The following is a 72,089-nucleotide window of genomic DNA, read 5'->3' on the forward strand; positions in this document are numbered from 1 at the left end:
TGAAGGAGAGAAAGATGGGAAGAAGACGAGGACTACTACTAGGAGAATGAGGATAAAGAGGAGCCCCCAGGGCTGGGGATATAGCTCAGTTGGTAGAGTGCTTGCCTCCCAAGCACAAGGCCCTGTGTTCAATCTCCAGCACTGCAAAAAAAAAAAAAAAAAAAAAAAAAAAAAAAAGGGGTGGAGCCCCCAGCAAAAATATATGTGTGCTGAGGGCCTCTCCCTCTTCAGGTCTTCCTCCATCCATGCCCAACCTTCTTTCACATTCTCCCACTGCTTAGTGTTCTCTTCATCTTGACTGAGTATTCCATGATCACATCAGAGCACTCAACATGGAATGCCTCACCCAAAACCCACCAGGAAACCTTGAACTGGGGGTGAAACATTGAGCACAAGAGTCATCTGTGTAAGATTTCAGATGTAATCCCTAGGGGTATGCTTTGGCAAAATCAAGATGAACTGTGATCTTCTGGAGCCCAAAGCCTTTGGAGTCAACAGGCATTAGTCCTGGTGAAGTCCTAGACCTAGTTTTTCCTCCGGGAAGATGGTTGAGGATGTGTCTGGTGGTATTGGAGCTGATCTGGACAGCTCTCAGGTCTGTGGCTCAGGCCTTTGCTGGCAGAGGCCGTCAGATGTTGGGGTGTCCTGCTCTGCACGTCTCGAGTGCCACCTATCCAACCTGTACCCCTCTCTCCCCAGAAATGAAGATTCCAAAGAATGCCAATGTCTTTTATGCGATGAAGCCACATGTCAGGAGAGACTTCATCCTGAGAAAGAGGACCTGTCCTCAGGATGAAAAGGATGACTGGATCCCTCCCCAACCTCCCTCTTATGAGGCAACTCAGGTGCGACGTCACTGCTGGAACCTGTGGACAAGAATCTGCTCCTGTATCTCTGGGCAGTGCTAAAGCATCGCATCATGGATGATCAATGAGATTGACTTCTAAAATGTTTACTCAATTCCATACATAATTGAACCTTAAGTTTTGTTATTTAAAATATGTTTCTGTATTCTGATCCACTTTCATGATTTGAATCTATTCATTTTACCAGTAATTCCTAGCAGAAACATTCAACCCTAGATGAAAGAATGTTTCATTTGATCAAAATGACATGTTGGTATTGGGAGTATGGCAGGTTGCATTTTCTGACTCAATTTCCAATGGGAGAAATGAAATATTGGATATTATGATACTCACATGCATGAAGGCACACACACGCACACACTCAACAGACATACAAGCACACACGCTCAGAGAGAGTTTGAGTTGGTTATGTTGAAATGCTTTTAATAACCTGCATTCTTCAGCAATGGGAGGATACATATATGCTCAATACTTAGGAAATTAGAGATTAAGGAAATAATTATATATATATGTATACACATGTATATATATGAATGTGGATATATATATATATATATATATACACACACACATAATGAATACACACACATATATATATATATATATATATATATATATATACCCATACCTCCAATGTGTGTGTGTGTGTGCATGCATCACATCTGAAAAGAAAGGTTCAGTCTGGATCACTAAAAGTAACAACTGATGCTGCAGGAGCTGCAGTAACTTAGAAGGAGTGTGGGGTAATAAGGTGTGCACCCACACCTGGTCCCCAAGGGAGTGACAAGGTCAAAACTAGTCTCTTCACTGCCACACAGAGTCTACTTACAAAATTGGAGTCTATTCGCCTCAAATTTTCCATATAAAGAAAAAGTATGAATGTAGCAAAAATATTTTTAGTTCTTAAAATTAGAGGACAGGCAGCCCTTTGTCCCAGGACACACATGCAGGAAACCGACACTGAGATGCTCACAGATGCCACCGACCAGTGGGAGGAACACTTGGTTGACACCTGAAAACCCATAGGGCCGGCACCGCCCGCTGCCCAAGTCACACAGCAGGAATGACACGAGAGGCACTAATGGACAGGGGAAAGGCCGGCTCCCCCTCTGCTTTCTGAGTCCTCAATAGAGCCCTTACTGCCCAAGATCCACGGCCACCTCTCCAACCAGGTGGAGGAGCTGGTGCTCAGATGCCACACCCTCCATGGTCATTGCCCAGCCTCCAGTGTCCATGGCACACCAGGGAAGGAGTAGCTTCAACAACCAGGTGGGAGTCAGGGTTCTGGCTGCCCAAAGGCTGGAGGACCACGGTCAGGTGTCCGGGGTGCAGAGGTGGGCTCTTGTCTTCACACTCCTTGCTGCTGTGACAAGACACCATTTCAAGATCCCCAAAGTTGTGGTCACTGCACCTGCTTGTCAAGTACAAAACAGGTGATGTGTGTCCAGCCCTCAAAAGAAAACAAAAAAAAAGTAAGAGGAAAATATGCACCATTATTAAATATTAGTTTAAAATGTGGTTTTCAAAGTATATGTCAATGAAAGTTCTAGAAGGTGAGGCTCTGGCAGACCCAGGTCCTTTTCTGCAGTCATCCAACCCTAAGAATGAGGGAGGATCTCTCTCAGCAGGTTTTGTCTGTTCCAAAGGGCATCAACCCCTGCAACCTTGGAGTGTGGCAGCACCCAGCCTGTGAGGAAGGTGGGGGTGCCTGACAATCCCTCTGGATGTGGAGAGGCGGGTCTGCTCCACACCCACCCAGGGAGCACACCACCAGCCCCCCGAACCTGGGGGACACCAGATCAACCCCTACAAGCAGTGGTGTGATTCCCGACCAGTCACTCTATCGCGTTCAATGCCCACTCAGGACACCCAGCCCATCAGAGGTGACACAGGACTCACACCTCCGACTACTGGAGGCCAAATCATCTCTAGCACAATGTGTGTTCACACCCAAGGGAGTCCCTTCCTACACATGCCCTCTGTAGCCCACTGACACAGAGGTGGTGAGAGGGGGACTGTCACGTCACAGAAAGCCACCATACTGCAGGCTCCTACCATGTCCTTGTCATTGGTTGAGGTGTCATAGTGCACAGGATGGTTGGCGTGGACCTGCTTCAGTCTCTCAAGCAGGATCTCTTCCAAGGTCTCTCTATCCTTGAGCTCGATGAACTGGAAGGCCATCTTGCTCCTGATGCTGATGAGGACGGGGATGGGCAGCAGACTGGTGTCCTCCATCTTCTCCATGCTCACTACCTGATGCAAAAGACGGCACATGAAGGGGAGGTGCTGGAGAAAGGAACTGACTAATTACGCTCTGTACATGTTCCAATATGGAACAATGAATCCCACTGTTATGTATAATTGCAAGGCACTAATAAAAAGATTTGAATCACAGTAAGTACTGCAAAAAAGGAAGGCAGGCCTCCACAAAATGCTCACAAGTTAATCTACCAGGGAATAATGGCAACAAGGACCTGGTATAAAGGTTGAAAAGTGTGCAAGGGAGCATCAATAACAATCACCAAAAGGCAGAAGTAACCCAAGCTTCCATGCACAGATGAATGGATAAGAGAACTGTGGTTTAGGCTACCATGGAATATTACTCAGACTTCCAAAGGAAGGGAATTCTAACAGATAAGAGGTGGATCAACATTAAGGACATTGTGTAGTGGAAGAAACAAGTCACAAAATGACTATGCTGTAGGATTCCACTTACAAATTGGTTACAAGGTAAATTTGATGCTATGCATAATTCCAAAATCAATTTTTAGGTATGTAGGTCATCATGTGGATTTCTTGCTCCACTGATGATAATGCTTGCAAAATGAAGACATCTATTGGAGAAGGAGGGGATAGATCTGGGAAATCATATGAGGAAAAACACTGAGTTTCTAAACAATCAGGCTCAGGACCTATGCTACGAGATACGAGACCCCAGAGGTCTTGATGTATAACAGCCGTCGTACCCCCTCAGCAGAGATGCCTGAGATCAAGGACCAAGCTGCTTGCATTCAGAAGCAAACTCAGGTTGCCCACACTCCCGTTTCCAATGAGAGAATCACAGAGTTATAGGAGGGACCTGATCCTAACACAAGGAGGCATTTTTAAATCTTTCACAAGTTCCACGAGAGTATAAATGCCAATTTGCTCCCTATTTTCTAAAGGTGAAGCTTTTTATAGTTTGTCTTTTTTTTGTCTTTTTTTTGGCAACAAAAGGGGAGGATCCCTTCCTAAAGAGCTGTAGGAAAAGCTTGAATTGCAAGGCATGTACTTTTGAATGACAGCTTTAACAACAGTGTGGGGCTAGGGTATGTTGTTCTTACCATCGATTCTAGGCAACCTTTGGTTGCCACAGCAACAAGAGAAAAAAGGGAGGCTGAAGGGGTAATGGCATAATTCAGCCCACACTTCCCTCCTGGAGCCTGGCCATCAGATGGCCCAAGTTGCTCTGGTTGGGATATAGTTGGAGTGTGTCCCCCCAAAGTTCTTGTGTTGAAAGCTTGATCCCCAATGGGGCAGCATTAACAGGTCGTGGAACCTTAAGAGGTGAGGTCTAGTAGGGGATGGATGTGTCACTGGAAGAATAGCCCTCAGTAGGGATTATGGGACCTGGTTCGTTCCCACAACAGGATTGTTACAAAGAATGGTCCCTCCCCATTCTCTGGCTTCCTGTCTTCACACATGATGTTTCCATCTACTCATGCTCCTGCCATGGGGGCACTGACCACCACAACGCCCTCACTGGTGCTCACCCAACACCATGTTCTTGAGCCTCAGGACTGGGAGTTAATTAAGCCTTTTCTTCCTTTTTTTTGGTTAATAAGTAAACCTGGCATCATGGATTTTGTTGTAGTAACAGAAAATGGACTCAACCACATGGGTTAAAAGATGAAAGCATGCATCAAAGTGTGCACAGCAGGTCAAGCAGAGGGGAGAGGCAGTGTGTACCTCTCTGAGCAGAAGGACAACATTGTAGCAGCCATCTTCTCTGCTGGCAAAGCAGGTGGAGCTGTCAGAGGAAATCATGCGTCCTGCAGTGTGGAACCGACTGTAAGGGCGTCCAGAGGAGCAGTCCATCACAGTGTGCAGCTTCTGTTTCTTGGTAGCCTGAAAAAGATTCGAAACAGCTCCTTCTGTGCTTGGGTTTCAAGGTCCCTGGTGAGAGGTGGGGGGAGTTCAAGATACGGAAAGGTCAACAGACACGAGATTGAAAAGAAAACACTTTTGAACTTGCTGGCACAACGTGATAGTTTAGTGACTGAAATAAAAAAAGTCATGCCCCTCCAGAGCCTGTGAGCCCCAGGGTCCATCCAGACATTCAGTTGCCCTTCCAACCAAGTGCAAGGAGCAGAGCCCGCTGTCCCCACCAGCAAGAAATTCATAAACTCATGAACTCAAATAAGTATTCCATCCTGGTTTGAGTAACTGAGAAGTACTCCAAAAATGGCAGCAAAGGCCATGTGTGGAGAAGTTAGATGATAAGCGGGGTGAGCATCGGTGACACATGGGGAAGGTGGAGCCCTTGCACGCTGCTCGTGGAGGCCAACTGACACTCTCACCTTGGCAAACAGCCAGAAGCCCTCAAACGTTGAAAGTGGACCTAGTGTTTACCCAGACATTCCCTCCCAGGTGAATGCACCAAACAGACTTGAGCACTGTCGTCCACTAACTGGCACACAAACACAGCAGCAGATTCATAGTCGAAGGTGGAAACTACCCCATGTCCACCAGTTGATCAATGGACACAGCAAATGTGGCACATGCCCTCAAGCAGGGTAGATAGTACTCAGCCATCAACAGAAAGTGTGCATGGACAGAGCTGGAAACCTCAGGCTGAGTGAAAGAAGCCAGACACAAAGACCACAAGGTGCCAGGTTCATTTACATGAAATGTCCGCACAGGAGGCTGACAGACAGAAATAAGGAGTGGCTGCTCATTAAGGTGAGGCTTCTTGGGAGGGTAATAAAAGGTTCCGTGGCTGTAGTGATGATTGTGTGGTCCTGTGAATATTGTAAAACCTCAACAACCCATTGAAAGTCTTAACTGTTCAGATGTGAATAACCAAAAAGGAGCCTGACTTTTCTCTAGAGGAGCACCAGGGAGCCAGGGAAAGGCAAGTGCACTGTGCCAAGTACACACACTGAATCACACATAATTTCCTACGTTCGTATAGGAATATATGCCTGGTGTAGCTCCACATCTTGTACAACTACAAGAAGGGAAGCTGTACTCCATGGATGTAGGACATGTCAAATTACACATGACAGTCAAGTATATCTACAAAGAACAAAGAAAAAGAAGTTCACATAGTGCAAGAATGGAAGGTGAGGTCCCTCAATTGGATCACAAGGTCCCTGAGAGTCAACAATGCCCAACACACTTACATTTAACTCTAAAAATGTTGCTGTCAAAATGCTGAGAGTAGAATGGTGGAAACCAGAGGCCAGAGAGGTTGGCTCAGGGGCTCTGAGCCAGTGAGAGAAGGAGCAGGAAGTTCCGGGGTGCTGCCGCAGAGCAAGTGACTACAGATGCCAATCCCACACGGAATGCTTCAGCCTGCTAGATAAAAGGATTTAGGGACCAGGAAACAAAAACAATGATCAGAGCCCCAAGAGTCTCTTTCGTAAGGAAGAGATAAGTGCCATCCATCTTCCAAAACAACTATCACACATCAGAGGTGACACAACGCCACATGGAGTTGAATTTGGGAAAAAAAAAAAGATAATCTATAAAGAGCATTTTTTTGTGTGCTTTTTGTGGCAACATGTGACCAGTTTGAACTACATGCACACAGCTGGAAGGGTCGGGAAGTCATTCTGAATACATGAAAACTCCAAACATGCTGCTGTTCAAGGACCACCACTGAGAAAGATGCACCTCCACCAGACAGTGAAAAGAAAGAGCATGTCTTAAGGAGGAAGAGATCTGCTGTTTTCAAGATGACTTTCCTTGTATTAGCACTGAACACTAGACCTCATGGCTTTGAATGAATTCACTACAGGTTGAGTCGGCCTTATTCAAAATGCTTGGGACCAGAAGAGTTTCAATTTTCAGAGTTTTTCAGATTTTACAAGATCTATGTAAACTTTAGCAGTTGAGCATCCCTAATTCAAAAAATCTAAATAAAAACTGCTCCAAAATTCAGTTACAAAACAAGAGTTTCAGATGCTGAGGTACTAAACTGCCTCATGAGCAAAGGCATTATAGCTATGGTTTACTCATCTCCTTGGATATTTTAAAGAAACGTCAATCGAAAAAAAAAATACAGAAATGTTAAAACAGATAAACAATTTTGAAGTAAAAGACTAAGGCTGTTTTTAAGATTAAATATAGGATTATATGATTTGGCTATTCCATTTATGGGTAAAAATACTCGATAGAATCGGAAGCAGGTGTCAGAGAAATTAGTGTGCCCAGTTCACGACAGCATTGTTCACAATAGCCAGAAGGTGAAAGCAAAATAAGCGTGCATGGACAGATGAGTGGATAAACACAGTGGGGTATGTACATACGATGGATTATGATTCAGCCCTGAAAAGAAAGGACATTCTGACACATGCTGTGACAGAGATGAACCTTGAGGACATTATATTAAGCGAAATAAGCCCAAAGCAAAACATTGAGTGTTGTCTACTTACGTGAGGGATCCAGCTGATTCCACAGAGACAGCAGAATGGCGGTTGTGAGGCAAGGTTGAACAGGGTGATAGTGTCTAGTAGGTAGACTTTTAGTTTAATCAAGTCAGAAGAGTTCTGGAATGGGCAGTGAGGATGGTCATGTATCAGTGTGAACATACTTAATGCCACTGAACTGCATGCCTGAAAATGGGGAGGTCTGTGTTATATAAATTTCAAAGTAAAGAAAAAAAAAAACTCTGTTTAATGACTAGTAGTATTTGATCAGTCCTGATTCTGTAAGTATGTCAAAAATTGAATCCAGGACAGTACTCTGTGGTCTCTCATAGGATCTTTCATAACGGTTTACCTTGACATCAGAGCTGTGGTTAGTAACCCAGTTATGATCTGCAAACCTGAAATCAAATTCCAGCTCAAACACCGGGTTTGAACTTCAGATGATAAAGCTGAATTCCTTAGTGACACTGCAAGCAACTAGCCTGACAGTCTCCATGACTGGTGTCGCCATGGGCCAAATTATACAAAATACTGACTTACTCTATTGATGACAAAGGTATCGAAATCAGTTCAGCTGCCCTGTAAACATTTTCTACCATGTGATTTAAGATGAAAAGATGAGGACTTGGTGTAGCTCGGTGGTAGAGCCCTGGTCTCGCATGCATAAGGACCTGGGTTCAACCCCATCACCACCAGAAAACCAAAAAAAGGTTTCTATACAAATACCATGCCATTTTATGAAAGAAACTTGAGCATTCATGGGGTTTGCTATGCACACAGGCCCTCGAACCAATGCCCAGGGACACAGCGAATACCTCACAACCAAAAGGTGCTAAGCAAAGCACACGAAAAGGTCAAGCAGCTGAGGGACACCATGGGACTGAAGCTCTACCTCTTGGTGATCTGGCTTGGCTCCTGCACATCTGGCTCCAGACCTCATTATCCAGCAGCCTCCGCAGCATCACATCTACCAGCTGCTCCATGATATTCAAGACCACATACAGAATCAGAAACATGGAGGAGTCACGCTCCTTATTCTGTGTGGTGATCCAGATGGTGTCCGCCACAAAGACATTGGCTGTCCTTTCCAATTTCTGGATATCAACCCAAGGTATTACAAGTTGAACTGAAAGAGAAAAGATGCAAAATCAGATCCCCCATAAAGTGGGAAGCCAAACTTCAAGCATCAGCAAATAACAATCCAACGTTCTATTTGTTTCTTTTAAGCTAAAATGCAAAAGTCTCAAAGCCTGTGCACAGGAAGAGTACACAACTGCCTGACAGCTGCTGGTGAAACCCAACTCATGGGCCAAGGGTTTTCTTAAAGATTGAAGTGTCATCTCCCAGGTTGCTGGCTACTGTATACTTTCAAGGACCAACATTTTGCAATCCAATAGCATACATCTTCAAGAATATTTCAACACTCATGCAAAAGTTTCTGAATCACACAAAATCTACTTTCAAAAACAGCACTCACACATCAAGGTAGAAGAAAAAGGAGTGTGCAAGAGGGTTATTCATTTCTCGTTCACAGAAGCGGGCTGAGCATCGAGTCTGTGTCACATGACTCTTATTATGCTTAGAAGACACTACAAGCAGATTCTATGAAATGCTAAGGTATTACAGTACAGTCAGGCACAGTGTATGTGCACCTCCGAGCTACCTGCAAGCCTGAGGCAGGTGGGTGTCTTGATCCCAGGGTTTTAGGTTCAGCCTGGGCAACAAAGCATGACTTTCACTTTAGAAAAAGAAAGCAGGTGCTGGGACATAGCTCAGTAGCAGAGCACTTGCCTAGCATGTGTGAAGCCCTGGGTTTGATTCCCAGCACTGGCAGAAAGAGAGCCACGTGCTGTCACACACATTTAGTGCCAGTGACCCAGGAGGCTGGAGGATCCCTCCTTGCTAGGGAGGTAACTTAGCTAGTCCTTGTCTCAAAAACCAAGGTTGGGATGGGGGGCAGGGCTCAACAGTTACGTGCTCTGGCTTCAATCCTCAGTAATATTGCTACTAATAAAGATAATGTAAAATAGTGCAGGTGATACATGTTTAAACAAACATGCTAGTCCCAGATTTTTTTGGGCGGGCGTGTACCAGGGATTAAAGTCAGGGGCACTTGTCTACTGAGCCTCATCCCCAGCCTAATTTTCTATTTTATTTAGAGACAGGTCTCACTGAGTTGCTTAGTGCCTTGCCTTTGCTGAGGCTACCTTTCAACTTGCTATCCTTCTGTCTCAGTCTCCTGGGACGCTGGAATCACAGGCATGCGCCACTATACGCATCTGAGAATTAGTGTGGATACAATGATAGGCAGTAGGCTAATGCAGAAGAAACCCGGAGAAGATAAAATCATATCTGTTAGCCAATTCCTCATACAGATAACAAGTGGAAAAACATGATCAAATATTAGCAATAATTAATTTTTTCCAAATATCATCATCCTAACACAATTAGGTTTAGTGACAATCCTTAGTGTTCCAAATGAAATCATTTCCTTTTCACCTCAGAGAATGAATGTCATATTGTAACATTTCCTTCCACTTATTTAGCCATAGCATTTTCGATGACTTTAGAATTGTAAACAGCCTCATTTCTATGTCAGGCCTGGGACTATGCTTTTCCAGCTATGCCAGCTCTTCTGCCCACACTAGTTTCATCTACACTGCCTACTTGAGTTCAGTAAGTGACTGCTCTGTGGAACGCCCTGCACTTAAGCAGCACAAATAGGAAAAACTAAACTACAAGCAAATAAGCAACACCAACTTAGCAGAACCCAGCCCAGAAACAGACATGGTGTACATTATAAGGGGACAAGGAAGGCATGGTGGACGTGACCAATCTGAACTGGGTATTGAAGGACAAACAGGAGTTTCTAAAGAGGCTAAGGAGAGAAGGAAAAGCATTTGGAAAAGTGTTCATTTGGGAAAGCATTTCAGAAAGAAGGATGGCCAAGGTTAGGCTGGGGCCCATTCCAAGCAAGGTCAGGAGATGACTGGGCACACAGGGCAGGATACTGAGGCATCAGAAGGGAGTCTGGTGAGACTGAAAGAGAAAACAGCATGTGCAGGAGGCTGGCCACAGCAGATATTCAGAAGGAGGCCTCCCACTGGCTGCACTTGGAGAATAAATGAAGAAAACCACACATACGTGTGCATCTCCCATGCCACCCAGCACGGGCTCTTGAAATGGCTTCTGAAAGTGCTTTCAATGGCAATGGCTTTTGAAACCTTGAACACACAACTGACACCGGTGGCCATGCCTTTTCCTGTGGGAATGCCAGTACTGAGGACAGTGCCCACTGCTGGTGCAATGTCATAAATTATTTCTGGATTTGAAGTGGACCCAGGTAAAGTGTTCTGCATATACAACAGTCATGATGTTCAAGGACGGGTGTTTTAAAAGATGTCCTTCTGCATTAAGAAGCAGAAGTACATGCTACTCCTATAGAAATATTCACCCATCAGATATGATACTGTGTCTTCAACATAATCTATGGTAGTAAAAGGTTTTGAGTAGCTATTTAAATAAGTTACACAGATATGCTCCTGAAGGTAGCAGAAAAATGAACTGTCTCCAGAAAACAAGCAAAAAAAAAAAAAATCAAGCTCCTTCGTTGTAGCATGTATACTTCAACTTAATTATCTGCACAAATCATTTGGAAACTAATCCAGTATCACCTGCTGTCATCTCAACCACCCACTTAAATCTTTTGCTGTGGGATTTAACCTTTAATGGCTTTTCTAGGGAGCCATGCCAATCAACCCCAGGGTCAACTTAATCTTGAAGGACCAAATATTGCAGATGCTGGCACTGGACTTACATGACTTCATTGACCAGGAGAAGGGGTGGAAGCAGAGGTGGTTGATGCTGATGTACAGACAGCCTTGGCGGGGCACCCAGCCCTTACAGCAGCAGCAAGAGCAGTAGGTGACCACCTTCTCTGCCTCGAGGAGGATGAACCTGGCCTCCAACGTCACCACCGCTTCTCAGAACTTCCTGGGCTCCCCTTTCTGCTCAGCAAGCCTGCTGCTACTCTCTTAAGCAATCAGACCCTGACGCACAAGAGACAGGGCCTTCATCCAGGGAGCTGGGCAAAGGGAAGGAAGACAGCACAAGGGACAGGAAGCAGGAAGGACAGATGCACCCAGGCACTTAAGGAATCGCTGTTGTTTCCACGACAACCACTCCTGTCCACAACCCTGAAACAGCCACAGCCAGAGGGGGAGAAAAAAAGGCAGAGATCAATTAACCATCACAAGGCTGCAAAACACAAAGAAAAGTCTCTCAGTCACTTACTGACCATGAAGCTGTGGCTGAATCAGCTGACTTCTAAGGTTTTGAGAATTTTAATTCACAATTATTTCCCAAATCCTCCCTACACTCATGCTACAGTTTGGATCTTCAATGCCTCCCCAAGGTCCATGTGTTAAAGGCCTGATTCCCAGCTAGTGCATTGGGAGGTGATGGAACTGCACAAGGCGGGGTCTGGCGGGAGGTCCTTGGATGACTGGGGACATGCCCTTGAAGAGGACAGTGGGACCCCAGCCCCTTCCTCTCTGCTCCCTGGCTCGCCATGAATTGAACACTTTTCTTCTGCCATAAGCCGCTGCCTTGATGTGCTGTCCCATCACAGGCTCACAAGCAAGGGGCCCGATCAGTCACGGACTGGAGCCTCCAGAACTGGGAGCCAAACCAACCTTCCCTAAGTCAGTCACTCAGGTATTTGTGACAGCGATGAAAAGCGAACCAACACAAGAGATACGAAACCCAATGACTGGCTCTGGTGTGGGAACTCACATCAGCCCCGAAGAACTACGCAACTAGGACCTAAGAGTCTCTTTAAAACATGAACGAATATCTTCATTAGGTTCAAAAAGGTCAGTATAAAGCCAACTGCAGGATCTGGAGAAGACTAATGCCATGCACCACCACTGTCCACTCTGTACTTGTTCAAGGTGGAAGGGAGGACCCTGGCCAAGCTTCTAGAGGGCGGAAGTACTCCTAAATCCCTGGGGAGTGCAGGAAACAGCAGAGGGCACAATCTGACACTGCAACTCTTTTGTCAACCACCACCAAGAAGGGACCTTTGTGATCTGTGGTGGTGACAGAAGAGACTAGAATAAAAGCTGTGGTTCATTTCTCAAGGGTGACAGTCTGTCGTTACCTGTCCTTTTCTTTTTCTTAACATTTTCATTTGTGTTTTATATGACTGTCTTATGAGAGCCTATGTTTCCTAAGATGAGGCTGTTTTCTCAGGGGTGTTACCAAATCCTCACTGTATAAGTCCTTTTAGAAATGAAACCTGGGCACTCACATTAAAATAATCTAATCATACTTACTATAAAATAAACCTCAGTGCTGGTGAAGTGTACTGTATTCTTCATTATTTATCAGGCTCTAGAGCCGACTGGCATGGCCGAGAACAGGATTCAGAGGCTCCAAGCAGACATGATGGTGGCCATAGGGCCTCCCAACTGTCATGGCTGCATGTCTGGTTCCAGGAAGAGCTGAAGCAGAGGGATTTTTCAAGTTTTATGGAGCAGCCAAGGGCCCAGGAAAGGTCCAACTCTCACACCCTGTGGATCTGGCCCGAGGAGTGGGGAGAACAAAGGCCATGATGTGCTCTCGCTCCCCAGCACTGCCTCCTCAGCTTTCCTTTCTTCCTTCCTTTCTTTTTTTAGGGCATACTAGCTTTTTTTTTCTTCATTTTTTTAATTGTAAACAAAAGGGATACATGTTGTTTCTCTGTTTGTACATGGCGTAAAGCATACCATTTGTGTAATCATAAATTTACATAGGGTAATGTTGTTTGATTCATTCTGCCATTTTTCCCTTCCCCCCCTCCCCTCCCACCCTTCCCCTCCATCTATACAGTCCTTCCTTCCTCCATTCCTGCCCCCCTCCCTGAACCCAACTCCAACCCCAACGCTAACCCTTCCCACCCCCCATTATGTGTCATCATCCACTTACTAGCGATATCATTCTTCCTTTGGTTTTTTGAGATTGGCTTATCTCACTTAGCATGATATTCTCCAGTTTCATCCATTTGCCTGCAAATGCCATAATTTTATCGTTCTTTATGGCTGAGTAATATTCCATTGTATATATATACCACATTTTCTTTATCCATTCATCAACTGAAGGACATCTAGGTTGGTTCCACAATCTGGCTATTGTGAACTGAGCAGCTATGAACATTGATGTGGCTGTATCTCTGTAATATGCTGATTTTAAGTCCTTTGGGTATAGGCCAAGGAGTGGGATAGCTGGGTCAAATGGTGTTTCCATTCCAAGTTTTCTAAGGAATCTCCACACTGCTTTCCAGAGTGGCTGCACTAATTTGCAGCCCCACCAGCAATGTAAGAGTGTACCTTTCTCCCCACATCCTCGCCAACACCTGTTGTTGCTTGTATTCTTGATAATCACCATTCTAATTGGGGTGAGATGGAATCTTAGGGTGGTTTTGATTTGCATTTCTCTTATTACTAGAGATGTTGAACATTTTTCCATATGTTTGTTGATTGCTTGTATATCTTCTTCTGTGAAGTGTCTATTCATTTCCTTAGCTCATTTGTCAGTTGGATTATTTAGAAGCTATTTTGAAAAGATAGGGCATACTAGCTTTGAAGTGTCACAGATCAAAACTGTCACCCCCAAACATGCCACTTCAGCATAAGGATAACTGAGCCAAAGATAACTGAGAAACAAAAAAGACGGGGTACCAGAAAGACTGTCCGCCCTGCCCCATCTGCCTCGAGTCAGGAGGGACTCTCCATCTGCACAGGTGTGTCCCCCTCTGTCCTGGCAAGACACCTTTGACCTCTTGATCTCAGCAGCATGAGGGGCTCACACAGCCTCATGGAGAGAGCCCTACCCTGCCATTAGTTTCCCCCATGTTTACCTCCCCGACCCTGCACCACCCCAGAAGATGGACCCCTTTTCCTGTCACTTCAGTCCTCAGTCAACTGTTTGCTTTCCCTTAAGGTGCTATGCAAGGTCGATTCTAACCACCCTACCAGTTACACGGCTGAGTTTCTGCCATGTGTATACACTCTGAGTGCATTCAAATCAACTCTTTCTCTCTTGCTCATCTGCTGCATAGCGATGTCATTTCCAGGGCCTCAACTACAGAACCTAGGGAGAGGACACTTTTCCTTCTCCTACAGAAGGGTTTCAGGAAGCAACAAAGCAGAAATCAATTTCCTTCCTCCCAAGCAAGGGAAATCCCTCGAGAAAAGAACCACTACAGTTCACGTTAGGCCAAGAGAGGCAGGTCTACTGTCGCTGATGCTCAGTCCCATCTGATACAGGACACCGAGGCACAGTTCATCGGCAAGGATGAGGGGTGTCCCGAGAGCTGTGTGTGTCTTTTACCATAGCCCAGGTCAGCTCTGACCCCACAGGTAAGAGGTCATGCCCTGGCTGCCAAGCACTGGATGGCCTCGGTCACCCCTGCTCTTCACTCATCCTGCTCACATCCCCTAGTCCCCAAATGCAAAAGACTGCTTCTCTTGCTTGCTCTAAAATCAAAAATTCACTTTGACACCCCTTACGAAAAGCTGGAAGTCTTCAGGTTTGTTTTCAGAAAAACAAAATCCATGGTCTGGGATATTCACAACATTTCTATTAGTGTGTTCTACTTATACACAGTAGTGGGGTTCACTCTGACATCATCATACAGGCATGGAATAGAATGAGCTCCATTTCCCTCCCCTGGGCTGCCTACTTTAGTGGGCTCTCTACTACGTATTTGGTCTTTAATTAGTGCTTTATAGGTATGCATCAAAGATGGAATTCACTGTCGTATATTCATGTATGTATACAGCACTATTTTGACAATTTCTTTCCACACTGGGGATCCTTTGAATAGAGGAAATGAACTGAGGGGGAGGAAGGAGGAACAGGAAGCAGGAGGAAAGATGGATGGCTTTGGGAAGGTTTTATCCCAAGGGAAGAAAACTGTACTGCAGGCTTATGTGTTCAAGTATGTAAGGAGAGTTCACTGTAGAACAAGGAAACATGTCCCTCCCCAACAGGATCTTAAAGCACCAATCACCATCATGTCCTTGCAAGGACACCAGTTATGTAACAATGTAACTGTCAGCAGGTATGGACAAATACCTCCCAAGATTCCTCTCCTGCCTTCTCACACCTTACCTGGCTGTAACTGCATTTAATTAACATCTGCAGACAAACATCCACTATTAGTGGGACCAGAGCACTAGGTCCAACGTGGTTACAAATGTTACAGCTAAAGAGAAAATGAATCAGGAATAATTAATTTGAGGAAGACAATAATATGTTGCTCTGCAAAAACAGAAATCTTCACATTATGGTATCCCACGAGAAAAAAAAAAGGATAATTATATCTGTAAAAAATAACAGGAATTAGTCCTGAGGATGAAGCACCACCCTCTTTTTTTCCTAAATTTCAGTTGTATCTTTATGTGTCCGCAAAGACTGACAGGTGACAAATTGAACTAATTTGCCTTTGCGCATTAATCCAAAAAGTGTAATCAGACTGGTGAAGACTGTGGGTACGTGGCAGAGTTCAAAATGTCATGAAGAGTCACCCGAGATGGGGAGAAAGGTGGAGATCAAAGGGCCTACCTTCACCTTCCCGTTGACAAAGCTGGCCATGTCGTCTTTATAATCAAACACAGAATATGGAGGAGATTCTGTCCCAGCCAGTTCCAGAGCTGGTTGATTTCCTCTAATGTGGTACCTGGATCAGAATAGAGAGAGAGTGAAAAACAAGAGTCATCGTTTTGCTAACATTAAGTCCCTGTGTTAATGTTCTGCAAACGTCCTGTGCCAGGGTTCTCACACCCTGAGCCACCATTTGTCACTGAAAGCTGGCACTCTCCACTGGTGTCATGGTCTCTCCCGCCACTGCACTGGGACTTACAAACTTCAGTCCCATGGCCACTTAGACCAGCTCACCAAGCAGGAAAACCTTCGAACTGTCCTGTGACTACCTGCACACCTTGATCATGTGCAGAGCACCTACCACTCAAGTGTCAGAAGCATTTGCAATGGTACAGCTGTTCCAGCATGGAACACAGACCAAGTGGCAGACGATTCTCAACAGTCTCACTTAGTGTCTCCTGGGAGAACAGAGGCCCATGGAGAAGTACCAAAGTCACATTCAAAGGGGAAGAACCTCCTGGGAAGGTCCTCACAAGGATGTTGTCACTGCAACAGGCACTGGTTGACCGACAAGCAACAGCCAGGAATTTCAGAGGTTTACAAAGGGACACTTCATACCATTTACAGCAATATTGAGATTGCTATCAAAAAAACCTGTATTTAATACCTAATCCATTAAGTATCACAGCTTAGCCTAAGCTCCTATCAACATGTTCAGAGCACACCCATTACCCTGCAGTTGGGCAAAACCATCCAATACAAAGCCTATGTATTATAAAGTGTTGAAGAGCTCACATAATTTATTGCATACTATGCTGAAGTGAAAAGTCCAAGGTTTCTACGGCTATGCTTCCACATGACCGAGAAGTCCAAAAATTGTGAAGTCTGACCACGCAAAGTCAGGGGGCCATCTGGATATGTCACTTTCCTTTGCCTTACAAATCTTCAGCAAGGGGCCTCGGTCACCTTTTTTGCATGCTTCCCCACTATCTACCCACCATGCTTTACTGGGCACTGACTACATGCCCAATGCTGTCCTGGGCACAGGAGGGAAAGCAACCAGAGAGACACTGGAACTTTTACTTCCATGAGGGAGCCAGGAAAAAAGAAGTGACCTGAGCACCAGCAGGGAGTCAGCACAACGGATGTCTGAGCTCTAGCCTGAAGGACTGGGCATGCTCCTCTGTCTACAACCCCAAGCCACTCAGTCAATGCTCACAACTTCTCTCTCTGCCTAAAGTGAGGTACCTTTAGGAAGCCTGGAGAGACTTTGGTCCATGTGAAATTAAAATAGTAATAACAACTTGTCTCCCTTCCAACCTGTTATCCACAGATCTTTTGCCAAATAACACAGTTCACCCATGAAGTAGTTTAACTCTCTCTTCCACCTAGTTTAAAAGAAAAAAGTGCTCTTAAAGGCCCCCCTCTACTTCCCTGTCCTGTCACACAGGACCCTGGAAAAGACAGGGATCATCCTCACAGGCCGCTCTTCCCATTCCTACTCTTGAGCTGGTTCCACCCAGGGTCTTTCCTACCCTTTTTGTTTGTACTTTATTGGACACTCACATTCCTGGGCAGGGATCCTTTCTCAATGCTCAGCACACAACCAAGTATGAGGGCGAGTCAACGACATGCAAGACACCCAAGTAATGCCTGCACAAGTACAAATATCTCAGTCAACAGCACAATCCTCACACCAGAACATACTCAAGCCTCCCATCCTCACTCCCCACAAGAGAACCCTGAAAAGAACAATTCACTACTCAGGACCTTCTGAGGGCAGGACAATGGTAGAAAACAAGCCAGGCAAACCTGACCTGTGTCGACCCAAGGAAAACTTCCTCAGCACCCGGCAGCCCAGTGATGCAGTCTCCTGGCACAGACGTGCAACGTGGGGTGGAGACTGCCCAAGTCAGACACAGCCCTTGCACTTTGCCCCTGGCTATTACCACACACGCACACACCTGGGAAAACCCTGTTAATCAGACACCAAGACGGTAAAGGAAAGGGACCACTTTATACCCCAAAACACGTGAGTGCCCTGAAACACACCCCTAAGAAGCCAGGCTCACTCACACTCATAGCTCAGTGTGCTTTTGATCACTAAGAAAGAGACAGACATGTGGAGGAGAGCCAGAGCTTCTGAAATCAGGTGAGGCTCCCCGGGCATTACCTGCAAGCACACCAACAAGCAGCTGCTCCGCATGTTCACAACTCAGGGTCTGAAACATTCCAACGGGAACAAGACTCACCAGTGGCTATGGCCCAGTGAACATTGCATCCATCCAGGAACTCTCCACATGCTATGGGAGAGTACACCTGTGAGCCAGGAACTTGAAGCGGAACTCGAAAGGGAGCGCCCTCAGTGTTGGAATCCAGCACTGCCTCCAGAGCACCCAACAGGCCACGTATAAGGCAAAAGAGAAGCAAACACACCTGTGAGCTCAGGGACATGCAGACCCGCAGCCAGTGTGCAGCTGCCACTCCCACATGCGGAAGCAGCATGGTCACTGGTGAGAGCCCAGGCATAGCTCCAAAACCCTGCAGAATCAGAGATCCATGGGGCCCAGAGCTCTAGCTTCCTCACACCCATTTCCCCAGCATCTGCTGTTGGAGTTAGACTGCCCGATTGGAACTCCAGCTCTACCACTTTCAAGCTGTGTGGCCTTGGGAAAGTTACCTGATTTCTCTGTGCCCTGGTCTCTTTGGAAGATAAAGCAACCACGATATGCCTCCAAGGGTAATTATGGAAATTAAGTCATCATTCAAAGTACCTAGACTATTGCCAGGCCCTTCAAGCACCAGGTAAGTGTCACCTGTTAGGATCCTCATCATATCCACATCTCACATGGAAGAATAATCCCTTTCTACTCCAGAAAGGTACCCTGAGAAATATGACAACACATCCAAGACCCCGCAGGACAGAAGGCACAGGTAGTAGGTGAAGGACTGGCATTCTGCTGTGATGAATGGCATCCTGAATCACTGGCAGGTGAACAAACCCAATCCCTCCTCCCTGGAGGAGCTGAAGCCCTCCACCTTCCTTTGCCCATGCTCCTTCACTACTAGGCCCCGAGAGGGCCCTGAGTGACCTGAGGAGTTTATTTTGGTTTAAGACCCCAATGTTAAAGGAAGTTGAATCATTAAGGAGTATGTCACTGACCTGCCACCCCATCACCCCAGAGTGTGCAGCATGTTTCACACCAGCAGGGACATGTGCCAACACAACAGAGCACCCCACAATTCAGAAAGTTAACACTGGGACATTCCTACCCTCTGCTCCTCAGATCCTGCCAGTTTCCAAGTGCCTCACAAACCCATCCTAAGGGGAACACTCTGTGACTTGGAAATGCATGGGATGTATCCACTTGTTCCTCCCGCCTTGGCAGCAGGGCACTCTGTCACTGGACGGCCCTCATGATCACAGGCTGACTGGGGCCTGACCCACATCACAGAGGATTAGGGCACATCCCCAGGAAAAGATCCAAATTCAAAACTGTATATATGGGGACTTGGGCTGGGGATCAGTGGCACAGAACCTGTCTGGCATGTGGGAGGCACTGGGTTGCATCCTCAACACCCTATGAAAGGGAACAAATAAAGGTCTATTAACATCAAAAAAATTATTTAAAAAAATGCTTGTATGGTTTCTACTGATCACAGGTTGCTTTTGTACCACTGTAGAAACAAAGGCACTAATCCAGCCCACAGGAGTTGAGAACTGCTTGTCTTATGACTCTACCACATTGGACCTGTTCAGAATCACCCACTGCCTTGAGCCGTCACATCTCCCAACACACCTTTGACTTTCGTGAGCTTGACGGCTTCAAAGATTACTGGCCAGTTCTTCAGCATCAAATCCCAGTTTTGGCTTGCCTGATGCTGATTAGATTCAGGTTAAAGTCTCTGGCCAGCCTCACAGAATGAATGCTATGCATCACATCCTCTCAGGTGGACACAATTTCAACTTGTTCCATTCCTGGTGATGTTCACTTGGTCTCTTAAGTTAGTGGCTGCTTGGGCTCTGCACCATGAACTTATTCCTTTTTCCCTTGTAACTCACAAGCCTCCTAGAGACAAATAATGAAGTTATATAAATTTCCCATTCCTCAAACTTTCAATTTATTCACTTTTATCAGTATGGTCTCATCTTTTCTGCTTTTCTTCAAAGAGTAAGAATTCATTACTATTATTTACTCGGATGATTTAACTGTCCCAGGTTTGGCAGGTAGAAATCCCTTCAAGCTGGGTTCTGTGTCCTTTGGACATGTACTCATGGTTTTTCATAGTCTCTGCCACAATAAAATATTCCAACATTGTCTCGTACTTTCCCTGCACCATCCCAAAAATGGGACTTTTTCCCAGAAATTCTATTTCTTTTCAAGAGGATTGCTACACAAAAGCCACCTGGCATTCTACTGGCTTGGGAGGCTGAGGCAAGAGGATTGTGAATTCAATGACTGCCTCAGCAACTTAGCACAACCGTGGCTCAAAATAAAAAAAATAAAAAGGGCTGGGGATGTGGATCAGTGGGTATGTGGCCCTAGGTTCCATCCCTGCTATAAAATAAAAATAAAAAGCTGGTGTCTGGAAGCTCATTGGTAACCGGGTCTGTGTGTATATGTAGGACTCATGTATTTGCACACAGGCATACACATCTCTAATGCAATGTGTGTATGTATACATAATCTACATACAGATAAACTGAGTTCACACTGATGCCTCCTGTGACCCACTCCCCATGTTCATTCTTACTTCTTTCCTTGTTCACAGCTCTCTTCTCCAACAGAGAAGCCCAGCCTCCACCACCCTTGACAGACTTACTTGCACATCAACCCTCTCTTGCTGCCAACCTCCACACCCAAGACACACTCTGCTCACCCTGTGCAACCTCTTCCTTGATGACCGGCACCTACACCACCCTTACCTGCCCTACGGGATGACTTTCCCCAGCAGAAGGAAGGACATGTGTGGTTTTACAGCAATTATTCTTTGGCTAGTCCCCTGACCCTTTAAGGGTTTGTTATTTGGTGTCAGACGACAGAGCAGGGACAGGAAGGCTGTCCTGTCTGCTAGATGGAGCGCTGACACTTAATACAGATCCCACAGGCAGCTTAGCAGAGCTCAGTGGAAGAAAACAGCAGGCTGGGTTAAGGGCACTTAAGGCTGTGTTTTCAAAAGACCGGTGAAATGCCACGTTTGTCTAGCAACTATAAAAAATCCTGGTGGAGACACTGAGGAAGACTAGAAAGGAGCCCATCCCAGGCGCTTCTCAGATGTCTCTGACAGAACCCATTGCAGACGTTGTAACAGCAGCCTGGGGGACTCTAGGTGACATGGAATGAAGAGAACAGGGAGAGTGTGCAGCACCTGGACAGTCACAGAGGGGTGCTGAGTTTTGAGGCAGAGTGGGAATTTCTCTCACGTGCTTCTGGAAAGGTCTGGAGGTCTGTGTCAACCCGGACCCTTCAACTGGTGGGCAGGTGGGCAGAGCAGCAATCAAAAAGCCACAAGGGGACTTCCAGCTTCAGTTCCAGCATGCAAAGAGCTTGGGAAGCACCCCTCCCATAAATACAAGCAGAGGCCAAGCAGACTGCAAATCACAGGCTTTTCTTGGACTCATCGGAGAACTGAGGTCACGGGTCAAAACATAATCCCCAAAGCTAAAGCGGCACAGGTAATCCGAGGGACACAGCTGGGACCTGCTCCCCCAGTGCTGAGGTCATAAACTGCAGGACACTTGAGTCCTGAGTCTCACTGTGCGAGGGCCTGACTGAAAGAGAATAAGAAAGCCCTGGTGCTGCGATCTTAAGGGACCCCAAGGCAGCACAGGTGTTCTCACCAGAACCCCACCAGTTCCCACTGAAAGACCCCAGGGACACCTGCCCAGCTCTCTGGACAAGGGAAGAATAAGGCCATGAGGCATCCTCAGGGCCTCACCCCAGCTGGGGAAAGTCCTTCTCTGGCTCCTGTGTCCCCTCTGGCTTTCCTGTCCCCACAGGGGTGGGAGGAAGTGGCTAGAAAACTCTTGGGAATGTCACAGGCCAGGGTCACATGTCCACTGATGACTGAGATTGATTGATGATTCTAGGACCCTCCCCCTTGCCAACAGCAAAAGCTCCAGGATAAATGAGAGCACATGACAGCTCAAAGAGCAGGGAGACTGGGAAGTTCTTAACCCAGGGACAGAGGGGAGACACAACCAGGGACATGGAGGAATGTGAGGCCTCTGGTACCTTCAGCTACAGGAAACTGCAAAGAACCAAGTCCCAGCAGAGTAGCAAAACACACACGGAAGATGATTTCCTCACTTGTTAGTACTTATTTATATATATGTATAAATAATAAGTTGTTTATATACCATAATAAGTTTTCTCTATATGTATATATAGAAAAACATGCCAGTAGGCAAGAAAATACACATGATTAAAAGATAGGACTGGGGAGATAGCTCAGTCGGTAGAGTGCTTGCCTTATAAGCACAAGGCCGTGGGTTTGATCCCCAGAAACCAGAAAGAAAAAGAAAAGATAAAGCATGCATCAAAATGACACACAGATAAGACAGATCTTGGTACTTTGAGAGAACTTTTAAAATAAGTGCGATTTATAGGTGAAGGGCTCTAAAGAAAAGGTATAGAGTATGGAAGACTAGGTCATGAAAGCAGACAGATGGAAACTCTAAGAAATGAAAAACAAAATAAATAGAAATAAACAAAAATGAAGATTGCCCTCCATGGCTCATCAGTAGATGGGACAGTCAAGAAAACAATCAGTGAACTTGAAGACAGATCAACAGAAACCCCCCCACACACTGAAAAGCCAAGAGTGAGACAGAGACATAGGAAGTATACAATATCTGACTGCTGGGGATAATTCCCAAAGATAGAAGGACCCCAAACTGGAAAAACAGAAGAAGAGGAAAGCAATCATGTGAAGCAATAATGACCAAGAATTTTCCAAAATTAATGACACACCCCAGATCACAGATCCAAGAAGTACAGAGAACACCACGCAGAAAATTATAAAAAAAAAAACAAAGGAAAAATATTTACAAATCTACACTGAGGTATATCATATTCAAATTGCAGAAACAAAAAGAAAATCTTTAAAGAAGAGGGGGTGTGAAGCAGACAGCCTAGGAAGAACACGGTAATTATAGCAGACTACTCCAAACATGCGATCAAGGGAGTTGAAATAAGGTGTTGAAAGAAATGAATCACAAACCAATAAATCTAAATGAAGTGAGGATTTGTTTTGGGGGGGATACCTGGTATTGAATCTAGGGGTGCTCTACCACTGAACCACATCCCCAGTTGTTTTATTGTTTGTTTAGAGACAGGGATTCAAAAATTGCTGAGGCTGACCTCAAAGATGTGATCCTCCTGCCTCCTTCTACCAAATTGGTAGGATTACCAGCAAGGACCACCATGCCAGGCTGTGTCCAGTGAAATTATCCTTCAAAATTGAAAATGAAAGACTTTCTTGAAAAAGAAAGGAAATCCATTTCCAGCAGACCTAACCATCAAATTCGTCAGAGAGAAAGAAAACACAGAGGTCAGTAGTTCTAAGCTATGTAAAAAGAAGAAGTGTGTCTCAGGAAATGAATGAGGGTAGATTCAAATTTCTCATTTTTCCTATCCCTAAGCAATTTAAAAGAAATGTTTGAAGGGTTAACAAAAAGTTTATTGAGTGATTACACTATGTAAATAAGTGAAATGGATGACAATGTCAGAAAAGATGAGACAGGATCTGGGAATACTATATCTGCATCTAGGCCAAGCATGGTGGTGCACACCTACAATCCCAGTGGCTCAGGAGGCTGAGGCAGGAGGATCACAAGTTTAAGGCCAGCCTCAGCAACTCTGAGACCTTGTCTCAAAATAGAGCTACAAATAGACTTGGGATATGGCACAGTGCTTAAGCGTCCCTGGGTTCAATCCCAAATACACACACACACACAAAATCTACATTTCATGTGAAACAGCATAATATTTGTAGACACAGACTTAATCTGGAAATTATGTTCCAAACCAGAAATATATACTACAAATTCTTTTCAACCTACTGTTGGCAAGCTAACAGATAAATGGCATCACCAAGCATTCAACTGCTAAAGAAGTCAGGAAAAGTGGTTCAAAAGAAAAAGAACAGAACAAGGAATAGAAAACAGTTACCAACCTGGTAGAGATTCATCTAACAATGCCAACAATCACTTTACATGTGAATGGCCTAAATACACCAACCAAAAACACCCAGGGATTTTCAGAATGGATTTAAGAAAAAAAAAAAGAAGGAAGAAAAGAAAACCAAGCCCACAAGAAACCCATGTCACAGTCACACAAAGGAAAAGGAAAGGGGTGGAGCTAGGGATGTAGCTCAGTGGCAGAGTGCTTGCCTAGTATGCCCAACTCCCTGACTTCAATTGTTCACACCACAAGAAATTCCACCAGCAAACAGGATCCACCAACATATAAAAGAAATTATACCTCATGACCAAGTGGGACTGCTCCAAGTATGCAACAATGGTCCAGCATTCTAAAATTCATCAATATAGAAGTAGGGGGAGGAATCACAAACTTATTCCAATTGATACAAAAAGCATTTGACAAAAATGGAACACCCACCCATTCATGATTAAAAGAAAAAAACACAGCAAATGAGGAATTAAGAACTTGTCTAACTTGATAATATCATTTACCTTCTGGCCCCCAAACCCTACAATTAACATCACACTTACAGAGAAACTCAACACTTTCCTGATAACCAGGAACAAGGTAAAGACAACTTCTCCTATCACTCCTTTTCAACATCACAATGAAAGATCCAGCTAATATGCTAAGACGAAAAGAGGAAACAGAAGGTATACAGAGAGAGAAGAGAAATAAAATTTGTTCAAAGATGACATGCTTTTCTTTAAAAAATAAAGGAAAGAATCAAGAAAACTTAAGGAACTAAGAAGCACAGCAGAGCTGCAGGGAAGAAGAGTAACAGGACAACTGCTTTCCAAGACTCCAGCAAAGGCCGGCTGTAACTTGGGCGGGGTGTGGGGGACGCGGAGTAGACACCATTGACAAGCCAAGGAAATGCAGAAGAAAGGAAACAAACCCGAGGCAAGGCCATCCTGACCCCGTGTCTCCCAAGAAATCCCCACCTGCGACTCACCCTGGGCTGGGAGCTGCGAGTCAGCCACCCCGCCCCCCTAAGCCCCTTACCGCTGAGGCCGCCGCGCCCCTCGCCTTACCCGCCACGCTGCTCTAGGATGAAGGAGCAGCTGCTCCTCTTGGTCACCCAGAGCTTCAGGGCGTCCTTCAGCAGCACCTCGTCGGGCTTCTTTCCCTTTCTTCTAGTGCCCCTGTTCAGTAGCCAGGGCCAGGGCCGCATGTGGCCCAGCTCGCTCTGGAGGAGGCGGCGGCAGCGGCTGCACGGAAACGCAGGCCCGGGGGTGCCCAGCGCTCGCACTTCCGCAAGCGCAGCAGGAGGAGGAGCGCTCCCCGCGAACCCGGCGCAGCCACCTACCGGCCCCGCCCCGCGCAGCCCCCCGCGCAGCCCGCCCGCAGCCCGCCGCGCAGCCTTCCAGGCAGCCTCCGCGGGTTTCTGCATCCCAGAGGCCCAACTCAAGGTTCCCAAGTGGAGGAAGGAGGTCTGATCCCGCTGACAGGTCCCCTCCTTCCCGTCCCCGTACAGATAGCGGGGAGCGCCTGGGCAGTGGCCTGGCTCCAACCCCCTGGTGGAAGCTCCTGGGAAAGAGCTCAGGGTGGCGGGAGCCGCCCCACATGCCTCATTCCAAGAGTTGGAGGAAGGACCTGGGGAAGAGATGTCTTGCTCTCCAACTGCGGCTTGACCAGCCCAGAGCCCTTTATCTCGGGAAGTACAGAAGGCACTAATGCAAACCAGTAAAGCAAGTGTGTTTGGGTTTTAAAGAACATTTTGGAGATCTCCCAAAAATAGCATGAAAAATAAAAACAGTTATGTTTGGACTTGTTAGCACACTTTCTTAAAGATTTATTTTAATTCACACATACTTTTCCATATTTATGGGGCACTGACATCCTTGTCTTCTTCAAATTTTTAGAGCGATGCTTCAAATTTTCTACATTTAGAATTATGTTGAGAATATCATGCTAAGTGAAATAATCCAAACCCCAAAACCCAAAGGGTGAAAGTTTTCTCTGATATGAGGACAGTAATTAATTCACAGTAATAGTGGGGATAGGGAAGAATAGAGTTAATTTATATTAGGTAGAGGGAAGTGAAGGGAAGAGAAGGGGGATGGGTGCAGAAATGATAGTAGAGTGAAAGAGACATTATTACCTCATGTACATGTATGACTGTATGATCAATGTGAACCTACAATATGTGTAACCAGAAAAATGAGAGATTGCACTCTGTTTATGTATGATCTATCAAAACATATATGCATTCTACTGCCATGTAAAACTAATTAGAGCAAATAATGTTAAAAATTTAAATAAAAATATGTTGGCCTTGGGTTTAGCACATATGGCTTTTATGATTTTGAGGTATGTTCTTGGTATCTAGTTTTTCTAGTGTTTTGAGCATGAAGAGGTACTGTATTTTGTCAAATGCTTTTTCTGCTTCTATTCAGATAATCATATGATACTTGTTTTCAAGTCTACTGATATGATGAATTACATTTATTGATTTCCATATCTTGAACTATCCCTGCACCCCTGGGATGAACCCCACTTGATCTTGGTGCATAATCTTTTTAATATGTTTTTGTATGGGAGTTGCCAGAATTTTATTGAGAATTTTTACATCTATGGTCATCAGGGATATTGGTCTAAAGTTTTCTTTCCTTGATGTGTCTTTGTTTGGTTTTGGTATCAGGGTGATATTAGTCTCATAGTATGAGTTTGGAAGGGTTCCCTCCTTTTCTATTTCATGGAATAATTTGAGGAGTATTGGTGATAATTCTTCTTTGAAGGTCCTGTTGAACTTCGCTGAGAATTCATCTAGTCCTGGGCTTTTCTTAATTAGTAAATTTTAATAGCATTTTCTATTTCATTACTTGAAATTGTTCTATTTAAATTGTGTCTGACCTCCTCATTTAGGTAGAACATATGTCTCTAGAAATTTGTCAATGTCTTCAAAATTTTCTATTTTATTAGAGTACAAATTTTCATAATATTTTCTAATTATCTTCTGCATTTTATCTATGTCCACTGTGATACTTCCTTTTTTAAATCAATTATTTTAGTAATTTGGGTTTTCTTTCTTCTTCTATTTTTTAATGTGGCTGTGTCAGCAGTAGCAGCAGCAGTGTAGGTGGCAACCATGCATCCAAGGCAGCATGGAGAGCAGTAGACCTCCAGATGATGGTGTCTGAGACAACAGCAGCAGCAGCACCTGGAGAAAAGGCCTCCGAGCACCTGCGGCAGTGGTGTCAGTGGCAGCTGTGTCCCAAGAGAAAACCTCTGGCTGATGGTAGTGGTGCACATGGGAGAGGCAACAGTGGAAAAGACATCCCAGCATCCATGGCAGCATGAGCAGCAGTGGCACCCAGAGACTACACCTCTGGGCATCTGCAGCAGTGGCCTCCTCAGAAATGTTTTGAGTACCCAGTCTACCTCATGTTCTGCAATTATCTAGTCTGTACTTACATGTTAAAAGGAGGAACACGGGGTTTTTCTTAGCTTCTGTTCTTTCAGTAAACACAGTGATCAAAGAAATAAGGAGGTCTCCCTTCTACTAGCTTGATACTCTGCATGCAGGAATCAGAAAGACTGTCACTGATTGGAAGGTCTTGCTGCTTGGTGTCTTGTTTTTGCAATATTTTTGGAAAAGTGTTGACTCTGGAGTGCCCTCCTGACAATGTGGCCCTCAAGACTGTCCACATCATCTTGGTTTAGTCACATAAACATAGCCCAGTCAAACCAGATGAATGGTGCTCTGTGGTAGAAAGAGGCCAGGCCCTGGAATCTGGGAGATGGGATGAATCCCATGCCTTCCAGACACTTGCAAAGGAAAAGCTAGCCTCCTCCTCACATGTAGAAGTGGGTAATGGCAGGATTAATGAACAGCATGGGCCTTGGGATCTGGCAGACACTGCTGGACTTCATGGACAATGTCCTTTTCCAGTTCTGTGAATATGTGTGCAGATCTAATGAGAATTCAATGCACATACACATATACAGATATATCCAATGAAGAAAGTCATCCCAGCTACCCAGACTTGACCACCAAATGATAGCCTGTGATAAAGTCCAATGAAGGCGTAGACTATGTAAACAAAAGTTGTCACTTTGCAGTTGCTAAAAGTACTTAATGGAAGTTTCTCCTATACCAATATTTAGCAGCAAATATGTGCTTTTCTTGGTGAAAATACCAAAGACTAGATGATAGGATGGCCAATTAGTCTTCTTTATTTTCTTTTAATTCTGTGGTAAATGCATTAAACTCATTTAAAAGGTGAGCAAGTGAGAATGTGGACACCCCTTCTCCCCACAAAGAGAGCACTACTATCACTGTGTGAGCACACAGCCTGCCTGAGATGTGCAGGTGTACGTGTGTGTGCACAGGCAACAGGACATCAGAACACCTTCCAAATGGAGGTATGTATCATCATGGTAACTATCAATACCAAGGGCCAGGTGACCTGCTTCACTTTCCTATGTATAGGTGTCTAGGAAATGACTGTGTGCTGTCCCAGGGATGCTGGTTCCCACCCAGTCCAGGATCAGAGAGGAGGGAGAGAGGAGACTGATAATATTTATGTGGAGAGAGTCACCACTGTACAGGGCCACCCCACTTCCGCTTCTTTGGGAGAGGAAAGAGGGGCCCCAGCTCCCACCCCATGCTGGCAGGGAGGTGTTTTCAGGGGTATCATTCAGAAAGTTTGGAATGCACCCTTGAGTCAGGAGAGGGCCTTAAAGGACTGAACCTGACCCTGCAGTTACTCTCACTGGCCACCCTGTGCCTGCTGCACCAGGATGCCAAGCTGCAGAGGGACTGGTCTGTGCTCGCAGAGTTTCTTGGGGTCAGGAATGCAACAGTTTCTCCTGTGGGCCAAATGTGGCCCATCTCAGATTCTAACACTGCCATCTGCAGAGGCCAGGGGAACTGCACCAGATGCCAAAGGCTCAGAGCAAAGTACATCTCCCAGTAGGGCCATAAATTCAAGCCTCCATTTTAACCATCTGCTCGACTCAGTGTCCCCAAAGCCAGCTACCTAACCATGACTCAGTACTGTTTCCTTACCTTTCTCCATCCAACCCTGGTGGCAGCTGTGAGTGAGTGGGGGGGCAGCAGTGAGTGAGTTGGGGGGCAGGCCCACCCTACCCTCTGCAGTCTTCCAACTCAAGCAAACCAGGTGGGCAGGTTGCCTGCTACTCTGGAAGTAATGGGAAAGACCCAGCACTGAACACATTCAACTTGATGGAAAGAGGAATTTAAAGAGTCTCATAATTTCTTTGATCAAAAAAAAGATCTTGGGCTTGGGTTTTTCTTCTGGTCCAGGAAGTCATATTGCTCTCAGGCATGGAGGGAAAAAGGAAGGTGCCTTGGCCTCTTCCTGGTGTCAGGGTTTTGCTCAGTTGAAGAGTGAATCACCTGCTGGTTCTCCCTCCTCAGGAAGAAAACCTTCACCCCAGTGACCAACCTGAGCCATTGGATACCCATGTGGGAAAATTCTTCTGAGTGAGCTCCTAGTCTCTGAGCAGCACTGGTGAGGTGTGCAACCCACCTAGCCCAGAATGAAGTTCAGCATCCTCCTGGACCTCTGAGTGGCCTGCATAGTGCTGGATGACACAAGAGAGCCCACCATACAAGTCTTCAGCAGCTTCCAGCTCTATTGGGAGCCAAATGTAGAAAGTGGCCATAAGCCAGGAGCTGCTAAGAGTCCTACACAGAGGGGTCATGCAGCAAGGGCAGTGTCACATGCTTAAGGAGGCCCTTCCTGTCTTCTCAGAGAGAGTGACACTTGAGAGGAGTCAAGGAATGACTAAGGATTGGGTTGGGTGAGGGTGACAGAGGAAGAGATCAAGGAGGAGGAAACAGTAAAAGAGAAACAGAGGTGACCTTAAGGTAAAACCAGACATTGTCAGATCAATCTGAAAGCCAGCACCCCTGCTGGTCCTCAACTGCAAGAGTCCCCAGGGACCATCCACACCCAGTGCAGCAGCATGGTATCCACACCATGGTCATCTTTTAGATCGTACTTGTGCCACTATGTTAGAGTAGCTGGCCCTGTTCAAACCAGTGACCCTCCTCTCCACAGAAACACACGTGCCCATGCTTTGCTCCAGATGGAGCCCCCACTCCATCAGACCTGGCCCATCATGTGGAACCCTGACTGGGCATGTGGGACTGATGCCTCCCTCTAAGGCCAGCCTTCTTCTCTAGAGAAGGCCCAAATGCCTCTGTCCATCATGAGCTTTCTCTTTTCTGTGAACCTCCCATGCTGGTAGGTGAGCAACCTAAGTTTGGAGCCCTGAGGACCATTCAGCCTGCTCATCTTTGCCCCTGGATGGATGGCCAGGTTTGGAGTCAGGGTCCATCTCTGGCACTCACAAAGCCTAGCATGGGGTCCAGTCTGTGGCAGAGCCCAGCACAGGTGGTGTGGGGCATAAAGACCCTGGAGGGCCTCCTTGACCTCAATGCCAAGGCCTCAGAGACTCTCCACAACACAAACACCCAGGCTAACCTATATCACCTACCAGAACAGTCCAACAGATCTCTGGAAAACCAGAATGTGTCCTTTAAGCGAGCAGTGAACACTCTTCCTGTGCGGTGCCCAGAGAGAGGGTGGATTTTTACACAAAGGCTTAATTTTGGGGGGGAAAGATTTGTTTGGGGTCAGGTTTCTGGAGCATTAGAGGACACTGTACCCTTGGAGTCTGGTCCCAAACCCACGGTACATGGTTTTTCTTTCCCCAACTTGGCTGGGGACTATATGCAGGCTCCTGATGGCCTCACTTCACTCCACCATGCGGCATGTGTGTAAGGAAATCAATAAACATTCATCACACCAATAGAATTAAAGACAAGAATCACATAATCATCTCAATAGTTGCAGAGAAAGCACTTGACAAAATACAACACATCTTCATGCTCAAAACACTAGAAAAACTAGGGATAGTAGAAACACACCTCAACATTGTAAAAGCTATCTATTAGCCCAATGTCAACATCATTCTAAATGCAGAAAAACTGAAAGCATTTGCTCTAAAAACTGGAACAAGACAGGGATGCCTGTTTCTCTACTTGTAGTCAACATCATCCTTGAAACTCTCCTCAGAGCAATGAGATGAAAGAAATTAAAGGGATACAAAAAGGAAAAGAAAAGCTCAAACATCACTATTTGCTGTTAACATGATTCTATATTTAGAAGATCCAAAAAGAAAAATCCCACCAGAAAATATCTAGAATTTATAAATGATTTTAGCAAAGGAGCAGGATATAAAATCAATAACCATAAATCAAATGCATTTCTATATACAGGGATAAATCCATTGAAAGAGAAATTAGGAGAACTACCCCATTCACAATAGCCTCAAAAAATACGTGGGAACCAATCTAACAAAAGAGGTGAAAGTTTTCTACAATGAAAACTACAGAACACTAAAGAAAGGAAGAAAGTCTTAGAAGATGGAAAGATCACCCATGATCTTGGATAGGAAGAATTAATATTGTCAAAATGGCTATACAACCAAAAGTGTTGTATGTATTCAATGCAGTTTCTAGTAAATTCCCAATGATATTCTTCACAGAAATAGAAAGAGCAATCATGAAATTTATTTGTAAAAATAAGAGACACAGAATAGCCAAAACAATCCTTAGCAAGAAGAATGCAGTGAAAGGCATCACAATAGCAGACGTTAAAATATATTATAGAGCAATAGTAACAACAGCATGGTATTGGCACCAAAATAGACATGCACACCAATGGTACAAAATTGAAGACACAGGGACAAACCCACATAAATATGGTTATCTTGTACTAGACAAAGGTACCAAAAATATACATTAGAGAAAAGATGACCTATTCAACAAATGGTGCTGGGAAAACTGAAAACGCATGCACAGGAAAATGAAATTAAACACCTATCTCTCACCCTGCACAAGAGTCAACTCAAAGTGGATCAAAGACTTAGGCACTAGAACAGAGACCCTGCACCTAATAGAAGAAAAAATTTACATTGACAGGAATTTACATTGATAGACCCAAATCTTCATCATGCTGTCTTAGGACATGACTTCCTTAACAAAACTCCTGAAGTGAAAGAAGTAAAATTAAGAGTCAATAAACGTGATAGATTCAAACTTAAAGACTTCTTCTCAGCAAAGGAAAAATCAGTAATGTTAAGAGAGAGCCTACAGAATTGGAGAAAATCTTTACCCCACACATACCTCAGAATCAGCACTAATCTCCAGGATATATAAAGAAGACAAAAATCTTAACAACAAAAAACCAAATAACCCAACTAAGAAATGGGCTAAGAAATTGAAGAGACACTTCACAGAAGAGGAAGTACAATCAATCAACACATATGTGAAAAACTGTTCAACACCTCTAGCTATTAGAGAAGTGCAAATCAAAACTTTAAGATTTCATCTCACTCCAGTCTGAATGACAATTATTAAGAATATAAGGAATAATAACTTGGTGAGACTGTGGGGGAAAAGGTACACTCATACAATGCTGGTGGGACTGCAGATTGGTGCAACCATTATGGAAAGCATTATGGAGATTTCTCAGAAAACTTGGAATGAAACCTCCATTTGAGCCACCTATCCCACTCCTCTGTTTATACCCAAAGGGTTTCAAATTAGTATACTACAGTGATGTTGCCAAATCCATGTTTATAGCATCTCAATTCACAATATCTGAATTATGGTCTACCAGCCTAGATGACGTTCAACACAAAAATGAATAAAGAAAATGTGGTACATATACACAGTGGAATATTACTCAGCCATAAAGAAGAATGAAATTATGGCATTTGAAGGTAAATGGATGGAACTAGAGAATATCATGCTAAGCAAAATAAGCCAATCTCAAAAAAACAAAGGCTTAATGTTTAAGATAAGTGGATGCTGATTCATAGACTGGCACTATGGGATGATGGATAAAACAAAGACAGCAATGTGCTCATTGTGGAGAACACTGACAAACAGGTACTGAATATTCATTCATTCATTCCTCAAATATTTGCTGAGTTCCTTCAAAGTGGGATCAAAGTCATAACCTAACACCATCTCTACCTTTCTGCAGCAGGTACAGAATGTATAGAAAAGTGTTTCATTTATGGGTATTGATTATATATTCTGATACTTTGCTGAATTCACTTATTAGTTCTAGAAGATTTGGGGTGGAATTTTTTAGACCTTCCAAATATAGAATCATATCATTGGCAAATAGTGATAGTTTGATACTGTTTCCTTCTGGAATATTTCTAGTTTTCTCAAATATCAGCTATGGACTATTATGAGTTAATTTTCATGGGAGGTTCATTTTGTGTCTACATGCATTTCACTCCATAGAGTTTGCAAACACTTGTTGCACCCTCTCCTTTTTGAAAGGTATCATGGATAATTGGTTTAATTTGTACTTGAATGCTACTTGTGTAGCAGTCTCTCACTAGAAAATTGTGTACTTAACAAAGATAAAATAGTATGGTTACAACTGTGGGCAAGGATATTATAGCAAGATTATTTTCCTCCTCTCTCTCTATTGGCAAGGAAAAAATTTATATGACAAGTCTTTAAAATATTTACATCCCTAGTGTGCTGCTATTGATGGCTCCTGCTGCTATCCTGACATCCATGTGGTTCTGCCATCTACAGGAGCTTCTGCCCCTCTGCTGAAGAGACCAGGCTTCCATGATGAAACGCTGTTCACACTGATCCTTACTGGGCTTCTTCATTTAACAGTGACTTGATTTGTTACATGGGGCCAAGTGTTTGTTAAATTTCAAAGAAGTAAATTCAAACATTTTTTTGTGCAAATACTTCATAAATTATGAATCAAAAGTTATAAAAATGACCTATATGAATGTATTTATTAGAATATTTGTTTTATTTTATTTTATTTTTTGTGCAAGAACAGTATCTTTATTGAATGGTGCTGGGAAACCTGGAGAACCTCTCTCTCTCTCTCTCTCTCTCTCTATATATATATATATATATATATATATATATATATATGCAGAAGAGTGAAACTAGGGTGCTGAAGAAATAGCTCATTTTGTAGAGTGCTCGCCTAGCATGCGCAAGGGTCACAGTTGGAATCCCCTGTGCCTCAGGAGGGGAAAAAAATGGGATGGGGATATAGCTCAGTTGGTAAAGTGCTTGTCTCACATGCACAAGGCCCTGAGTTCAATCCCCAGCACCACAAAAAAAAAAAATGAAACTAGATCCCCATCTGTCATTAGTTATCAAAACTCAAAATAGATCAAAGACCTGAATGTAAGATATCAACTATGAAGCTACTGGAAAAAAAACATAATAGAAATACTTCCTGACATTGGTCTGGGCAAGGTTTTTTTTGGATTAAACCTCAATAACAATAGGGAACAAAGGAAAAAATAGACAATGGGAATTACATCAAACTTAAGAGTAAAGGGATCAATCAACAATGAAGAGACAATATACAAAACAGGAGAAAATATTTCAGACTTGTTGGGTTAAACAAAATAATAAGTGTGCCTAGGAAAGCTTGCAGTCAGGTAAGAAGGTCTCTAAAGAATATAATAATGACAGAAATAGTGAGGGTAATTTGGTCATTATTCTTAAATTAATTTTGAAACTGGGCATGGTGACACAGACCTATAATTTCAGCTACTCAGTAGACTGAGGCACAATGATCTAAAGTTGAAGACTAGCCCAGGCAACTTAGGGAGATCCTGTTTTAAAATGAAATTTTAAAGGAAGAACTGCTATGTTGCTTTGGGTAGAGTGTTTGCCTTGCATGTGCAATGTCCTGGATTCAATTCCCAGTAACACACACATACACACACATACACCATGACTGATAGAAATTCATTTTGGTATAAAATTTCAATAGAGCAATAAAATCATGTATAAAGATTTAGTATATAATATACATGCAAGTCATTCTTAATGGTATTTGTGAGTTAGTTTTTCAATTTTACATTTTATGATTTGTCTAAAGATTTCCTACTGAAGTATTGGTTTACATGATAATTAGCAGAATATCTACCAATGTGGAAACTATTCAATTTAGTTTTATTAGTCCTTTAAAAGCATACAATATTTATATTTTAATTGAATGTCTTCAAAACATGCAGACAGTCCCTTATTCTATTGATTTTTTTAAATTAATAAACTATTTTAGAGCAGTTTCAGGTTCACAGAGAATTTGAATATAAAGTTCAGCACTCCCCCCACCAAAGGAAACCTCCCACACTATCCATCAATTTATCTCATATACTTATAATATACTCAATTCCTCATATAATTACTTTAGAGAACTATATTTTCCCCTCAATAATTGGAAGATATATGTAACAGGAATTCTAACATGAAAAAGTGATTATAATGTTACACAGAAATACAGTGTGCAAAGTTGGATTATTATTCACAGCCAAAATGAATATATGTAAACATATTTTAAAAGCTTTACCTACCTAGAAAAAATATTAAAATGCCATTGCCATTACATATAATTTTTAAAGACTATATGTGTACGTGTCTTAATAGTTTCAAAATTTCTCCTTTTTCCTATGTTTATATTTTCACAATCATTTTTGTGTACATCTTGAGAAATACAAACATCTATAATACTATTTTTAGTATTGCTGAGAATCAAATAAACAATTCACCTCCTAGAGGCTTTAATGGAAGGGTGAGTTAAATAGTAAATGAGTTTGCCTAACAAACCACAAAATATTCATTATTTAGAAAACAAATTTGTTTCCTTCACTTTACATCTATAAAATGTCTTATGGCTAATTTAAAAATTGAGGTCTTATAATGATCTGCGAATTTGTAAGGTATACTTTACACCATTCTCAATGGATTTTTATTCTTTTTTTCTGTTGTTTTTATTCTTTTTAACTGATATTTTCCACATCATTTTTTAAAAACAACTCAGAAGTTCTCACTTAAAAAAAATATCTGATTGAAGCATACAGTGTTTCATTATTGCCTGTACATCAAAATTTAGTCAATAGTTATATATAATTTTAATATCCACTACCTCAACTCCCAGTCACATTCCAACTCATTGCAATTTTATTTGGTTTGAATTATTCCCTGGAAGCCGCTTTCACTAAGGCCACAAATAAATGTCAAGTTCCTGATCTTTCCCTGAATTTTAAGATAAGTTACAGAGAGTCTACATTTACATCTTCGAATAACCTCTTCCTTTGTTTATTATGTAATCATTTGACTGTCTTCATATTAAAACAATTATTTTGTGGATAGGAATTCTCTGACTATGTAACAACGTATAAATGTAGTTTGACTAAATACATATTTAATTGACCACATACTATTTTATGTCACCACAAAAGCAGGTTAAACTATGTCTGCTACTTGATTCTAAGATGAAAGCTTTGTTATATAAGTCTCATCCCTCATCCCATGGTGATTATTTATTTAATGTTCTCCAGTTTTATGCTTTTTGTTCATCATCGAAACAATATTCAGGTAAAAGAGTCAACAGGGATTCTGTTTTTATGTTTTAATAGTGCTGCAAAGAGTTTTTAAAAAATGCTCCTCTTTTGCATGAGAATTTTAACTTCAGTTAAATTTCCTAGTTTTGTTTCCCTAGAAACAAATGAGGATGCCATTTGTCAACTAAGTTACCAAGCAACATTGCCTATAGGAAATGACCCTTGTTGTAGCCTGGATTTAAAACAGGGGAACAATGAGTGCTTGATAGGAAGGACTGTGTTTGAATTTCCCTGAGTGTGGTAACTTTTGAAACTGGGCAGGATAGTGTGGGGTTCATGAAAGCTCTTTTCATGGAGTTGATGCAAAATAAATGATAACTGCTTTGGAACAGGTGGCTTATAAGCAAGGGTGGGCTTCAAACCTGTGGATTGTGGATTTTATCTCCTTACACCTGAGCTATAACCTGGAGGGACAATAGCTCACAGATGGCTTTATGGATTGCAACAAAAACTGTTCCAAGATTGCCACTGAGAGAAGCACTGGATGTGGCCCTTCTGGCAAGTCAGAGTTGCTGCCCTGTATCCTTTTGAGTAGACTGGTGCCAAATATCCCCTGTTGTAGTCATGGAGTCTGAATGTTCAGTTAAGCCTAAGAAGGACCCTTTCTTGGTGGCAATGCTGACAGTACTTAGATAACTAGAAATGGCAATGTGGAATTGATTTGCAGATGGCTGTACTCCTCCAGAATCTAACCATCTGTATAGATTCCACTCCACGTCCTTCTCATTTATGCACAATATTTGTAATTCAAAAATTCAATGAAAATTCTTAACAAAAAGCATTTTTATATATTGACTCTCACACACTGTTTTTTTCTAAAATTTTCTTCTTTTATAGTTTCTTTTATAACCATTATAACATAATTATTATTCTATAAGGGATATATTGTGATCTCTCTTCTATACAGAGAAATTTCAGATTATGAATTGGAACCTAGAAGAAGGGGTTTAGTAGAGAGATAGAACAGTTTACATCCACCAACACCATATAACTGTGGAATAATAGTGTATACCATGACTTGTGTGTTTTTTAGAAATGGAATGAGATTTTAATTTCATGAAGAGTACATAGACGTTGGAAAATAAGTGTACTCAGTAACCTGAATGTTTTATTCAAAATATACACAATGAACCATCTGGTTAGTTTGTCTTCAAATGTAATTTATTATTGAATATATGATTGATTCATTTTTCACTCAATTTTATTCTTTATCCAAATTATAATTGGAAAACATGACATATGCACAAAATCATTCATGTTTAGAAAATATTTGATAACAATGTCAGAAATAATCTTAGGCTGCAATATAGTCATGGTTAATATTACACACTCTGCCGAAATTTCCCTATTTTTAAATTGGAGACAATCCTCTGATGCTCTAATTATAAAATAAAGTTATTTTCAAAATGCTAGCTGTATTATAATATTTAAAACAAAAGTCCTTTATAGTACATTTGACCATTACAGTGCAATTACAAATTAAGCATGTAATCAATTATTTTAGTAAATATGCTTCACACAATTTTAATATTTTCCTCTTGTTTTTCTCAGTGATGTTTTTTCTGTTATTAACTTGTTTATTTTCAACTGTAGACCATGCTTAGAAGAAGTATCCCTAAAATGCCTGTGTTTAAGTGTTTAATTCACAGTTAATTATGATAAATATTTGCTTAGTGTTGGAGTTGCTTTAATAATTTCTCATTTCTACTCATTTGGTGAATGTTCCTATGATTATCCTCTCAATGTTTTTGTGTCCTTCTTGTTCACAAATTTTGAGATATTTATTTATATCTAAATACATCTTTAGTGATACAACTAAAAAAATAGCAAGTACAGTAGCTTCCAAACACAGTGCTTTCTCAGAAATATCAGATTTTTTTTGGCAGTAAGAAAAAGGCAATTTATTCCATCATAAATTCATGATCTACATGATGTTGGCATGTATGTTAGTTGAACAAATTTCAGTTTTGAGTAGATTTTAATTGGATCTAATATCTTTATTTAAAAACTATAAGCATAGATTTCATGATTTCTCTTTAAACTTTTTAATATAAGTAAACAAATGAGGGTAATTTATGCCAGAGAATATATTAAGCTCCTGGACAACTTAATTAAGTATGTAAATGAATGCCTGTCAGTTTGAATGAAAGATAAATGAAGATATTTGTGAATACAGTGGTGATAATTATAGTCATCTGTGACAGGCTTAACATATCATATGCTGGATGTGTATTTTAGCTCTAACAGACTTGTAGCATCAGGTTAAACACACTTCAGGAAAATGTACATTCGTTCTCCTTATGAAGAAAAAATTCCTTGAACTAAGTATCATAATGATAACTGTATAACAATAGTAATAGTGATAGATCAAGTCTTGTGAAGAGAAAAAAGAATATAATATTTACTTTATTCTTCTTGGCTATAGTTCAGACTGATTCTCTAGAGTGATAAAAATTATAGTCAGATTGCCCTCATGTCTTGTACCTAGAATTTAACCAAATATTCAAACTAAAGCTATTCTTGTCATTAACTGAAAAATGTGAGATTTAGACAATTATAGAAAGAGGCTGAATGATATAATAGTATCTCATTTTCAGAAATAAAAAATAATGATATAAAATGTGAGACTAAATATTCAGCAATATGCTGACTTCACCTTATAAAGCACAATAAAATTATCCTACATGACTTAGATATGTGAATAAAAATCAACAGAAATTTTAACAAATGATCTATGATCCAACTATACCATGCAATTCACATTTGATTTTTATTCTAGTTCTTAAATTTAAAAATAAAGAGACCAGAGATACCTCTGGGTTTTCCCCTCAGCATGACACTTAGAATTTTCTTTTCCTAACCAAAAGAACAAGATGGAAAAGATAAAATGACAGCACGGTATGATGACAGGATTCTTCTTTAAGCAAGGCATGCCAGTTCACATCAGTCTGAATTCCACTGTGTGGTACTGGTTTGTATACTTGGTATACTTTTTAAAAATATTTTCACTGTTATTATGCTTATAATTACCCATTTTTGGTTGTTATTAGCTAGTTTCCAGAATTTCATAGAAAACAGGTAAGTTCTTAAATCATTAGCTCTCAAAGTTTTATCTTGTTACATAACATCTCATCCCTAAGACACTCAAAGTCCAAAAGGTCAAAACTAGATTCATAACAATACTAGGACATTATTTGCTTCTTTTGTTCCCATTTACACTTTGATGTCCATAAACTTTTCCGGAGGATGCCAAATTTTGTGAATTAAAGAAAGAAGGAATAAAGGAAACCAACTTTCTTATTTTAAGAAATCTATAAAAATATTTGAAAAAATAAAATAATACTATTATTCAAGTTCTTTTAATTTATAAAATATAGTAATTTTCAGGGGAAAATATTTCTTATGTTTATATTATTTGATTTATTATTATCTTTAAATCAGTTAATAAATTAATTCTATGACCAGTATTACCAGTATTACTTTCCAATTTAATAATTATTGATATGTGTAATCCATATAAAAACCCTTTAGAATACTCAAAATATTTTTATTATTCTTGCTCCTAAGAAAAATTTCTGAGGATAAAAAACTTGATAATAAATGATTAATTAGGTCACAGAATTATGATTTGATATTATCAAAATAGATATAATGGCAAGATATCAGTAATACATAAAACTGAATTATGAAGTGTCATGTAGTAAGAGATCAGGAAAAACAGTGACAGTTGGGCCAGGTACAAGGATCCTGAATGCATCTATTGATATATAATATTGAAGTATTTAGGGCCTCACAAATTTTCAGTAATATCTTAGAGAATTTGTCATTTATCTATAATTACAAAATAAATCTTAATAAAATTAGCACCTTAAGAAAACACATATTCATTATCTCACAGTTTCTGTGAGCCAGGAATCCAGGCAGGACCTAAATGTTTCAGGGTCTCTCTTTAGCTGCAGTCAGATTGTAACCCCAGACTAGAGTCTTATATAGTAATCTGCCTGGGAAGAAATCTATTTAGAAGTTCATGTGATTGCTGAAAGGATTCAGTTCCTCAAGGACGACTGGAAAAATTGACTTGGTTTCTAGCTGCCTCTGGGCTGAGGAATGTCCCCAGTTCCTTCAGAGGGTCCTTAATAACATGGCAGTTTGCTATGCCAGAGCGTAGTAAGCAAGGCAGCAATGGAGTTTTTAAGAAAGACAGAGGTCACATCTTATGCAACCTCATAATAGAAGTAACAGTTAATCCCTTTTGACATATTCTGTTGCTTAAAAACAAGTCACTAGGATAGCCCAAATCTACTGGGCAGATGGGCATTATACCTGGTACAATTTCCAGGAAGCTGGAATCATTGAAGTTCAGCTTTTGTTTGGTTTCATTGGTTAATTTGTTTCCTATTGCTGGGCATGTAACCCAGGGTCTCATGCATTCTAGTCAAGCAGTATACCATTGAGGTACATCCTTAGCCAAGGGGTCAACTTAAAGCTGGCCTAATATGTCATGTTTACAGTGAGACTGTCACAACTAGAGAAAACAAAGTGGGCTGATCAGAAAAAGAATGTTCCATTCATGAGTTTAGTCTTTATGACAGGCTCTATGATATGAGTTAGGATGAAAAAATAACTACCTCCTATTTAGAATAAATTTGAATTTCCTTGCAATAGGGTAATAAGTAAATATTTTCCATGAGTGATGGGTACACTGAAGAATAGGTTTGCTAAGGTTTGCTAAGATCATTATTCAGCAACAACAGAGTAAATCCTGGAGGACTGGGAAGCATCAGTTTGGAAAAAAGGATCCTTTAGAAATGAAAACTGTCAAAAAGGACTCATGGACATATAAAATACTTTGAAACTGGGAAATTGTAGGTCACAGGACTAAATCATGGAATGGGATTTAAAAGTTAGTTATGAGTGAGATTACAAAGCAATGTGTTTACAAAATAAGTCTTTTTTGGAAAAGTTATTAAAAATACAATCTTTATATATGGTAAGTTGTACTTACACAATGTAATGAATTAGTCAATTTTAATATTTAGTAATATAATATCATGTGGGCATTGATGGGGTTAAACAATAGGGAAGTTTGGGCTATTATTATTATAAACACTGAAGATCTACTTTAATTATCTTATTAGATTTTTTGAAGATTTAAAGAAAGGACCATAGTATTGAGAAATGAGCAATCACAAAAGAAAGATATTCAGAAGGCAATGTGGTAATTGATGATTCCTTTTATCCTGAGTGGGTGATAAAGCAAGAACCATTCAGATGGTTTTCCCTCCTTAATGACAGGTTTAATGTGCATTCCATTCATGTGTGGTCTTTGTTAAAATCTGATTTTACAGGTATGGAGTAGAGAAAGATATTCTGCCTTTGTCCTAAGCTCCCAGGTGATGTTCATACTGCTGATCAACAAACTTCTACCTTGAGTGAGGCAAGACTAAATTATTAAAGGTAAAAGTTTTCATGATTAGAAAGTGGCAGGAAGATTAAGATAAAGCAAATAGGGGATACACACACACATGCACACACACACACACACTGCATAATTGTTAGGTGAAGGCTGGAGTGTGAGTAAGAGACATAGAGACTAAGTAAACTAAAATAACCAAAACAGTTTCGGCACCATAATGAAAGCACAAATAAGTGGGACAGGAGCAGACTTCATGAATCAGCTAGGTCTTTTATTCAGCAGCAGAGTCAGGCATTGGAGGGGCTCACTTTCTGGGTAGAAAATGGCCCCGGTTACAGAAGAGTCTGGATTTTTATAGGTTACACTGAGAGATGACTTAATCACTTTAACAGAATATGTCAGCTTAGGCACTCAAGAAACAAGTTGTGAGAATTTGAAACTTGTTTTTACTGGGCAAGGATGGAGGGTCCAAAGTTCAGGCTCAGTGCTTATCTTTTCCTCCAAGGTCTATCCCCACTGGGAAAGAATTTACTAGATAAGGGTCAATATTCGTCCTCTTTCCAGGGACTGCCACTTTAGGATTGATGTTTGTCTCCTTCCCAGGGATTGTCTTGTCACTGGGAGAAGAGTTATTGGAGAAGGATCAATGTTTTGCCTTCTTCCTCCTCCTGGGTCACTATGTCTTGGGGGTTGTCATTTTCCATATCATTTAGACTACAGAACCAAAACAAAAAGAGAACATGATGGTAATAACTATAGTTGCCTACAATGATCAAGGGAGAAAACTCATGGATTCTTTGTCCATTATAGAATAATTTCTAAGCTAACTTCAACAATGTAGTCTATTTTAATATTTCTTAATTTTTTGATTTAAGAAAATAAGTGCCCATTAACCTCCACAGTTGAAAAGGAGCAGGTTAATTTTTGGAGATACGTTGAAAGGAGAGAAAAGTTTTATGTGGCAAATAGTACTTGTAAGAACCCAGAAACCACTCTGGACATGGGAACTCACATAAGAGAGTTTATTAAGCAAATACAGTGTCTCCCTGCAGGGTAAGAGAGAAAATGAGAGGAAAAGAGAGAGAAAGTGCACAAGAGAGAGAGTGAAATGTAGGAGAGAGCATGAATGCAAGGAGGAGAGAGAGAGAATGGCAGGGGAGATATTCTTAAGCAGTAGAATTCTGCAGGCTAACAGGGACCAATAATAGAGAAGGATACTTGCAAGCAGACTGATGAACCAATAGCTAGCTAAGATGTTCACAGACTGACAAGAAGTTGGGGGGCGGGAAATGACTGCAGGTAAAGGGCGGGGGAGCAGCTTTATATTATAGTACTCACACTTTGACACTTTTCCATCTCTTCTCACTTTCTATAATGTAGAATTCAAATCAAACTCCAGAATAAAAGGAAAAGATAGAATGAATACAAGAAATCATTTAAACATTTATCCTTGAGGAGAAGGAAGAAAAAATTTTCTAAGCATGCCAAAAAATATCACTATAATGCATTGACTTGTGCAGTGGAATCATGGGATTCAGCTAGTAGAAGCCCAGATGTGCATGACTGTGTAAGTGTTCCCCCACAAAATAAATACCCTTTATCTAACCTACAGACTTTCTTTTCCTGGAGGAGCAACACTCTTCTGTGTGATTACCGAACTTTCTCCCTACTCCAAATATGTTTTCCACATGATTTGCTATTTGTTGACTTGATTCCCTATTTATAGGGTGAAGTTAAATACAGGACGTGGAGGAAGAATTTTCCTGAAAATCATTAAACAGAAATCATATTTGTCTCAGTTTTTGTTGCAAGTTTTAATATTCCAGTTAAGAAAGCTCTTTGGCATGAGAGAATGGAGTCAAATTTCAGAGCAAAGTAGGCATAGAGAATGAAGGGAAAATGTTGGAATTGGAATCTGTATTCTATATGACCACGTCACTCACTGGTTTTCCTGATCTCCAAGAGATACAATCATCTAACATTCCACAAAATAGTAGGCATATAATCACTACCTCCTCTTTAGAGTGTATACCCAAGTTGGTAAGAATTCCCTTTGCAATGAAAAATACATGACAAATTTAACCTCAAATAGCATTACTCAAAGTAAAATGCAAAACAAGGAAGAAATATATATTCTAGCTATATATTTTTTTCTGATTTTTGTCATAACCACTACTCTGTAAGGTTCAATAAAGTTCATTTTTATGTCAACCAAACTTTATTGATTCAGCTCAGCTTCATGGGTTTGCACTGAAGTATTGCTCACCCTAAAAGAATGCTAATCAAGTAATTCTATGACATCTATATAACCTTGTAGTAAAAGGCACACCAGTGTAAAGGTGAGTGAATTACAGTCTATTTGATGCTTGATTTACTCTACAGCTGTCTCCAGCAATGAAATATAGGAGCCAGGAACTAAAGCCTCAGTGGTTTTTAAACAGATTAGGAGTTATTTGGTGAAGAATGTAGATCTCTAGGGTAGCACTGGGACTGGTCTAGGTTATTTTAAATTTTCTTTTATTCTTGTTTTTTTCATTTTTCCCCCCGGTATTTGGTCAACATTTGAATATGCTTCTGAAAAAACTATGCAGGATGTTGATGAAATTACACATATTTTATCTTTATTTGCTAAGTTATGATATTGAGAAATAGTTCATCAAAGTTACTGTTTTTAAACTCAAAAAATATTTATTAATATAAAAGAAGAGGAAAGGATGAAAATCAGAGGAGAGCCTATTTCTACATTTGCCACCTCTACTTAATGTTTATACATTGTTCACATCCTCCAAGGGACAAGAACTTTGAGGATTTACTAAAATGCTGAGTTAGATAGCATGTTTTTGAAGGAGACTAATACTATCAGATTATTATGAAAAACAAAAAGCTTCAATTATCTGCAGGACAAGTTCTAAAAATTTTATCACTGGCTTAAGTTTCTAACTTATTGTGATAGAACTTCCTTCATGAAAAAAGAACTATACAACCTATACCTTTAGACATAATATTATTTTACAAATATTAGGGAAATAACACCTTATCTCTTTTACAATACAGGTACTTAAACATTAGTCAATACAAAATCTAATATTTGTAATTTTCATGCATCAAAAAATATATATATATATTTCCTTTAAATGTAGTGTGTATGTGCATGTGGTTATTTTATTATGCAAAGTTTAAAGGAATAACTTTATGAACAATGGTTTAATCTAAAAACAATAGTACTTTTTCTTGTCTTAACTGTCAATTTAGAATCAGTATTTGTAATATTTATACATAGTTCCTCATCATATACATGGAAAAACACGGAAATTGTGAATATTTTTGATAATAATATGAAGTCCATAACAGGAGGCAAAAATTTAATCATTAAATGTTAAAAATATGAGGGAATTTCAACTTTGAATAGATTTGTGATTTTACCTACATATTAGGCAACATAACTTTTTGTATATAGAGCATATGGAAATTGCTATAGCTTGTGATTCATCCTTCTGCAAGAAAATAATAAAAGGTATTTAATATCAATTTTTAAGTAAATCTGGGAAAATTTTTAAGAAAATCTGGGAAAATTTTTAAGATGAAGAGAAAAGTGATATTTTAAATTTTGATTCCTTTATTGATAAACTAAAATCTAATTTTGGATATGTAATATGTAAAATGATCTGCCATCTCCTCTGTTTTCCTTCACTAATATTATTCTTTGAGGAAATCATCTCAAATTGTTTTCATAATATATTTTCCTTTTAATATTAACAACAAAAATAATAAAAAAGAGGTAAATTATTTGTTAAAATTAGTTCACAAAAATTTTATTAAACTAATATCTTCATTGTCCTTTCCTATACACCATTGAATTTTGTATAGTAGTAATTTTACTTCATAATTATTAAAATTGGCTTAATGAATCAGAGTTAATGTTTTGCTAAGATATTCTCTTTTTTCATTGCTTTTATTTCAAATAATTTTTAATTTTAAAATATGTTTCCATTTAAGATCAAAATTTTCCAATCTCATGGACACTATGTTTATATAAATACATTTTATTAATAATGGTTTGTTTGTGGTTTGGGGGATTGAACCCAGGATTTTGCACATGCTAGACAAATACTCTACTGAAGAGATATAACCCCAGAAAATTAATAATGGTCTTTTTTTTTAAAATGGTCTTGGTCTTGATGCAGGAGTATATGTAACTACTGATTAACTAATATATGTACTCTAACAAATGTTCACTAACAAAAATTTATTTTTGCTTAATAAGCAAATAGTAGATCCTTGGCACTATCAATCCATATAAACATTTTAGGGTGGGTCAGTTGACATTACTTCTTGCCTAAATCAAACATTCATATTGACAATTTGTGTTGATTGCTTTGATACCTATAGTGAAACAACTTGTGGATACTTGTATAGGAACAATTTAACAAGTAGTAAAATGTTTTAAAATTAATCTAAAAAAAATCTTCCCTTAGAATTATGGTATATTCATACAACAGAATATTCCTCAGAAATCAAAATGATCAAAATATTGGTATATGCAATAATATGAATGATTCAGAAAGTAATTATGCCAAGGAAAGAATCAATGCAAAAGAATTCTTTTACAAAAATTCAAACTTATTTTTGATAGAAGAGATACAATCAGTGGTAATCTGGATTGCAAGGGAATATGAGATAACTTTTGTGTTGTATGACTACCAATTTTATTCATGTCTTGATTCTGTTGATAATTTCATGTGTACATAGTTACTTTAAAATGATCAAATTGTATAGTTTAACTGTATATAGTTGATTTTATACCAGTTACATAGCAAAAGTAAACTGTTAAAAGTAACACAAAGAGATTTTAACAGTGAGCCAAATTTGAAAAAGGAAATATACCTATGTAAGGTGGAAAAACCTCTTGAATTAGTGAAAAAATAAAATGTGTACTGGAGGTGGAGGTTTGCATGAATATTCTATTACCCAAATAAATTCAATGAGACATTTTAAGCTGATTCTATCTGCAACAACTGTGGACAGTGCAGCCATTATTTTGCCAACTCAATCAAAATGTCTTTGAAGCTATACTGAACTACTTCATAAACAACGCAGATTTCCACTGGTACAGTTTCATACATCACATAATTTTCTTTGTTCTATTGATGTAGTATATAATGAACAGTAACTGGTCATAGAATGCTACAATTTTTCTTTGAAAGCTATGTGCATTTTAACGAATAGTCTAGTTATCTTTGCATTTTATTAAGATTTGTTGAAATTCTTGAATGCTTATGCCTGTTTTTTTCTTGAAACTTGGAGACTCTTTCATCTATTATTTCTTCATTTTTCCTTGCTATTTTTTAATATTATTTATATTGAACTATGCATGACTTAATTGATTTTTCTTCTGCCATCTCAACTCTGCTGTTGAACCATCTAAAAATTATTTTAGTTATTTTATTTCTCAGTTCTAGCATACCTAATTATATACTAATTATATTTTATGGTTTCTTTAGCTACATTAAAATGAAGCAAGCTATGTTAAGAATACTTGGTCACATATTCTCTCATTTTTAATGTATTTTCCTTTGGTATTTTGAAATTGGATAGTGTTATTGATGATTAACTTATGATTCAACTTGACTGGGCCAAGACTTGTCTAGATTGTTGGGAGACCTCTCTGCAAGTTTTCCTTATACACTTGAGAGGATCACGCTGCCAGCCAAGAACTAGGATTTCTCCCAACACTAGATAGTTTGTGAAAATTTATTTTTGGTCAGACTGTGAAGATATTTATAGAAAAGATTAACATTTAAATCAGTAGATAGAATAAAGAATACATTCTAGTTGACAAATACAATTTTCACTACTAAAAGTTGAGGAGGGGAGAAGAGATTGGAACATACTTAAGGAAGAGGTTCACAAATTAGTATACTTATCAGAAGAAAAAGTGGTGGTCTGAGTAAATATTTTTATACTATTATTTATTACATTGATACTGTTATTTTGAAAAATGTACACAATTTTATATGCATTTTATTATACAGATTGTCTGATCTCATTCTACCATTACTAGAGATAGAAATATTATATATATATATATATATATATATATATATATATATATATATTTAAATTTGCTGAGTTTGTTCTAAGTGTTTTTGCCACAAATAGACACACATGCACATACACACACACACATATAACAAATTATAACTATGTGAGGTAATGAATGTGTTAACCCTAGATTGTGGTAAACATGTCACATTGTATACTTAAATGAATTCAACATGTTCTATACCTTAAAGCTGTGTAAGTTCCCTTGTAAATTACAACTTGAAAAAGAAGAAATATTCTTTTAATTCACTCTTAATATTTAAAATGTCATGAAAATTGCCAAAATGGTATTTGTTCCTTTGAAAACTGCTAACCATCCAACCATTTCTAACTTTTTTTTTCTATAATGTTTAAAATATTCTGTAGCTGCTATCTATGAAGAAGGAACTACAATACTCTTTGGAAGAATTAACTCACAAAACATAAAATATTGAGGGTATTCCATGGAAATATGAATGATAACTCAAAATTTAGAGCTAACTTTGTGATACAACTTTATTGTTGCTTGTTTAATGGATTCTACTTCAAATCACTTGTGCAGGATTATGATTTGTTGAGCGTTCACTGATACGCATATCAGGACTTAGATCAATGTGTTAATATGTAGGCTGATAATTCATGTAATATGAACTTCTGGTAGTCAGAGCCTTTATTTATCAGGTGTTAATGGGATGAATCATGTCCCTCAAAAATTCAGATGTTAAAACATAATGCCTCAGAATGTGATTGTATTTGGAGACAGTGTCTTAAATGTTGACTGAGTTAAAATGAGGCCATTAGATAGGGCCATAATTCAACCAGAATTGTGTGTTTCTTAAAAGAAATGTGGACACACACAGACACAACAGAGATGTGTGAGCACAAAACGATCATGTAAGACCCTTCAGGAAGGCCATTAGATATAAACCTATGGAAGAGGCCTCTTCTGATCTTGAATTCAAGCACCCAGAAATGTGAGAAAATACATTTCTATCATTTAAGTCCCTCAGTCTGTGTTTGTTTTGTTATGGCAGCCTTAGAAAATAATATAATTGGTTTTAAAATAAAATGATGATAGAAATATTGGCAAAACTCTTTTAAATTATAGATAAAACACTAAATATATGAATGTGACACATAATAATATCTTTTGTAATGTATTTTAACTTAATTTTTATTTGGTATATGTAATTGATTTTTGGCATGTGACTTTTCTGTCCAACTGAATAGAAGTTTTGCTTGTATTTGGCAAAGATCACATTAACATTTGCCTCAGCTTGATTAAACTTTGTACAGGAATCTTCTGTAATGTAGGACCATGACCTCCCTTTTCTTATAGCATTTACTTTAGAAAACTTGCAAGTATAAGTTATTTCTCTCACTGCTTGATATTTAAATCGGTTTTCCTAACTCTTTCAGTTTTACAACTGAGAAATGCATTCTCAAGAACTTGGAAGCCATTCCTTTGAAATATATTCACCAACAAAGAGACCACAACTAATTCTCAGACTTTTGAGAAAAAAGGAGCCTAACTTTCATAATCACCCATTGGCAAACACACAAGTCTGTTCACATTGGCCAACCTTCCCCCAATGTCTTCAATACATTTCTGCTAGCTCACCCAAATGATTGAAAATTCTTCTAAATTAAACCATAGTCCTCTATTATAGGAGCCTTGAGTAAATCCTTCATGCTTGTTGAACTTTCCTGGTAAAAGTTCTCACTGATAGGATAAAAAATCAAACAGGAGAATTTATTAGAGTTTATTTTTGTTCAATTATTTGTGTTTTTCCTAGGAATATGTAAGTATATTTGATTACACAATGTGAATAGAAACATTTAAAAGACATTTCTACCATATACCATATTTTTATCCTATCCTATATAAGATAATTAGCATTGCTTAGATTATAAAATATTGAAATACAGAAGAGATGATGAATATAATGGAAAGTATTTTTTCTAAGCTGTTGGGATTGTGCTGTCTTCCCAGAAGATTAAAAAGTAATGCTTTCATGAAAAATACTTAAAAGAAAATATTTCCACTGGATTAAAACTTCACTACCAGAATCCTAGATCTGAAGACTTGCTCCAGCAGTTCCAATTAACCAGGTTGAGCCGCTCACCCCAAATACAAAACAGAAAAAGTAATAATGAAAAGCAGGAAAGTAGACTTTAATGGATATGACCACATTGGGAAGGCAAATTGAGATCCAGCATCTCCGTCCTGTTTGGGGATGCTGACATTAACTTTAGCTTGGAATAGAGGAAGAATTAGGGCAGGACAAAAGGTGTACACATAATTAAGCATTCTTGGTCAAATTATGATCTGGATAATCATTCTCTCAGTGCTGGTTTTGCACCTTATCTCTGGAGAAATTCTTATCACTTAAGGGGAAAAATTTCCCCTTCTGCTCAGGATGTTTGTCAATCAGACCTGTGATCACAGAAGTAGCAATGACTGAGTTTTCTATGCACCACTTCAGGGGTCTGAAATAGAATGGAATATTATTAAGAAGATCTTTTTTTCATAATTCTGTATGCTAGCATTGTGCATGCACAGGAGGCTTTGTAATTATCAGACAGAAAATGCAGTATTAACAGGAGAGCTTCAATGTAGTGAATGCCAGAGGCATTGTCAAATGCAAAATCACGAACATGCAAGGTGCAAGAATGAAGGTGCAAGTGACATTAGAAGCGTGTCAAAATTTCATTAAGAATTCCAACATATAGAACTAAATAAATTGCATTGCCTCAAGTGTACAGAAAGGATAAATTCCCCAAGTCTGAAATAATTTAAGTAATATATATTAACATAAATATCCCAGTACTATTTATTCTTAATGATTAAATAAGGTTAATCAAGGTTAATATTCTTAACTGTATTTTTTCAAGTTTTAATAAGAAGGAATTACATTTATAAATGTGAATGGATGTAAAATTCTAGAATTATTAGGTTTCATTTTTTTATTTAAAAGAATAATTTGCTAACACTAGAAAAGTAAATTGAACAATCACTGCACAAAATACACAAAAACGCAATTGTCTTTCTCTGACAGCAGTAAACTTATGCAAGCACTTAAATATTTATTAAGTACTATTGACTATTATAATTTGTGTGTAAAACACCCTTCATTTTCACACATTTATGTTGTTTATAACTACAGTTTATAACTGGTAAAATAACACCCAAAATATGTTATATATATAAGTTAAATTATTTATCTGATAAAAATGAAATTCAATATTTTTATCACTGTTTTACCAACACTAGAAATTTCTCTCTCTCTCCTCACCAGAGTAGAAAGAAGTTATCCAGGACAGCTTGTCATTTTCCCAAAATGTAAGAGAGATTTAATTGTAATAGGGTATTGGCAAATGCTGTATTAACATAGTGAGTCCCAGGGTACAGATTATAGGTAATATATCCAGTATATAAAACTGGAGTATTTGTTAGACAATAAGAAATGGACACAGATTCCACCATTCCCATATACCTGTCTCATTGCAATGAGACTTTCTTTTTTGCTCTCATGGAGTTAGAATGTGTACTTACACCTTCGAGAATGAGTGATTATCTTGTCACTTGTGCAGAACAGCAAAATGCAATAGAAACTATTCATTATGGAAATTTTTGATACTAGTTCTGCAGAAGAATGGAGTTCTCCACTTCACTCCCTAGGCAAATTGTTCTGAGGCTGTCATGTAAAGCAACCTGGTTCATTCTATTTGAATATTAAAGATCACATAAAGCAGAGTTATAAACCTTGATTTCTACAACTGCCATCTGATTCCACTAGATCATCAGAACAAATATTAAACATCTAAGTCCATCTTGGAACTCCAGTCATAGCACAGTCAAGAGATGACAAGGGCATTACAGATGGTCCCTGGCAAAAGTTAGAAGAGAAAAGCAGTCTACCTAAGTGCATTCCAAATTACTGGCATATAGGATTATGAACAAAAATAATATGCAAAAATAAATGGTTGTTTTAAAGCTGAGGGTTTTGTGGTAGTTTATTATGCAAGGAAGGATAAATGGTAAATTGCCGCAGTCCAGCCCTAGTAGGAGTCCATGGGTTCCACACTGGTAAACAGGGCACGGGGCGACAGCATTGGCGATGGATGGAGAATGAAAGACACAGACTCTAGTTCTGGTGCAATCAATCCCATTTTATTCTGGGGAAGGCTGGGTTTATATACATTTTTCTTCAGGCAATAATGGCAGTCTTGTGGTTAATATTAAAGAAGTTTTCAAAGCATAGGCAGAAATTGTTTTTAACAAGGAACAGTAAATTATGAGAGAAACAGTAACCTTACAGATTATCCTTACCTAATCACAATTGTTTTAAGAATTCTAACTCCGTCGGTGAACTAATACAATATTTACTTCCTTAATATCTAAACTCTATGTGACCTAAGACTATTTTTATTATTCTCACGGTAAAAACAATAGACAAGTAATCTCATGTGACTATCTCTACTAGGTCCATCTGGTTAATATATGAATTACTGAGTTAAGGGGTACAGTAGGGCAGCGGTCCCAATTGTAATTGTGTACCAACGTTTATTATAGGGTTGACATATTCTTTGTAGGAAGGAAGGAATGTTATGAAACTTTATTCTTTTACCTCACCAATGCACATGAACAAAACCATCGTTTAAAATTTAACCAGCCTTGTTGGAGACAAAGGCAGATCTACATACTATTTTCTCCAGAGGCTTTCAGGGACTCATTGTACGGTTGCAAAATTATTTTTAATTTTGTTTAGTGGTAAGACCCATTGTTTTTCAGATTGTAGGTAATATTTCTGGAATTTTGTTGTATTCCTTCCTCCCTTAAGCAATCCATTCAGACTGAAATGAGTAATATATATCAGAGAAAACACCACTGCTTTGGAGCAAAACATCTGGCAATTCCTTTAGGATGAGCCTTTGCAATCATCCTCCAGCGGATCTTTGTCAAGCACTGGATTGGAATTCCGGACGCCCCCGCAGTAAATTGCCAAGGACACATACGTTGTGAAATAAATTTAAATCTCTCCAGGGACAATGACATAGTCCTTTTGAATAATAACTAATAATAAAATAGTAAATAATATTTAGCGTTATGAATTGTGTATTTCACATTATTACTTCCAACAATGTTTAAAGTAACAATTAGTACTCTTTTCATCTCTACTTTATGGATACTAAGACTTAGAGGGATATTTAAAATTTTGCCCAAATTTCACAATAATGATATACAAAAGAATTCAAATTCAGATACAGCTTTTAAGGTAATTTTCTAGCTATTATAAACACATTCTGTCTTTGTCCTCTTTATTGTGTCATAAATTCCACAATATATCACCTATGACAAAGAGGGAAAATACTGAAATAGAATGAGATTGCACATTGAAGTGAGAGGACAAAAAGAAAATGTTATTTTATTTATTTATTTATTATTATTTAGGTACCAGGATTGAATTCAGGGGCCATTCAACCACTTGAGTCACATCCTCAACCCTATTTTGCATTTTATTTAGTGACAGAGTCTCACTGAGTTGCTTAGTGCCTCTCTTTTGCCTGAGACTGGCTTTTCGACTGGTGGTCCTCCTAATTCAGCATCCCAGGCTGCTGGAATTACAGGTGTGCACCACAGTGCCTGGCTAGAAATGGAATTTAACCAGAACTTTTGTAATTTTATCCTCTCTTGCTCAGAGAATTAGAATACTTCCCAACAAAATTTCAATAGCTACCCCTGTACTAAAAATGTATTATTTTATGATCAACAGATTATTTATCACTATATAAAGATCAAGTGTCCAAATTCAACTGGTCAGAAAATAGAGATGGCAATAATTGGTACTTATTCAGATATAAAACATATTTATAGATTGTTGATATACAAATTTATAATTTTATTAAATAGTATTTTAAATTCACCTTTGAATTATTCTTTCTTAATGCTTGAAAATAGCACACACTCATGGATAAAAACTTTCTTCTCTCCCTCTCTCTCTCTGTTCATCTGTATCTTGTCTCCCATTGTCCCTCTCTCTACATATACATATACTTATTTTTGTATTTATACAGATATAGTTTACATATATACCTGTATATATACTCATGCATAATTATTTATATATAATAGTATTTTATTTTTATATGCCATAAATGAACAAAATTAAATATTTAGAAATATCTTAAAATGCATGTAAACAGCACAAAATTATAAATATGAAATGTATAAAATAATTGAGTTCAAGATGATAAATTGAGAGATACACCATGTTCATGGAATGAACAACTCAATGTTATGAACATGTCAGTTTTCTCCAAGTTTATCTGTAAATCAAACATCCTATTTAAAATTCTAGCCAATTTTAAAATAGAAATAGAAAAGTTCCATCTTAAATGTGCGTGGAAATTCAGTGAAAGCAACAAACATAGATATACCAAATATCAATGAGAGCATACAGTTCAATAACCATTGTTCATATCTGATTAGATTATAAAATATTACAGATACTTTGGAGACAAGTCAGACATTTATAAATTAAATGCACACCTATATTATTGCTTAGTGATTCTACCTCATTTACATATTATTTTGTTATACTATTAAGAAGTTGTGGAAAGCAACATAAATTATGGCTTATATTTTTTCTAAGAACAACTCAGGAAAACAAACTACCCATGTTCAGCAATTACAATATGTATGACATAAAATCTTCAGAAAAAATATTTATCTTAATGGTTCTTGAAATATCAGATTTGCCTTTTTATTCTCATCAGAATTGAAATTACATGTTGCAATATGATTTGTAGTTGCAAAAACTGGTATTTAGATCAAGATATCATGGTTAACATTCATATGTACTTGCATTGATACTGCCATTTACTGGGATGAGTTTGCTCCCTCTAATGTTGAAGTTGAACACTAGAGAAGCACACCAAGGCAAGACATATTAAGCAGGTTTATTTAAAAGTTGTAATAATACAGACTTCTCCCGAGGGGCAGAAGGGGGGCCATGGCAGATGTTCTAGAATACCAAGAAGTGAATGCACCCAACATCTTTTACAGGCTGAGGTCTCTTTTTGTTCTACAGTTCTCTTCCCCCTTATCTCTCCTCCTGCTAGGTGACTAGGCCTGGTTTTTGAAGGTTATATGCATAAAGTGAGAAGCGAATGGGCAGGGGGAGGGTAAAAGTGATTCAGGCAAGGCAAGGGCCCAGGAGCATTAATTAGCAGCTCTGATAAGGGCAGGTAAATTTGGTAATCTATGGGCTCCCAAGATCCTTGACATTCCATTCTCCCCAGGGGCAGTTTCTGCCCTTCCAGAGGCAGAAGGCTTTCATGGCCCTCCATTCCTCACTTTGACCTGGATCTCCTATTTCTACACTAACTGCCTGTCCCCAATTCTGGCTTCAGCATGATGGAATATTGCAGTACATAGTGTGAGTAATTTCCTGAGGTTTATTTCACTAGTCAAACCACAGTAATACAAAAGGATTTTTAGTTGTTATGCTTGTGTTTTTGCTCACAACAAATATTGAATTTTAACTCTATCTCACTGGTACTTTCATTGTATCTTTTCATTTTCATGAAAAAGAAATATTAACTTTAATTTTATTCTAAAGGATTTTTGTGTATCTCAAATATTTTAAAGAGGAATATTAAAATTCTCAACAATGTATACACATAATAATTTTTGTAAATTTTAGAAAATCAAAAATTGTTTTCACATGACCTTTTACAGTCCAATCCACATGGTGGAAATTAACTTAAACACTCACTTAATATGAAGTATTAAGTAAACATGGATATTTATAAAAGCATAAGTACAATAGGAATATAAATATTTTAAATACTTTCAACAAGAGAATTAGGTTAAAAAGTGGTTGAATATACATACAAACAATAATGAAATACTATAAATTCATAAATGATATTAAGCATGAATATAATATAAATAATCTCTATACTATTTTAGCAAAAATAGATATAGTCTGAGTGTAATATATTTATTCTTGTTAACAATAGTATAACATATGGCTATAGAAAAGCACAGAGATATAAATCTGGACCAGATATTTGGTGGAAATTTTTCTATGAGTTATTATCATGAAGTAAATAACATTGTCAACGAATTGTGAAATTTGTAATACAATGTTAATAACCATATTTAGTAGAAAATATTTCAGAAATATTAAAAACTGCCAATTAGGAGTGTCTAATTGAATTAGAGGGAAAGGATTCTTCTCTTCTTTGGATATTATTGCAACATGCATGCATTACTTTTACTACTAAGCCAACAGGATTATTTCAGTAGTGGATTTAGAAAGTTTTTTACTATGTCTGTATGTTTTTCTGTTATAAAAATTGTATGATGTGAAATAAACAAATTCCAGGAAAATCAGGTGAAAGTAACCACATACATCAAGAGTTCATTAAATTTTAGATATTATTTGTATAATAATAATACTAATAATATTAGCAATAGTTGCCATTTATCGTAGTAAGCAGGCAGCAGTAGCAGTCACAGTAGTCTTCATTATCTAAGTTTGAAATTTGGTTTCTTTCTGTTTCTTCACTTGTTCATCTTAAAGGTTTCCATTTTCTGACTGGTAGCAATATACTAAAGAACACCCAGGTATGGACTTCTTTAAACACAGTTTGAGAAAATATAGCAGATCATTCCTTTGCTAAAATTAATTTTGCAAAATGTATACTTTTGAGAGACGAAAGGCCAGAGCATTGTTTTTTGTGAGTTTTTTTGGTTATCCATGTTAATTTTTTTTGTCTTTATTTTTTTGATCATCTTAGTATTACTCAGGTAGGGATATTTGTTTATAAGAATATAAAAATTAAATTCACTGATTTTAAATAGTTTGTGCCAAAGATAGTAGATTGAATCAGACATAACTTTCCTTTGCTCATATATGAATGCATGCCCAGTGTAACTCTTTATTTTGAACAACCACAAGAATGGGATTCTAATTGAAGGGGTTATACTCCAAGTATATATGTATATATAATTTGTCAAATACACTCTACTGTCAAGTATATTTACAAACAACAAATAAAAATAAATAAATAGTTGTGCTTATTATATTTACATGAAAATTTATCTGAATTTTTATTTAGTGTTTGGTTAATTTTAAGTGTACAATGGTGAATGACATGTATTTGTAATTGGGAATATTTTTTTGAGTGTTATATATTTCTGAAAAACCTGTTAAAATACATATCAGAGGAAGATTCTAAAGAGGGCTTCTGATGACCCTGTATTTTTTTTTAAATTTCCACTTTTTGCTTGAATTGGACTTTGTGCCTTATTTTAAAGAATGCAATACAGTAAAAATGCTAGAATCTCATTTCTGAAATAAGTTATGAAAAACGTTGAACTCATGTTCCCTCTCTCTCTCACACACATTTTTCTCCCCCCATTCGTTTCTCAATCTTTATTTTGAGGAGCAGCAAATTCCAGTTTGTTAGGAGTCCGTGGAGAGAACAGCTGAGAAGAAGCGATATTTTCAAGTCAATGTCCTCTAAGGATCTAACATTTGCCAGCAGTCACCTGAGGAATTTGGGATGAGGACTATTCTGACTTTTGTTATTAGGAATGACTACAGACCAACCAGAACTCCACTACAGCCTTTTGCATAAATCACAACCCAATTCAAAACCTATATACTGTGAGTAAATAAATGTGTGTGTCTTAGGCTGCTAAATGTGTAATTGTTACAGCTACATAATACATTCCAATTAGCTAAATATTAGAAAATTAGAATTGCTTTGCACACTAACAAATTCACACACTCTTCTAAATTTACTCCAACCTTACTAAATACTTTATTTGTACAAAAAAGAATATTTAAAATTGTCACATTGTAATTTTCAAGGGAAATTATATTAGTGCCACAGTTATTGTAAGTATTTAAAATAGACATTGCAACTAGAATCTTCACTCTTTTAAAGAAGTTGCTAATATCATTAAATGGGAGATATTTATGTATACCTAGACACAATTGTGTGCATACACACACACATATATACATATATAGGTATATATAATTTGATGTCAGTCTTAAAACAAGATTAGAACAAAGATTGAAAATGTATTTCCCCTTCTGCTCCACACTTTTCCCATTCTCATCCCATCTAATTTGTTTTATTTCTGAACAAATTGTTTTTTTTGCCAGAGGATCATATCAATGAAGTCACCCAATAACATCATTTTAAGTCATTCTTTATGTTAAACCTATGAGATGTGTTTAGATTTCTCTTGGAGTTTATGTGTTGGATCTTGGGATGACTGCAACCCCACCAGCAGCTTCATAGCATGGTGTGAATGATATGTTTTCAACAGTAATTAAATTTTGGGTTCATTAATAATCTTCCACTAATTAGAGGAGTATTTTTGCCATTTCAAATGGGATAATCACAAATAAAGTCACTATAAGTACTTCCTCTAGGCATTTGTTGAAAACCTGTAGTTTCCATTTCACTTGAATATGCTTCTAACTTTATATGTAACTGCCAGTTTGAAAGTAGTCTAGCATTGTCAGTCTCTGAATATAAAGTATGTGAATGCCATCTCTGCACATTCTTCCTATTGGAATACATTTCTGCACATCTTAATATTGGATATTTCACAAATTTTTATTTTTAATTTCCAAATAAAATAGTTGGGCAGGTGTGCTTCATTGTGATTTTATATGCATTTCCTTAATGATTTTATTTTTTTACTTGCTGTTCACACCTCTCATGGTTAAGTGTGTGTTCATACCTGTCTTTTGTTTTTAACACTGGGCTACTCAATTTATTATTAAGAATGGTGTATATCTTTATATACATATATATACAACACATACATACATATATATAATACATTTTGATATAGGTTAATTTTATACAATATTTTTTCTCAGCTTATGTTTTTTCTTCATCGTTCTTAAGAGTCATCTTGGAAGATCAGATTTTTATTAATTTTGATAAAGTCCAATTTATCATATTAATTGATTGGTCTTTTGATGTAGATATATAATTGAACTTGTTTTACAAAAATAGATTTTGTTTCTGTTTACTTTTGTAAAGAAGTTTTAAGTCAATAATATATATTGAGTTATTTCATTTCATTAAACTGAAAATAGATTTGAGTAGAGATAAAATATATATTTGTATATATGTGTGTTTAAACACACACACACATACACCTCTATTTGGGTTTTGGTATTTCTCTGCACTTTTTAGATTTTACCATACTTACAGAGTACATATATAAAAAGATTTATAAAATTTTTCCCAGTGTTATTTTAGATGTATTTACCTTTATTTCACTTTCTAATTGATTATTGCTTGGTAGAAAATGAAATTCAATTTTGTATTGATAGTATATTGAATTTTATATTGACCTTTTATTTCTAGAAACTTTCTGTTCCATTTTTTTTGAGAATTTAGGTGATTTTAATATATACAAGCAGAATATCAGGGAATAGACATTATTATATTGTTTTAAATATTTATGGTACTGTCGAAGGATCTTCTTCCATTTCCAAGGATCTTAATACATTATTAAATAGAATCAGCATTCTTATTCTTTTCCCAATCGTACTGGGAACCGTGCTCGATCTTCAGTAGCATAAAGTTTTCTGATGTACTTAGAAGCTTAGGACATACTCTTTTATTCCTAGTTCAGGAAATATTCTTATTGTGGATAGATGCTGAATGTGGTCAATTTTTTTTCAGATTGAGGTGGTTGCTTTCAGTTAATGTGTTTATATCATGAATTATGTTGCTATTTTGAATATTGAATAAACCTTGCATTCACAATCGAAGACATACTTGGTTTGATTCTTATCTATTTTACATTAGTAGATTTGAATTTTTGCTGTTTTTGTCTGTTTATTTACTTAGATTTGGGGAATTGACCCCTGACCATCATATATGCAAAGCACACCCTCTACCACTGAGGAACACCTCCAACCTTCACTTGATTATCTAATGAAAAGTTTTCTCATGCTTTAACAAAAAATATTGGTTTAAAACCTGTCTGTTCTTTAACTTCTTTGCACACTGTCTTTTTGAATGATTTGGAAAGTGTTTTCCTCCTTATCATTTTCTGGAAAACTTTATGTAGGATTTGGTACTGTCCATATCAATGTTTGGTACACTCCACAACTAAAACCATCTTATTTTTAAAAATGTAAGTTTTTAAGTTTGAATTATTCATTATATGTAATATTATTGCACAAAGAAATGATTTTTTATTCTCAAATATGTTTTCTGATATAACAGGAAAATTTATTGTTTCAGAATTTTCCAATGTAAAATTTAGAATGTTTATTTATGTGTTAAAGTAAACCTTGAGAAACATATTTATTTAAACTTGAAACTATTGTCTTCAAGTTTTTATATATTTTTTATTTTAGTATTCTTTAATATTTCTAAGAATGTACAAGCCAATCTGTTTAACTGATATTTTCTTCCTTAATAGCCTATAACAAATTATCACAATAAATATTATTTTTTTAATATTAATACTGGCAAAGAAAATGATATCAATATGGAAACAATGTTTAATACACTGTAGGCCTTATATATATTATTTTAAATAAACTATCAGCTTGTTATTCCTAATTTTCCTTTATCTTAGCCTATAAAGTCTTCTTATGGTCCATTGTAAGAGATTTGGGGAGTGACCAAAATAGTTATTGCAAATACTTGGGTAAAATGAGTGAGTGGAAACTTGTATATAGAATAAAATATCTCATTCTGTTGCATCAACACCATTCCACATTCTGTCTTTATGAGTTGGACCACTTTAAATAGTGATTCTATATAGAACCATGCAATATTTGTTTTTCTATAACTGGTTTATTTCACTTAGCATAATATTCATCAAGTTCAGCCATTCCGTCTCATATGGTAGGATTTCTATCATTTTTAGGATCAAATGGTATTCCCTCATAAGCATATAAGGGAATCTTTTAAACCCATTTGTCCATCAACTGACATTTAGTCGATTCCTATATTAATGCTGCAATTGACATAGAAGTGCAGGTACCTCCTTGTGATCTTGTTTTTTAAATATGTTGGATATATACTCTGAGGTGGGAGTGCTGGATCATATGGCATTTGTTTTTTACTTTCATCCTAATTTACACAGTGACCTTATCATTTTAAATTTTCATTAACAGAACATTACAAAACTTGCTATAATTTGATTTTTGGTAATAACTATTACAATCTGTATGATAACATATTGCATTGTTGCTTTGATTTGCACTTCCCTGATGACTAATGTGGAAAAATTTTTAAGATGTTTGTTGGGCATTTGTATGTCTTCCTTGGAAATATATTTGAGTCCTTCACTCATTTTCCATCACACATATATTTTCAAATATTTTCTTCCATCACGTAGGTTACATTTTTACTGTGTTTGTTGCTGTTGTTTTTTATCTATAAAAAGATGCTTTTGTGGAGCCTTGTGGGTTTTTTTTTAGCCTCACTTATTTAATTTTACTTTTTTGTTTGGCCTTTTGGTGTCAGGTCCAAGAAATCTTTGTTGATATTAACCTCCCAAGTTAGTGAAACAGTAAAACAGGGAAATAATAGTTGTTTTAAAGTTATTTTTACAATATAATCATAGATATTATTAATTTTATTACCATTTCTCTCTCCTCTTGTTCTCTCTCTTTCTCTCTTTCTCAGTGGAGATGAATAAATTGATAGAAAACATTGGATATCCAGAGACATTTTTAGCTATAGTGATATAGACATATATGTCCATAGATTATTATTGTATGATCTAAAAATATACTCAATTGAAGTTATCTATAGTCCAATTTGAAAAAATCAAAAATTCACAAGTATTGCTCTGGTATGTCAAGGGAAAAGGTTTTTACCCACAGGAACAAAAGTAGATCACAAAGAGAGACATGCACTATCTGTGTCATTGCAGCATTAGATAGGGAGTCACCTAACATGTCCATTGATGGACAAATGGATTTAAAAAAAATTCCCAGCTATCCCACTCCTTGGCCTATACCCAAAGGACTCAAAAATTAGCATACTACAGTGCTGCAACCATATCAAGGTTTATAGCAGCTCAATTCACAATAGCTGTATTGTGGAACCAACCTAGATGCTCTTCAATAGATGAATGCATAAAGAAACTGTAGTATATCTACACAATGGAATATTATTCAGCCATAAGAAGAATAAGATGATGGCATTTGCAGGTAAATGGATGCAGTTGGAGAATATTATACTAAGTGAGTCAATCCCAAAAACCAAAGTCAATATAAGTCAATCCCAAAAACCAAAGGCTGAATGATTTCTCTGATAAGTGGATGATGATACATAATGGGAGGTGGGAGGGAGGCAAGAATGGAGGAAGGATGGATTGTGTAGAGGAAAAAGAGGGGTGAGGAGGGGGTGGGGGGAAGGAAAAAGAACAGAATGAGACAAACATCACTACCCTATGTACATGATGATTATGCAAATGGTGCAACTCTACTCCGTGTACAACCAGAGAAACTAACAGTTGTACCCCATTTGTGCTACAATGAATCAAAAAAAATTATATGCTTATGAGGGAATACCATTTGGTTCTAAAAATGATAGAAATCCTACCATATGAGACAGAATGGTTGAACTTGATGAACAGATGAATATTATATTAAGTATTTTCTGTAGTTCATAGAATACAGTTCACAGACCACATATAACTGTCCTTTCAAAAACTTAGTCACTTTTTATGAAAGACATTTTGACATTTTTGGATATTTATTGCCAAAACACATAATACAATCCAATACTTAAATGTTGTCTTATAAAACTACAAGTTAAATCATTACAAAAAAGCTTGGAAGGACTTAATTTCATTAGATATCTTTGTTGGCACTTTCTCTTTTTTACTTCCAGGAAACTACTTCTATGATTGACTTCTCATGACAATTTTAATGTAGCACTCACCAGAGTATTTTGCATTATTTATAATTTGCATTTAAATCCTAATATGATGTTTCTTATAAACAGAAACCATATCCACTAAGTCAATACTTTATCTACAAAAATTAAGGAAAAACTTTAATTAAAAGTTGAATTACTCCCAGATCACAGTATAACCAGGTATTTTTGGCAACCTGTAGAGGAAAACTGATACTAATTTAGGAAAACAATTTCAGCAAAAGATGTACTGAAAATTTTGAAAATATACTAAGAAATAAAGAATGAGGCATATGCTCAGTTTCAAACAGAAATAGGGAAGGAATGATTATTGATAAAGTATGTAGACTGCTTTATCTTTCTTCTGCCAGGACTCCTTGTGAGTCAAGGTCCAACTGTGCTAAAAGCAAAGCTGCATTTAAATTCCTAAGCACTGTTGATAAAATCATTGTTTGTAAAAAAAAATTTGTATAAAACAAAGTCTTCTATCATGAGCATGGAAAGAAAATCCATCGTAAAATATAAGCTGCTGGATTTGACTTACTTTATCAGAAAACTTTTCAATGTGTTGAGCCAGATAATCAGAGCTAATAGCAGAACACAGTTACAGCTTCACCAAGGGTCTGCCCTACTGCCCTTGGGTGACTCTAATGCAATTAGAGTCTCTAAAGTGTGTGTGGGTGTGTCTTCCTGTGATTCACTCTCTGTGGTTCACTCTTTCATATACACCACTATATAATTTATATATATAATATATATATATAATTTGATGTAATATATATAAAATAATAATAATAATCAAATAAAAATATATATACTTAAATTCCTTACTTTAATTCTGTTTTAGGAAAGATTTTATGATTGTTTTATTTGAAGGACACTATTATTTCTTATTTTGAAGATAATAAACATGAAGTTTAGATAAGTAGTGTAGTTCCTCAACATCATATATCTCTTAATTGTTGAAGAAAGCATTTGGATATACATATCTATCTATATAGAGATATATCACAATTTCTTTTAAATAAAAAGAAATTTCCATGGGATAAGAAAAAAGTAACAGAAAATGTGTGCAGTCTTACAAACAAAAGTTTACAAAACTGTTTATAGAAGTTTAATAGAAATGTATAACATAAGTTATACAACTTGAAAATTTTTTAATTTGATATATCTATGGTAGGTTTTGTGAAAAAACTTCTATCTCTTTCCAAGATTATTGTTTTTTATAGAAAGAATAATGCTTGCCTTTTTTTATTCCAACATATATTTATGTGACACTGTCATTGAAAGTGTTTAGTCCTTTAATTTGAAAATATATTGAACAAATTTAAAAGAATGGCTATTTGAAATTAGAAAGGCAGCAGATATTGGTTCCATCTTATAATTCCATGTCTCTAATTATTGTTTTTCATTACCTGATATCACTATTCATAAAACTATCTTTATCTATAAATAATGATTTTATATTTTAATTAAATCATGAATATTAGCATAAAATTCAACCTATACCCACAATATATTTTCTCCAATTTTAAAATCTTCAAGAGAGTATAGTGAATCCCAGAAGTGAATTTTGACCTTATTAAACTGTGTTGTTTTTATGTTTTTTAAATAAAGTTTGCAAAGTTGATAAATGTGAGGTATGTATAAAGTTGGATTCCACTGGTAAAACTAGGGTAAAAGCTCAAAGTTTTTGTCTTTTTTTTAATTGTAAACAAATGGGATACATGTTGTTTTATTGTAAACAAATGGGATACATGGAGTGAACGCATACCATTTGTGTAATCATACATTTATGTAGGGTAATGGTGTTGAATCATTCTGTTATTTTTCCCTTCCCCAAGCCCTTCCCACCCCTCTTTTCCCTCTATACAGTCCCTCCTTCCTCCATTCTTGCTCCCTCCAACCTCCATTATGTGTCATCATCCATTATCAGTGAGACCATTCATCCTTTTTTTTTTTGAGATTGGCTTATCTCACTTAGAATGATATTATCCAATTTCATCCATTTGCCTGCAAATGCCATAATTTTATTATTCTTTATGGCTGAGTAATATACCATTATACATATATATTATATATATATATATATATATTATATATATATATATATATATATATATATCACAGTTTCTTTATCCATTCATCAATTGAAGGACATCTAGGTTGGTTCCACAATCTGGCTATTGTGAATTGAGCAGCTATGAAAATTGATGTGGTTGTATCTCTGTAGTATGCTGATTTTAAGTCCTTTTGGTATAGGCTGAGGAGTGGGATAGCTGGGTCAAATGGTGGTTCCATTCCAAGCTTTCTCAGGAATCTCCACACTGCTTTCCAGAGTAGCTGCACTAATTTGTAACCTCACCAGCAATATATGAGTGTACCTTTTTCCCCACATCCTCGCCAACACCTATTGTTGCTTGTATTCTTGATAATTGCCATTCTAATTGGGGTGAGATGGAATCTTAGGGTAGTTTTGATTTGCATTTCTCTTATTACTAAAGATGTTGAACACTTTTTCATATATCTGTTGATTGCTTGTAGATCTTCTTCCATGTAGAGTTTTTTGAGTTCTTTATATATTCTGGAAATTAGTGCTTTATCTGAAGTATGAGTAGCAAAGATTTTCTCTCACTCTGTAGGTTCTATCTTCACATTACTGATAGTTTCCTTTGCTGAGAGAAAGGTATTAGTTTGAATCTATCCCAGTTATTGATTCTTGCTTTTATTTCTTCTGCTATGGGAGTCCTGTTAAGGAAGTCTGATCCTAAGCAAACATGTTAAAGATTTGGTCCTACTTTTTCTTCTATAAGATGAAGGGTCTCTGGTCTGATTCCAAGATTCTTGATCTATTTTGAGTTGAGTTTTGTTCAGGGTGAGAGATAGGGATTTAATTTCATTCTGTTGCATATGGATTTCCAGTTTTCCCAGCACAATTTGTTGAAGAGGCTATCTTTTCTCCATTGCATATTTTTGGCCCCTTTGTCTACTATGAGAAAATTGTGTTTATTTGGGTTTGTGTCTGTCTTCTATTCTCTACCATTGATCTACCCATCTATTTTGGTACCAATACCAAATTGGTACCAAAATACTATTGCTTTGTAGTATAGTTGAAGTTCTGGTATTGCGATACCCCCTGCTTCACTCTTCCTGCTAAGGATTGCTCTAGCTATTCTGGGTTTCTTATTCTTCCTGATGAATTTCATGATTGCTTGATCTATTTCTGTAAGGTACATCATTGGAATTTTATTTGGAATTGTGTTGAATCTGTATAGCACTTTTGGTAGTATGGCCATTTTGACAATATTAGTTCTGCCTATCCATTAACATAGAAGATCTTTCCATCTTCTAAGGTTTTCTTTAATTTCTTTCTTTAGTGTTCTGTAGTTCTCATTGTAGAGGTCTTTCACCTCTTTTGTGAGATTGATTCCCAAGTATTTTATTTTTTTGAGGCTATTGTGTAATGGGGTAGTTTTCCTAACTTCTCTTTCTGAAGATTCATCACTTATGTATAAAAATGCATTGGATTTATGAGCATTGATCTTATATCCTGCTACTTTATTGAATTCACTTATGAGTTTAAAAGTTTTCTGGTGGAATTTCCTGGTTCCTCTAAATATATAATCTACCGTTGGAATTTACGTGTATTAATTACTTTGTTCTAGATGCAAGGAAAGTCATACTATTTCACTATGTTGGGTGGAAAGTAATCAATATCCATCAATCTCCTTCTTCAAATCCCCTGACATCCTGCTACTTGATGTAGGAGTTCTCTGTAGTTTTGCTGGCATTCCCTTCTTTCTGAATATAGTTATTGATATGTGAGATGTGAATTGGTTTCTATTGGATAAAGACGTGGCAGGATGTAATTTTTTCCTAACAATGATAACTCTTTGACATTAGCATTCTACTAGGAAAATTGAACTACACATTGAAGTCAAGTAAACATAATTAGAAGAGTGTTTGAAAAACAAAGATTTTGGTGAGTGAAGCTCAAAGAAATAAAGCTGCCAACCAAAGGCAAACTTTATATATGTATATTAAATATATTATTTATTGCCTATGACAGGGTTTCTCAATTTCAGCCTGGTTTATATTTTGGGCCAGATAATTCCTCCTTGTAGAGTTGGACTTTGTAGAGAGTAGGATGTTTAGCATTATCCCTGGTTACTACAAACCAGATGTAAATTGTACTTCTGCTCTGGTAAAACCAAATTATGAAAGTCAAAAATGTCTCCAGGTATTGTGAAATATATCCAGGAGTTGAGAACATCTGAACTTTGGTGTCTATTTAGAAAATATTTTTTACTAAAAAGCAAATTTTATTTTGAGGAAAACTATAAGTAATTATTATGGTATGCTATACTAACAATTCTAGGAGATGGTAGGAAAATGTTTCAATAAAGGAAATAATTATACAGCTGTTTTTCAATAATCTTTTTATAATTATAAAAATTTCTCTTGGTTCACCAAAAAATTGTCCTGTAGCTTTATAACTGTACAAATACACAAATACACTGATAATATAAATTTTCATTGAAACAGAATGTGCTCTTTTGTACTTCCAAATTTTCAATATTGTCCATAGTCGATTCTTTTCTATTTTTTATGAACATAAAAATATTGTTCATATTTATAGGATATAGATTTAATTTTTTGCATGTATATAATGCATAATGATCAAATCATTTTTTTTTCAAATTTCTCAATTCTTCAGAGCTATTTGTTATTTATTTTATTCTGGATCACCAATGAACAAACTTATTTAGAAGCTTTGGATTTTACAAATCATAAAAGTTTGGCACCTGTATTCTAGTTATTTTAATGCTTTGTGCAAGAGTCTGAACACAAGACACTGCTGAATTTGTTTTGAAATTTTAAGAATATTATTGTGATTTCAAAAAAAATTAACTTCATTGAGACAACAGAAAAATTTTATTAAATAATAAATATAAATAATTTTTTACATGAGGAAATGTTATAATTATTCTAAGTAGTGAACTGAATTCATATATTTTCAGGAATAATCAAGGGAAAAATTGTCAAAATTATTTTTCTAGTGTTTTTAGATTTTATTAGAACCAATCCTAATTTTACTACTTAATAAATTTATTGTTGTAATTTTAATTTTGCATATTAATGTGATTCAGGTGTTCCATTTCCATATGGGTTAAATGTGTGCTGATCAGATTAAGAATTGTATATCTTTGATATTACTTTACTATTTGGAAACTTTGAATTTTTCTCTTCTAGTTTTTCATAAAATATATCAAAGGCTTTTATGAAAAATAGTCATCCCTCTGTTCTGTAGAATACTAGAACTTACTACTACTATTTAGTGTACTTGGACACCCATTCAGATCAATTTAGTTTCACATATGAGTTGGAACATACGGCATTTGTCTTTCTGTGTCTAACTTAGTTTACTTAACATAAGACCCTCAAGTTTAATCCATTTTGCCTAAAATGATAGGATTTAACCATTTCCAACTGAATATATATTTCACATATATGCAGTGGAGTGTAAATAACACATTTCCTTTATCCATTCATTCACGGATGGGTATGTAGTTTGTTTTCATATCTTACCTATTGTGAACAGTGCTGAAATAACACGATAACACAGGCATGTCCTTAGTATGTTGATTTAATATTTTGGGCTACGTATACCCATAAGTGAGGTAGCTGGATTGTATGGTAATTTTAAACACAGGTATTAGTGATTCAGAGCAGAGAAATCTAGTTGATCTACAGAGTAATGTGTCATGTGGAAGCTTGGGAATAACTTAAGGAAGTTTATATCACAGAAAATAAATCAAGAGGAAGAATGATTTGGAAATGTAAATTATTCTAATAGAACCAATTTAAAAGTATTAAATCATAAACAGTACACCACATGTTAAAATTTTGTAGGTAAAATAATATTTATTTGGTAATCATTCTATTTGACTATAAAATTAATCACATGACATTAGTACTAATAAGCAGCATTTTCTAACTATGTTAGATGCACACATCAACTTAATACCATATTCAAGTTGTGTTAAAATGCTTTTTAGTTTTTTCTTTAAGTAATTTTAACTTCAATTAATTAGTACTATAACTTTTTATACTAGACCAATAGTACACAAGGTTTACAACATGATAATGAAATATGGTTTTTAATGATCATGTAAAAATTGGGTGCAGCAGCAATCAATTTTCATAATTCTATTAAATTACATGTGTACTGAGGAAATTAATGCAGGGTTGAAATGTAAACCTAATGATTAAGCAAGTATCTGGTACCTTTCTGGAACCATGTATAAATACCTCTTACATACTTTGCTAGCATTACTTACCTCATTTTCTCTCTATCTCCTTTCATTCCTTTCCCTTTTTTTCTTTTTATACGTATTTTTTGTACATTAGAAGTGTCTATGATTCAATACTCTAATTTTATTCCTTAAACCTACATAGATGTGTACTCACATTATGCATTTTAGTCTCCTCCTTTGAAAGACCAGAAATAACAGATATTTTATATAAGGAACCTAAACAGCAAACTTAGGTAGAGTAATTCTGTTTATAAAATTTCCTGTACAAAACATGGTCCCTAATGCGTAATCAGGAAGAGGCATTTCCTAAAATGGAACTAGACCCCAATGCGTAGCTTTTTTGATTGGATTTCCATTGGCAATACCTCTCTGCATGATTCTGAGATGGATAGATTAAGCATGATTTATACAGGGTTAATTTTCTTCTACCTTCAACTAGGATGATTACATGTAGAACTGTTCTACTCTCACTTTGAAAGAAAACTCATATTTCAATAAATAAATTTTTAAAAAGCTTTAAGCTCTAGAGGGAAAGTAATCTATCCTTCAATACAAAATTAAAGATAAGTAATTTCATCATTTATGAAACATTCCCGTTAATATTAATATCCAGCCTTTAATTGGTTCCTCTGGACATTCAATCAACCCAACATATTCAGCTTTACTGAGAACACAACTGTGAATATATTCAAAAGTTTCAAAGAGTACAACTGTTAAAAGTGCAGGACAGGAAATTATGGTCATTAAATCTACAGAGCCTCAGTTACTTTTGAATGTATTTTGACATTCTATAAATATATTAAGGAATCATTGATGTAAAAATTGTATGTTAAGTTAAACTGTATTATTATATTTTTTTAGGAAAGCATTCATCTTTGACAGAAATTAGTTTCAAAGGAAACTTCCGATATGATTTAAGATAATTGTAAACATATGTGTGCTGTACCATTTATCTGGAATTTTTAGTGTAATAGTCTACCTAAAGGTTTTATTTCAACCATTCAAAATTTCAGGTCCTTTATAATTCTGATAAATATATTTTATTGCCACCTCTAGTGTTTGACCAAATCCATCCCAGTATGCAATGCATAGGGACATAACATACTCAAATTCAGACAACAAAATTGATTCCAGGATATCATTTTCTGTGAAACATTTTCCATTAGAATGAATACGATAAATTCCATTCATATGTCAACACAATTATACTAATATCACCATAGTATGAAAAAACCGTCTACACTATTTTCTACCTCCATTATGTACTTTTTAAACAACATGTTTCAGTTTCCTATGTTGACTACTGGAATCACCCTGCCTTCATGGGAATATGATTGAGGTTTGTGTAGATTTATGTCTCTTGCTACAACTTGTTAAACAAAGTATTACCAAACAGTTATAAACAGGTTTTCCAATTTTTCATCATTTAAGTTTCCCAATTCAGAATTTCTAATTTTGAAATATTACTGATATCATTTAAAATTTATTTAAAAACAAGTTTGAAGACTTTTTTTTCTTTTGAAAGAAGACATTTAGAAATATTTCTAAAGATCTATAATATTTATTTTCTATTTGGATATTCATACATGAATTACTAGTGTAAAGAAAATTACTGTGAAAAAGTATTTGAAATAATTTATTGTTATTTTTAAGCCCACCTAAGAGATAGGCCTAGCTAAAACACAAACCCAAATTTCAGCAGATGATAAAAATATCTCCACATGATTTTGGGAGTTCTTTTTAAAATAAGTAATAATATGTTTTTACTAATGTTGTACTTAATATGAATTTGTTTTACACATATTAATTTTTCAAAGTGAAATTCCTAAAATTACATGTTCATATATATAGTTATAATATTTCCATTTGAAAGTGACTTTCTTTTCCAAAATTTATTCACCTGGATATGATGGGACTTTGTTTTTTTAAAACTGCATTGAAGTATTTTACCTGCATAATATTCCACCCTATGAATATACCATGAGTAGTACAATGTCAGAGTTTTTGTGGCTTTAAGTGTTTTATTAAATAAATTAAGATGAAAAGAACCAATTATGTAAATTTGGATTGATGGTCTTTATTGTTTTTGTTTTTTTCTTTTTTGCTATAAATCTGAGATTTTGTGTTGTTGTTTAGGCAAAATACTTAAATAATCTTGAAGCTATATTTATAAATTTTGTTCTAGAAAAGATTTTTTTCATAGCTAAGAGTTTGAGCAATACTACTTTATTTGTATTCTATTTAGTCTTTTATTATTGGTACCAGGGATTGAACCCAGGTTCGATTACCCCCTGAGCCATATCCCCAACCATACTTTTATATTTTATTAGAGACTGGGTCTTGCTGAGTTGCTCAGGGCCTCACTAAGTAAGTTGCTGAGACCGGGTTTGAAGTCAAAATTCTCCTGCCTTAGCTCCTGAGTCTCTGGGATTACAGTTGATATGCCAGACTTGTATTCTATTTATTCTTAAATTATTGTTTTTAATTAATATTTGAACCACATAGAAACTACATAGAAACATAAAAATTAT

General features: G+C 37.5%; 1 pseudogene; it reads right to left on the reverse strand.

The window, feature by feature from the left end:
• Positions 1-2,054: 2,054 nt before the first annotated feature.
• On the reverse strand, positions 2,055-25,744 carry LOC124975524 (TBC1 domain family member 8-like; annotated as a pseudogene).
• Between the last annotated feature and the right edge of the window lie 46,345 nt (positions 25,745-72,089).

This window comes from Sciurus carolinensis, unplaced genomic scaffold, assembly GCF_902686445.1.
Source record: "Sciurus carolinensis unplaced genomic scaffold, mSciCar1.2, whole genome shotgun sequence".
In the NCBI taxonomy this organism is placed as follows: domain Eukaryota; kingdom Metazoa; phylum Chordata; class Mammalia; order Rodentia; family Sciuridae; genus Sciurus; species Sciurus carolinensis.